At 42.8% G+C, this 72,089-nt stretch overlaps 2 protein-coding genes across 4 annotated transcripts; one reads left to right on the forward strand and one right to left on the reverse strand.

The window, feature by feature from the left end:
- The first annotated feature begins 4,567 nt into the window (after positions 1-4,567).
- Positions 4,568-6,552, forward strand: LOC107375976 (G-protein coupled receptor 26). Its single transcript, XM_015944827.3, has 3 exons — positions 4,568-5,491; positions 5,874-5,987; positions 6,137-6,552. The coding sequence occupies exons 1-3, from the start codon at positions 4,719-4,721 to the stop codon at positions 6,405-6,407; spliced, it is 1,158 nt and encodes a 385-aa protein (XP_015800313.3). The 5' UTR covers positions 4,568-4,718; the 3' UTR covers positions 6,408-6,552.
- Positions 6,553-25,401: 18,849 nt separating this feature from the next.
- LOC107375978 (carbohydrate sulfotransferase 15) lies at positions 25,402-51,007 on the reverse strand. 3 transcript variants are annotated; one of them, XM_015944831.3, is made up of 8 exons: positions 50,835-51,007; positions 35,083-35,639; positions 34,197-34,536; positions 33,500-33,643; positions 31,319-31,475; positions 31,009-31,165; positions 25,836-25,979; positions 25,402-25,743 (listed from the first exon to the last, which is right to left on the reverse strand). In XM_015944831.3, the coding sequence occupies exons 2-8, from the start codon at positions 35,521-35,523 to the stop codon at positions 25,711-25,713; spliced, it is 1,416 nt and encodes a 471-aa protein (XP_015800317.3). In that variant the 5' UTR covers positions 35,524-35,639; positions 50,835-51,007; the 3' UTR covers positions 25,402-25,710. The 3 variants fall into 3 exon arrangements, with proteins under 3 accessions (XP_015800317.3, XP_015800315.3, XP_054606295.2); XM_015944829.3 differs by having other exon boundaries at positions 25,832-25,979; XM_054750320.2 differs by lacking the exon at positions 50,835-51,007 and adding an exon at positions 36,462-36,717 and having other exon boundaries at positions 25,832-25,979.
- Between the last annotated feature and the right edge of the window lie 21,082 nt (positions 51,008-72,089).

A 72,089-nucleotide genomic window follows, 5' to 3' on the forward strand; every position in this document is an offset into this window, starting at 1 on the left:
GGCGTTCTACGCACCATGAGGAGGCCTACCTGTCCTGGAAAAATAGTCTTGTGCTTTATAAAAATAAGCTTCAACAAACTAGAACTGCTTATTTTTCAGCATTAATTGAGAAGAATAAGCATAATCCTAAATTTATTTTCAGTACAGTTGCTAAACTTACACAGAATCATAGCTCTGAGCCATCTGATCCCTTAGCCCTCAGCAGCAATGACTTCATGGGATTTTTTACAAGTAAAATTAATTCTATTAGAAACAAAATCTTTAGCATCCTCCCTAATGCGATTTCTTCTTCCTCAGTAAGTGAGGCAGCTTCAGAGGTGACTCTAGAACCTCATCTGTGCTTGAACCGTTTTGATCCAGTTGAGCTTTCAGAGTTATCAAAAATATTAGCTTCATCTAAACCTTCAACTTGCATTTTGGATCCAATCCCAACCAAATTATTTAAAGATGCATTTCCTTTGGTTACTGCCCCCATTCTAGATATAATCAATCTATCCTTAGTAAATGGGTATGTACCACAAGATTTTAAGGTTGCTGTAATCAAACCTTCACTTAAGAAGCCTTCTCTGGATCCAGATGACCCAATGAATTACAGACCAATATCTAACCTTCCATTTTTATCCAAAGTCCTGGAGAAAATAGTGGCCATCCAAGTATGTCAGCATTTAAACACTAATGCTCTGTTTGAGGAATTTCAGTCTGGTTTTAGAGAGTATCACAGCACTGAAACTGCATTAGTGAGAGTTACAAATGATATTCGTATGGCCTCAGATAAGAATCTTGTGTCTGTTCTAGTCTTGTTAGATCTCAGTGCTGCCTTTGACACAGTTGATCACAATGTTCTTTTAGAAAGACTTGAACATGTTGTAGGGATCAAAGGTACAGCGTTAGGCTGGTTTAAATCCTACCTGTCTGACAGATTTCATTTTGTAAATGTACATGACAAATCTTCTTCATATTCCAGGGTTACTTGCGGAGTACCACAGGGTTCAGTGCTTGGACCAATTCTTTTTACTATATATATGCTCCCAATTGGTAAAATCATTAGACAGCATGGGATAAACTTCCACTGTTATGCTGACGATACTCAGTTATATTTATCCATTAACCCTGATGAACCTAATCGGTTGGGTAGATTACAGGCTTGTCTTGAGGACATAAAAAATTGGATGACTCTTAACTTCTTGCTTTTAAATCAAGACAAGACGGAAGTTCTCATCTTTGGACCAGAAATCCAGAAAAGGAAATTGCTTAGCCAATCGCCTGACCTTAATGGCATTACATTAATCTCCGAGAACAAAGCAAGGAACCTTGGTGTTATCTTTGACCAGGACATGTCATTCAAATCCCAGGTTTCACAAGTTTGTCGGATTTCCTTTTTCCACCTTCGGAATATTGCTAATATTAGAAGCATACTTTCCAGGAGTGATGCTGAAAAACTAGTTCATGCATTTATTACATCAAGACTGGATTACTGTAATTCATTACTCTCAGGAAGTCCACAGAATGTAGTTAAAAGTCTTCAGCTTGTCCAAAATGCTGCAGCTAGAGTTCTGATGAGAATTAAAAAGAGAGATCATATCTCTCCTGTCTTAGCTTCCCTACATTGGCTACCTGTTAAATTCAGAATAGATTTTAAGATCCTTCTTCTCACATATAAAGCTCTTAATAATCAAGGTCCATCATACATCAGTAATCTGATTGTTCCATATGTTCCTAACCGAGCACTTCGCTCTCAGACTGCAGGTCTACTGGTGGTTCCAAGAATATCTAAACTTAGGATGGGAGGCAGATCTTTTAGTTATCAGGCTCCTCTCCTGTGGAACCAGCTCCCAGCTTTAGTCCGTGAGGCAGACACTTTGTCTACTTTTAAGAATAGGCTTAAAACATTTTTATTTGATAGGGCTTATAGTTAAAATCTGAAGTTAGCCTAAATCTGGACAAGTGGGGGATTACAGGGAGGTGGAGTGTACAGTCGGTAAAGACGGCTCTCCCTTGCCCTGCCTCCAACATGCCTACATCTAAATAGGATAGGTTATCCAGAGTTAACTCTGTAGTTATGCTGCTATAGGCTTAGACTGCTAGAGGACACACTGACCACTTTTCACACTCTACTGCTTTCTTCTACAGTCTGCTCTTTAACTGTACTATTTTGTGCAATTTCAGCTGTTAACTATTTTCTCTGTAAGTGTTTTTCTCCCCAGAAGAAGCTACAATGACGTTCTGCTGAGCTGTGGTGGCCTCATGGAGGGGGTCATCGACTAGCACACTGCTGCTAACCACTAATACATTCTCTCTCTCTCCTGATAATAACTTTTTGTTTTCATTGACTTGTGATGTGCTAATACTAGTTTATCTGTTTAATTATAGATCCACTAGGATAAATACAATAAAGTTTATCTTTCACCAAATACAATATTTACTAAGACATCACAACATAACTATCGACACATTACTTGTCTTTGTGTGTGTGTGTGTGTGTGTGTGTGTGTGTGTGTGTGTGTGTGTGTGTGTGTGTGTGTGTGTGTGTGTGTCTGTCTGTCTGTCTGTCTGTCTGTCTGTCTGTCTGTCTGTCTGCCTGCTCTGTCTTCTCGATCCCCAGTGAGTCGTGGAGGATGGCTGCTTATACTGAGCCAGGATTCTCTGGAGGTTTCTTCCTGTTAAAAGGGAGTTTTCCTCTCCACTGTCGCTGCATGCTTGCTTAGTATGAGGATTGCTGTATAGTCACTGACACTAGTCAGTGACTTGATGCAATTTGCTGGGTTCGTTATATAGGAAACATTATTTCTGATTGGCTTAATGAACTGTGAATTGGAATGTTTATTATGTGAAGTGCCTTGAGACGACTCTTGTCGTGATTTGGCGCTATATAAATAAACTTGAATTGAACTGAATTGAATAGAACAGAGAAGGAACACTCAGACAGACCGGAGGATAACCACTCTAAAGCAGTCCCTGATAGGCCTACCCAGTCTCTCAGCCTCTCCAGTAGCAGGTGATGGTCAACAGTGTCAAAGGCTGCAGTCAGGTCCAGCAGGACCAGAACATAACAGTCCCCTGCATCACTGTGAGTCAGAAAGTCGTTAGAGACCCTAAGAAGAGCTGTTTCAATGAGCTCTACAAAACTTTCATAGATGTTATGTTCATCAAGAGCAGCTGTGAGTTGTTTAGCCACAACCTTTTCCAAGATCTTGGAGATAAACAGAAGTTTAGAGATGGGTCTGAAGCTGCTATGGAGAGAGGGGTCGAGACTCACTTTTTCAGACGTGGGTGGATTACAGTGTTCATAAATTTAGCAGGTTCCTGACCAGAAACCAGAGAAGCATTAATTATAGAGAGTACGTTTGGACCGATGGACTGAAAAGCTCTTTAAAACAAAGATGAGGGTAAGATGTCGAGGGGGCATGCAGAGGTCTTCATAGAGTTAACTAGTTTGGTTAACTCAGGCAAAGAAACAGGAGCAGGAGAAGGGTGATGGGCTGGGTTGGAATCAGGAAAGGCAGAGATAAAGCTGAGGGCGAGATGCTAGATCTAACCTTATTGAATTTGTCCACAAATAAAGACAGAAAGTGCAGTTTGCAACAGAGTGGGTGGAGGCTGTAGAGGCAGAAGAAAAAATCCTGCTGATGGTGTTAAACTGCTCCTTGGGATTCCCCTTGCTCTGGGACACCAGGTTGGAGAAATAGGAAAGTCTTCCATCTCTGACTGCAGAGTTAAAGGATGTCAGAAGATCCTCTAGAAGCAGCAAATTCTGGTTATTCTTTCGTCTAGTGTGTGTTTTGGCTTTTGTTGTGTATTCAACACCTTGGGCTGCTTTGATTGGTGGCACAAAAGATTTTTATAAATAAATACATTTTATTTAATTAATGACTATAATAAGGTATGTTTCCAGTTTAATCCTTCATTTTAATCTCAGAGTTTGAGTTCAGTTACAAATTAGTCATAAATTATTACCTTATTAGAATTAGCTAATAAAAAGTCCTGTGTTTACACAAAATGATTTTTTTTTATTTCTACTTCATATTCCAGACAGGGGTGCGCTATAGACCTTTGATAGTGAGTCAGAAAAGAAATTGAAAATAAATGTTATTCCCGTGATAATTATAGCACATCTAAAGTCAAAAACTCAGATATGCTATCTGAACAAGGAAACATTTATGGTTCATTAGAATTTTTTTTTTTTTTGTTAAACAGCATGACTTCTTTTTTAGGGTCTATACTGTTTTCTGCTAAGAGAGCTGATGAGCTGCTATTAATAAACAGAAGCTAATGATTTGATCCTGTCTGACTGACCAAACATCTAATTAGGACCCAGTTTTAATTATCTAATTTTTATGGTGCGTATATGTTCTCGCCAGAGTTCAACGTGACGCTCATGACATCAGTACGACCATCACATGACGCCAGTGAGCGTCGTAGTTCTATTTTTACTCTCAAGGACTCATTTGAAGCTGAAGTGCGTCCAGCGGAGCGCTTAGACGCACGGAAACACCTGGTTTTAACTCCCATTTTAAAACTGACAAGGTGCGCCATTGTGCGCAGTGAGAAACGTGTGAGATGTGACTGATGTGATGCTCAGGGAAGAAAATAAAGCAGCGCCACAGGAAGGACCCCTTTCCTGGGGGAGAGGTTACCAGATTCCCCAACATAACCAGAGGCGATCGAATCTGGAAACCACGGAGGATTGTGTCTGTCGCTGAATCCTGGACAGGGATGGCATGATCCAGACTCCTGTCCTGACCGTCGTGACTGTAACGCCTGATGATAGTTTGCAACGGGACCGCGGATGTGCTCTGAACGACTCTGGATATTTAAGCACCATGGACGCAGCGGACATAGTGGCTTCTGTGTTGATTTTGGGGATCGTTGTTGTGTCGCTGCTGTCCAACGTGGTGGTGCTGATCTGCTTTCTGTACAACCCGGAGATCCGCAAGCAGGTACCTGGTCTTTTTATCCTCAACTTGACCTTTTGCAACCTGTTGCTGAGCGTGTCCAACATGCCTCTAACTCTGGTCGGACTCATCACCACGGGCCACCCCGGAGGCGCAGGATTCTGTCACATCGTGGGTTTCCTCGACACTTTTCTCACGACAAACTCCATGCTCAGCATGGCTGCGCTCAGCATCGATAGGTGGGTGGCGGTGGTGTTTCCTTTGAGCTACCACTCGAGAATACGGCACCGGGATGCGGTGTTGGCGCTCGGTTACACTTGGATACACTCACTCTGCTTCTCCACCGTGGCCACCTGCCGCTCCTGGGTCGGATACCACCACCTTTACGCATCCTGCACCCTCTGTAACGCGCGAGCCAAGGGAGCTGGGGTTCAGTTTATGGTTTTCACGGTGGCTCTGCACACTCTCACGTTCCTTCTCACACTGATCGTGATGTGCGTAACATACCTGAAAGTGCTGAAAGTTGCAAGATTCCACTGTAAGCGCATCGACGTGATTACCATGCAGACGCTAGTGCTGCTGGTGGATATTCACCCCAGGTAAATAATCTGTATGCACATTATTATAATCACATGTCCGTTATTTTGCATTTCTAGAAAAATCCCTTTTCAGCAAATGGTGGCTTAAGAACAGCTGGCTTCATTCTCAAATAATAAACTAAGAAATGATTCCCCTGGTTTACAGTAATAATTTTTATTTCTTTCTTTCAAACTTGCACTGATAAGTTTGATCTCTAGTCGAGCTTTACTTGAAATAGCTTTAGTTTGCATCTGAGAATCTGCACAATTTGAATGTGATTTCAGAGATGACAGAGCACTCATGACATCCCTCCCACATGTTTTCCCCCTGAATTCCTCCGTCACCTCTGCACGTCTGTGATCTTTTCTCTGGGAGGATAATGGTACCCGTGTGCTTTGGTAGTGTTCGACAGAAATGCCTGGAGGAGCAGAAGCGGAGGAGGCAGCGAGCCACCAAGAAGATCAGCACATTCATTGGCACGTTTGTGGTCTGTTTCACGCCTTATGTCATTACAAGGTGAGCTGAGCTCTATATATTGGGTTGCACACGTGAGTTTGATGTATTTTTTGTGGATTATTGCATGCTTGAGACACGATCTCTGATTCTGTGTTTTGCTCTTGGGGTCGGATGTGTGACTGTTTTCCTTTCTGCTTTATTTGGTGCAGGATTGTAGAGATTTTCTCCCCAGGCCCCATAAGCCCTCACTGGGGCATCCTGTCCAAATGTTTGGCCTACAGCAAGGCAGCAAGCGACCCATTCGTGTACTCGCTGCTGCGCCACCAATACAGGAAGACCTGCAGTGTTCTGGCCAATAAAATCCTCAAGAGGAGTCCGCTCAACTCCTCCTCCTTCAGGACAGAGACCAAAGTAGGAAGGGACACAAACAGCACAGCCAACAACATCCAACCGTCACCCAACAAAGCATTCAATCAGTGAGGCAGTCATGTTCAGTGACATTTTCAGGGGCATCTTGACAGATATTTTACTTCAGAATTTAAGAAATGGACCTTTCTCTGATTGTGTAACATCAAAACACACAAGAATACCCTTCTTTTACTCTGGAATACAAGACGGACAACTTTCTTGATCGATTTTTGCATCCCATAAAGATCCTCAAAAAAGGTGAACGTGTTGACAGTTCCATCCCTTAGTCAGCCTTTTGATGTTTATTTGTTCCTGCTGAGAGAATTCTTTATTTTAATAGGATACAAATCAAGTATATGAGTTTTAGAAAAGGTTAAATAATCCTTCAGGAGATTCTGCAAAGTTGATCAATGTTTTTGAAAGCCCAAGCTCATTTAGGAGGGCTATTTTTAGCAGCAGGAGCATGGCAAAACAGACCATGTTTCTTGTTTTCATGGAAACAAGGGAGCTTGGAACCCAGTGTTTTAAATCACACCTTCACTTTTTTGTTGGCTAATGGTTAGTTGGATCAATTTATGAGAAATTTAAAGGTGTGGAGCACTGAAAACCCATGTTTTAATGATTATTTCTGATTATAATTGGTCACTTTGAGTTTTTCATGCAGGCTGAACATGAAAATAGTCTCCTACACCTATCTCCTGCATTAGCTTCTGATAGAAAATAGACGGTGAAATTCTAGGATTTGAAAAGCCTGACAGATCTATGTCACACTGCCACTAAATATTCATAGACTCACCCATCCTGACTCACAACGAGGAAGGCTGTTGTTATTTTAGAGTCCAGCAAAGAACACATTGGCTAGTTTAAGCTAACGTTAGCATTAGCAACTCCACCACATAGCTGAACTCCTCCAGGCTTGCGTTATTTGTGGAGATAAAACATCAACGTTGCAAGTCAGCGGTAGAGTCGAGTCGCTTTTATTCAATCAGAGGTGAGATGTCCACATATTAGGAAATAAGACTCTAAAACCTGACGTCTGATGCTCAGCTGTGATGTGGCTCACTTCTAATTCCTGAAATTAGTGCACCAGTGATTTTTGCCCCCCAGGTACAACTTACAAGTCATTCATTCCTACTAGTGACCATTGCAAATGTATTGATTAAACAAGTGTTCCACACCTTTAAATATTGGTAACTTAATTCTTGATTTAAAAAAAAATGACAGCCAATTTTATAAGTTGTATATAAACTGCAAATACACAGTTTGTTTTGTAGCACTCTGGTCGATTTGTTACAAATAGGTACCATATAACAATATGTCATTAAATGTGAAAAAAATATAAATATCAAAGCAGTGAGATGTGCAAGTGAATTCCTACATAAAGCTGGTTTATGATTCCTTGGCTAGTCCTTTAGAGGCATTGTAGCAGTAATGATTTGCTGTAATTCTTAATGAAAAGTTTGACCTCAGTAGCGATCATAAAGCTGGAGAAGATACAGTTCTATGAACGATTTCAAATAGAAACACCAGTTTTACATTTCTGTGGTGAAACAGTGTACTAAGCTAAGTTTAATTGAAGTTTCTGTGCTTTGTGGCTGTGATGCGTTATTTATGAAGTGCCTTTTCACAATGGACGAAAACCCGTCATATTTTTGCGCTATGGTTGAGTGTTTCATCATCAACAAGAGACTTTTATTTTGCAAAGCCTCCTGGTTGTTTTGCTGTTACAGGCAGTAATGAGATGAGCTGTTATTTGAATATTGTGGTATTTAGCAACAAGTAATTCCAGCTCACATGTCACACGAGGAGCTGTGTGGCATTTAAACCATGAATGTATGCTGTGCTGTTTTCACTGGCAAATGAGGATGTTGTAGTTATTTTTTTATTTTTTCTTTGTTGTGACATTTTGTAGCCTTTGAAAGGCAGGAAATCTATTTATTATTTGTCAAAGTGTGTCATATTTTTGCCATTTGTGATGATAATGCATTAAATGCTGTGCATTTTTGCATTTTAAAGTTTTCTACTTGTTCAGCGTTGTTCGTCACTGTTTGACGTAAGCGGTACTTTACTAACACACGTATCTGCTGGAACCTTTCTTCCCACTCCCACGCTAGTTAAGTTTAACAAGGTGAAATAATGAAATAAATGCTGCTGTTGGTGTGACAGCAGAACAAAGACTTTTTTAAAGCAGTGGGGTTCAAAGTTAGATCCTTTTTTAATTGCAGGACAGCTAGAAGAATGAAAATTAAACGAGCAAAGCAGACAAAGGTAGGCATGAGTTCGGGCAGCAGAGGGAATTCTATTTAAGCATCATTTAAACAATCAGTACGAATAAAATAAAATTAAATCATCCCTTGAAACAATCACGGCTTGTCAGAAATCAGGGCTGCCTCCTGTAATTTTTGCTTTTCACAAAATTAGTTAAAAGCTTAACTACTTCACCAACCTAGAGCAATTAGAACATGTAGAGAAAGTTTGAAAGGATCCCCAGCCTGGAGGCATTTTGTGTCTACTCCAGAGTCTCAATGAGTGGGTGAGACACAAACCTGCCATCCACAAAGTGCTGCACAAACCTGATGATTAAGCCACGAAGCGTAGGAAGTACAAGAAATCAAAGGAGGAAGGAAAGGAAGATGAGAGCAGTGGTTGACTTCATGCCGCCACAACATCATGAGTCTTTTGAAGCAAACTACAATCATGTCAAAGGCTGGTGGTCAGCGTTTTCATCTGGAAAAAGCTGCTATTGCATCATTTATTATAGGAAGCTTCAATCAGCTTTTAATAACTGAACAGTCACAGTAAAATTGCCTGTTTCAGGGTTTAAACTCACCATGTGAACTGCAAAACAAACATTGGTGCAGTTGGTAGCAAGAAGGTTTGAGTACTGTTCTAAATGTAGTTGGCGTGTTTTCTCCAGTCGTGCATGTATTCCTTCTGGGTATTCTGGTTTCCTCCCACTGACCAAAAACATGCATGTTAGGCTGATTAGAGACTCCAGACCAGGGGTAGGCAGTCCAGGTTCTGAAATGTCGCTATCCAGCACATTTTTGCTCCAACACACCTAATTTAATGATTGATTCACCTGTTCACCAAGTCATCAAGCTGTGCAGAAGCCTGTCAATCGCCTACTTGTTAAAAGCAGGTGTGCTGGAACAGGAAAATAACTAAAGCATGCCGGATAGCAGCACCCCCGGAACAGGATTGCTTGTCCCTGTAACTTTCCCTATGTGTGAGTGAGCGTGTGAATGGCAGTCAATGTGTCCTGGTGATGGACTAGAGACCTGGTGTCCCCTGCCTCTCACACAATGGTTATTGGAAATGCTCCAACCTCCTGTGACCCTGCTGAAGATGGATGGATGGATGGATGGATGGATGGCTGGTTTGCTCATTAATGAAGTCCGTTAGGTGATGCTCATATGTTAGGCATCAGAAATATCTAATTCCTTGTGGCACTATGAAAGCTGATAGTTTTTCAATCCTGTTGAAAATATTTCTGACATGTTTCCCTCTGAATGCCCGTGGTAAAAACTAAATTGGCTGTCAAGCCTCCAGAGTAATTGGAGTCACCCATGTGCAGCGACTTATTGTAATCAGCGACAGCAACACTAAACCCAAAACATTGAGTGAAGAAAAGAAGCACCCTCTGGGTTTGTACATCAATTGTTGATGAAAATATCAAGTTAGTCAAGAAGTAATGTTTATAAATCACAATTTACCGTAAAAACATAATATCTTATGTTTTGTGAGGACTATGTCCCTTCCATCTTTCTGTTACCATGTCTTGATTCCCTCCCCCAACTCTTGAGTGTTTCTTTTCAGTCCAGCTAGCTTCCTGTGAACCTAACTGAACCAAACACCGCCTTATGATCCCAGTCATGGGAATGCTGGAATACAAATGTCATCGTTCCCCTCGCGCCCTTGAGTAAACATGCTGCGCTTCTTACAGAACGTACAAAAACAAGAGCTTCTATTTTTGTTCAGGAATGTTTAAAATTTTCTGGGGTTTTTCCCATCCCAAAGGCTATTGCAACAAAAGAAAGACAACCTGATTTATTTCACTGCTGTTTTATTAAGCATCAAAGAAAAGAATTTCAGTGTTTTTATTTTGAACCCTTTAAAAAGTACCCTGCAAATTCAAAGAGGGAGCAGAGAGAGGATGGTTGGTGACAAGTTCTGATACCATGTGTAACCGACCATAAGGACAAAGCCCGCACCACATGTTCACGTCTGCTGCAAAAAATGTCAAGCAAACATTTAGCTGATATCGTTACAAATGTGTTTTGCTCCGGCCATCTGTTCAACTAGTAAACGCTTGTGTATGCCTGTGCTTGTTCCTGCTTGAGAGAAAACAGCTGATGTGTCTGTTATAAGCAAATGAAACAGCATTTAATCAATCGACGATCCACAAAGACCATGTCTACATTCCAGAAAGAATATTCCAGATAATTTGCATGAAGATTAAAGATAAAAAGATGTTTTTGGCTTTTCATGCAACCTCCCAGCATTTTGTTCTGCTGCACACAGATTAAGAACCACGATATTCTGCATTCAAAGCAGTCAGTCCGATAATACATTTATTCTAGTTTGGCCTTTGTGCATTATTGCAGAACATATTTCCAGTTATGAGAGCCATTTTTTTAAAATCATCTGGTGCATTTGGTGCTTGTGCCTCTATGTGAAGATAACAAGTCGAGTAGAGTATGTCTGATAAAGGTGTTTAGATTCTGTAGCTTCTTTTCATTTCAAATCTATGAAGTCAAGTGCAAAGGGATACGAGGCTGAGTCACCCCGGCAGCTTAGTAATGCTGTCCTTAATCACAAGGAAATAAATAATATACTTTCAGATGAAGTCTGTTCCCACAAAAAGGATGGTGAAAGACCTGAAAGTTATGTTAATAGCTTGTTTTTTATAATGACAAGAAACACGCAATTTAGGGAATTTATTAGTAAAAATAAAAGGAACATCTGAGAACTCCACCAACGTCTCAAAGTAAAGATAGGAAATTAAACAAAAAACAAGTTATTTTTCGAACAGTAATCTGAAATTTATGACATATTTAAAAAATTTTTTTAAACTTCCTAGATTTCACTTACATACATCTTGCTTTACGGAACAGAAGCCTTGAAATATTCCGAATAATTTTGTCAGAATTCTGTTATTTTTAACATATTAAATGTTCATTTTTAGATTTGTTTCACTTCTGGGCTCTTAGCTCATAACCTGTTATACCTAATGCACAAACAATGTAAGATTTATAAATATCTACAATTAATTATTTAGTTAAGAACAATGCAATAACAAATCAGTGGGATTGAGATTGTAATCTCTTGATTAGCCAATACCGGCTGAGTGACTGTTAGATCCTGCTTCAAGAGCTTATTAGTCAGAAAACAAGCCTCCGTTTCACTTTGTATGGTGTTTTTTGTACCAGATGTGTGAAAATCCTGATGCTCTGGTGATTTTTGCTGCACCAGCTGCTCTGAGATCTTTGCTGCTGCCGGTTAATGAGAAAAGGATATGCATGGCTTCAGTTTTCATCCTGAGTCATTTTCAGCCACCTGCTTAATGATCGGGAAATCTAATAATTAGAAAAGGTTTGGGTCCAGATATGATTTTAATTAAAAAAGTTGGGTAGAGCTAGAAGTGTCCATGGCAACTAGATACCTTGCAGGATCTGTGGTGACTTTTAGAGAGCTATAAACGGACTTAAGGAGAGAGAAAACATCTTATTTCCTTAGATGTGAGCATAAACAAACAACTGAATGCATTTTAATGCAAATCGTTAAATAAACTATAGTTTTTCTTTTGTAAAACTTGGAGGGCCAGGAAGAGTTTAACAAAGTAGTATAAATTATCCAAAATTCTCCATATTTTGTCCAAAACGAATGATGAGTGAGATGATTTATGTTGTTCAATAAGGTTTATGCTATAAAACCATGGGTTATCTAATATAAGCACTGATTGAAATCTAACATCATTTACTCTTTTTAAATTTTCTTTGTTAAAATTGAGCAGCAAAACCAATTTATTTCACCTTTGGAACAGTTAATGTGTGTAATGTAAAATGACCACAATAGCACGTCACATTGATGGGTTTTAAACTTATTGTTAACAGACTCAGTGTGATAACATCTGACAGGGATCTCACTGACTTTTACATCTTTCATTTTGCATGCTGCACATGTTTGCGGATCCTGCCAAGTAGACAAAGCACATATTCAGACTTCTGCCTCCTGCTGCACTCATGCTGCTCTGCATGCAGACTCCCAATATGCTCAAATCTTTCATTGGATAATATGTCAGTTTAAGTTCTAGTCTGTGAGATATTTAGAAATGTTTTAGTTCATTTGTCCTATGCATTCTTTTAAGTGATCGGATGAAAAAAAATGGCACTTGAATGATGGGATCAACCCATGAAACATGTTGTTTCCATCTAATAATCACAGTCAGAGTGTTTGGCTGTTTTGTTATAAATCTCAGATAAACCACAGGCTCTGAGCTGAAGCAATAAAATAAATCTGACAAAGATCTTCCTTTCTCGTTACATTGCTTTCTGCTGCTCTATGTGATAGCAGTGTGCCAGAAATACCCCACCTAACTTGAGTTTCCAAGAAAATTCTCTTCAGACAGTAAACGAGACCAAAGACATGCCCATCTGTGCTGACACGATAATCTTTAAGGTCATTTATGCTCACAAAAGGTTTAGACAGAAAAATATGAAGGCACATGCAGTTGTAATGTATTCTGGCTAAAAGCATTTCATGCCCTGAGAGGGGAAAAAACCCAAATACCTACACATGTTGAAGGAGAAAGTGACGTTCACACATTACAGGATGTGACTGTGGCTCGCTGACCATATTAGGCCTTTTGAAAGTCCTTTTGCGCAATCCCAAAAATCATCAAAAAAGAGAGCGAGAGGGGAAAAAACTTGCAGGAGAGATTGGGAATCTATCAGAAGAACCGAGAACAAAAACGAAGCTATGCAATTATTGTTTCTGGCAGCTAAGAGCCCATGGCTTAGGGAAAATCCATCAAGTCATTTCATTAGGAAAAGACCTCGGCAGTGAAAAGATGTGGAGACAATGGGCCTACTTGAGAAATGTGGTTACACATGAATAAGTCCTTCTCACAGAGGTCGAATGAACATACAAGCTGTGAAAAGGAGGATTGCTGTTGAGAAAAAAAAACACTCAGTACTAATGACTCAGACTTGGAACGGCAGAAGACCTTCCTGTGTTTTCTTCTATGGAAAGCATCAACACACATGAATGCGTGAGAAACGTACATGTCATCAAATTTCTGGGTAAATATTTTATCTAGGATATGATTGCCAGAGTCTAATTTATAGGAAAAATATGGAAATATTTCTGAAAAAATATTTGCATTAGCATTCATGGGTTATTTTGAGCTTGAATGGAAGGAAAAACAGCTGGCATCAACATGACAGAGATTAAACGCCTCAGCCTGAAGAATGAAAGGTATTTGGTTAAAAGCTCACTGGCCACGTTTCTCGCAAAACATTGAAACTTCTTGGAAAGAAAATATGAAGAACTGTCAAGGGCGTCAGTTTGTTTTCAGAATTGCTGGGGACAATAACCATACACTTGAGTGGGGTTTAAAAATTGCTGGGGACAATCATTAAATAGGCTAGCATATTTAAGTATTCATCAGTTTTTAATGTTTCACTCCAATATGCACAGTAGTGTATTGACAGTTATTAAAAATCCTGTTTTGTTTTTCCAACGGCACTGACACCCCCCATTAGCCTGTAAGCAAGGTGGAATCTTTACATCCATATAGCTAGCCTAGCAAAAAAGATCTTGTATTATTATTATTATTATTGTATTATATTATATATATCCTTGTTTTATTTTTGACTGTCAAATTAGATTTTCAGAGAAAAATACTCATCTTTATATCAGGCTCCACTCTCTGGTCAACTCCACACTCCGACAACCTAGCTGTCCGTGAACTACGGGATTCATTGATTTTTTTTTAAAAGTGAAGATGAAAAGTAGGTGTCCGTTGACCATGTCGAAAAGAAAGAACGCACCCGATATCAGATGGTTTTTCGGCAAGAAAAAATGTGCACCTCAAGGCTGGATTACTCCAACTCCTGCTTATATGGCATCAGTAAAGCAGCTCTTTCTAGACTTCAGCTGGTCCACAATTCAGCAGCTAGGTTGCTGACTGGAGCTGACAGAAGACAACACATTTCTCCAATTCTGAAATCTCTTCACTGGTTGCCCGTGCAGTTCAGGATAAACTTCAAAATTATGCTTCTCACTTACAAATCCTTGAACCATCAAGCTCCTCCATATCTGTGTGAAATGGTCCATTACTACAACCCGCCGCGTGCTCTCAGGTCTGAAGATAAGGTCCTCCTAGCTGTTCCCAATGCACGTTTAAAAAGCCGTGGAGAGAGGGCTTTCTCTGTCTGTGCACCGAAGCTGTGGAACGCATTACCACTGCTAGTGAGGCTAGCACCAACAGCTAGCATTTTTAAATCATGCCTGAAAACTCACTACTTCAACCTAGCTTATACAACATTATTATGAACCTCACTGACATCTGCACTGTTTATAAACTGACTCCACAATTATCGACTTCCGTATTATTGAGGTTCTTCGTAAAATGTTTTTTCCTATTTTTACTTCACCCTGTGTCTTATTGATTTTTAGCTGTTATTTTTGGGAATTTTGTTGTATTTCCTTTTTATCTTTTATCTGTGTTCGACATGTTTATATAACGCCTGTTTAATTAACCAACATTTTTAGTGTACAGCGCCTTGTCTGGTTGTAATGCCTTGTGAATGCGCTTTATAAATAAAATTGGATTGCATTGGATTGGAAGTGTATCCCACAAAAAAGACTAAGGCCCTGTCCACACGTAGCCGGGGATCTGCCAAAATGTAGATATTTTTCTATGTTTTGGCCTGTCATCCACACGAAAACGGAGTTTTTTCACACGAAAACGGATATTTTTAAAAACTCCGGCCAAAGTGAAGATCTGCGTATTCTCTGTTTTGGGTGTCTGCGTGTGGACAGACAAAACCGGAGTTTAGAGGTCCGCAACGTCACTTTGTGCGACAGAAAAATGCTGACATCACGTGTGTGACCTGTGTTTACACTAGCCGACAGCATGGATGCCCTCAGAGCTGCGCTCGCTTTATCAATTGTCCAAGCGCTTTTTGCTTGTTTGTTTGTGCAAGCGGAATTACTGCTCCTTGCGGAAGACCACAGACGAAGGACGAGGTTAAGAACGGGGGACGTACTGCCGCCTACAGGTCTGGCATGTCCTTAATAACGTATTTATCCGGGTGCGTGTGGACAGAGTTTTTTTTTTAAACGAGGTGGTGTGGATGCAAGAATTTGGAGGGACGGATATTCGTTTTTCAAAAAAACCAGCTACGTGTGGACTAGGCCTAAGATATCCAGTTTTATCATTTTGACTTACTTAGCAGTAGATAAAAGAGGGCAATGTTTCTCTCATCTACTGGTAACAGTTAGCTAGCAGCAATAACGGTTTAAAACCATGCACTTTATGCTAGGTGACCAAACCTCTTTTTCCGTGACATTTTTGCTTTTTAGGTGCTATTAGGGGCATCTGGGAAGATTTCATAAACTGAAAAAATGTCTAGGTTTTCATCGTTTTCAGAAGACTTCATCTTACAATACATAAATACGACAGCACAGCCGTGATATACTCCCGACCTGCTCAAGTGGATGGTTCTGAAAGATTGCAGTAGCCTACTAACATCCAGGTGTTGTACCTGTCACTGAGTGGTGCTGTTTAACTAATTCCAACTAGGTCCCCATCTAGCAAATGGTCCTATTATGTGAAATGACCCATCCATTGTCATGAGCTGAACTCAGAAGACCCGTAATGACTCCAAACACAGTTAAAGTATATAAAAAAAAAGTATTTTTAGTGGAGTTACCAGATGGGCCCCAAGGGGGGATTTCAGACACCCACAGGAAACCAGAGCAGGCGGGAGGAGGGGGAGCAGGAGGGAGGGCCGGAAGAGTCTGGGGGCCGGCGACGGGAAACCAGGAGCCAGGACTGCGGGAGTCTGGGGGGCCGGAGACGGGGAACCAGAAGCCGGCACTGCGGGAGTCTGGGGGGCCGGTGACAGGGAACCAGGAGCCGGGACTGCGGAAGTCGGGGGATAGAGGACACTGGAGGACGAGGACTAAGAGGGGGCTCTGGGCTAAGATACTGAGGGGACAATAGAGGACGAGGACTAAGAGCCAACCACCGCCAAAGCAGGATGCGATGTGTCCTCTTGGACCACCGCCGAGGCAGGATGCGATGCGTCCTCTTGGACCACCGCCGGGGCGGGATGCGATGCGTCCTCTGGGACCACCGCTGGGGCGGGATGCGATGCGTCCTCCGGGACCACCGCAGGGGCAGGATGCGATGCGTCCTCCGGGACTACCGCCGGGGCAGGAATGCGATGCGTCCTCCGGGACTACCGCCGAGGCAGGAATGCGATGCATCCTCCGGGACTACCGCCGAGGCAGGAATGTGATGCGTCCTCTTTGACCACCGCCGAGGCAGGATTCGATGCGTCCTCTTTGACCACCACCGAGGCAGGATGCGATGCGTCCTCTTTGACCACCGCCGAGGCAGGATGCGATGCGTCCTCTTTGACCACCGCCGAGGCAGGATGCGATGCGTCCTCTTTGACCACCGCCGGGGCAGGATGCGATGCGTCCTCCGGGACTACCGCCAAGGCAGGAATGCGATGCGTCCTCCGGGACTACCGCCGAGGCAGGAATGCGATGCATCCTCTTTGACCACCGCCGAGGCAGGATGCGATGCATCCTCTTTGACCACCGCCGAGGCAGGATGCGATGCGTCCTCTTTGACCACCGCCGAGGCAGGATGCGATGCGTCCTCTTTGACCACCGCCGGGGCAGGATGCGATGCGTCCTCTTTGACTACCGCCGGGGCAGGATGCGATGCGTCCTCCGGGACTACCGCCGGGGCAGGATGCGATGCGTCCTCCGGGACTACCGCCGGGGCAGGATGCGATGCGTCCTCCGGGACTACCGCCGGGGCAGGATGCGATGCGTCCTCCGGGACTACCGCCGGGGCAGGATGCGATGCGTCCTCCGGGACTACCGCCGGGGCAGGATGCGATGCGTCCTCCGGGACTACCGTCGAGGCAGGAATGCGATGCGTCCTCCGGGACTACCGTCGAGGCAGGAATGCGATGCGTCCTCCGGGACTACCGTCGAGGCAGGAATGCGATGCGTCCTCTTGGTCCACCGCCGAGGCAGGATGCGATGCGTCCTCTTGGTCCACCGCCGAAGCAGGATGCGATGCGTCCTCTTGGTCCACCGCCGAGGCAGGATGTGATGCGTCCTCTTGGTCCACCGCCGAGGCAGGATGCGATGCGTCCTCTTGGTCCACCGCCGAGGCAGGATGCGATGCGTCCTCTTGGTCCACCGCCGAGGCAGGATGCGATGCGTCCTCTTTGACCACCGCCGAGGCAGGATGCGATGCGTCCTCTTTGACCACCGCCGAGGCAGGATACGATGCGTCCTCCGGGACCACCGCCGAGGCAGGATGCAATGCGTCCTCTGGGACCACCGCCAGAGCAGGATGCGATGCGTCCTCCGGGACCACCCCCAGAGCAGGAAGCGGCGCGTTGGAGGGTTCTGGGGAAGGTGACCACCTCTCACAGCAGGTCAGACCATCTGCGGTGACATCCTTAACTACGGACCCATAAACACTCCGGACATAAAGGTAGTAATTAACTAGAGCTGGAACCGTTATCAATTCAGGATGGGTGGAAAAGATGGGTTATATCTTCACAACGGAAAAGGGGGGGGTGAGGTTCTAATGTCCCAAAACAAATACAAATGTACCAAAACGGAGTACAGAAGAGCAGCAGCTTCTTTTGACTTTCTTAAGTGCACACACGTCTGTCTGAACGTCTTCTAGGACCAATAGAATGACGTAAACAACAAAATACTTGAGAGTTATAATCTCTTTTTATTACTTATCACACTTAGTGAATGTGCACAATGAAGCAGCTGCGGAGACGAGCTCAAGGTTAAAGAGTCGCTCCCCGTCGGAGCGTCCATGAACTGCTTAAATCCTGTTTGAAGAGGTGAGGCGAGCAATCAGTTCATTTGCTGCAGGTGTGATCCCTGATCCGCGTCCTGGAGATTCCTCCCCTCGATATTTCCGCTGTCTGTCCTTGTTGTGGGGATCCTCCCCTCAATATTTCCGCTGTCTGTCCTTGTTGTGGGGATCCTCCCCCGTTGTCCCGGCAACCCTGCACCTCGTTGCAGCAGGAGCTCACGCCCCCACTCTCCTCTCTGCTCTCCTCTTCTCCTCCAAGGACCCGAAGTTGTGTGAAGTCCCCGGTAACAGAGAAAACAATTACTCAAAGCCCATAACACCTCCCCTGCTCACAAAAAGTTTGATGAAGTCAAACTTACAATCCGTCACATACGAAAACTTCTCAAAGAAGAAAAACTAAATAAAAAATACAACAAAAAAAAAACCAACAACCTCAAATGCAATCAGGCATGCGGGACAGGCAGTCCGCTACCACGTTATCAGTACCTCTTTTATGTTTGATCTCCAAAGTATATTCTTGCAAAAGCAATGCCCACCGCATTAAGCGCTGGTTCTGATTGAACATTTTGGCCAAGAATGACAACGGATTGTGGTCCGTATACACTACGAAGGGTACGGTAGTAGAACCTACGTATACTCGAAAGTGTTGCAGAGCCATTATTAGGGCAAGCGTCTCTTTTTCAATAACCGACTACCGGGCTTGACAGGGAGAGAACTTCTTCGAGAAATACGCCACCGGATGGTTAATCCCCTTCTCATCAGCCTGCAGTAGAACGGCACCCGCCCCCACTTGGCTAGCATCAACCTCCAAGGTGAACGGGTTGGCCAAATCTGGAGCCTTCAACACAGGTACACTGGAGAGAAGAACTTTGCAGGACGTAAAAGCTGCTTGAGCTTCTTCACTCCACACAAATGGATATTTCGGACTTAGCAGATTAGTAAGGGGATGTACCACTGTTGCAAAATTTGGACAAAAACAGCGGTAGTAGCTTACCTTCTTCGTCTTCGTCTTCGTCTTCCTCCGCTTATCTGGGTCCGGGTCGCGGGGGCAGCATCCCAACTAGGGAGCTCCAGGCCGTCCTCTCCCCGGCCTTGTCCACCAGCTCCTCCGGCAGGACCCCAAGGCGTTCCCGGACCAGATTGGAGATGTAACCTCTCCCACGTGTCCTGGGTCGACCCGGGGGCCTTCTGCCGGCAGGACATGCCCGAAACACCTCCCCGGGGAGGCGTCCAGGAGGCATCCTGACCAGATGCCCAAACCACCTCAACTGGCTCCTTTCGATCCGGAGGAGCAGCGGTTCTACTCCGAGTCCCTCCCGAATGTCCGAGCTCCTCACCCTATCTCTAAGGCTGAGCCCGGCCACCCTACGGAGGAAACTCATTTCGGCCGCTTGTATCCGCGATCTCGTTCTTTCGGTCATTACCCAAAGCTCATGACCATAGGTGAGGATTGGGACGTAGATCGACCGTTAAATCGAGAGCCTGGCTTTCTGGCTCAGCTCCCTCTTCCCCACGACAGATCGGCTCAGCGTCCACATCACTGCAGACGCCGAACCAATCCGCCTGTCGATCTCCCGATCCCTCCTACCCTCACTCGTGAACAAGACCCCGAGATACTTAAACTCCTCCACTTGAGGTAGGACCTCTCCCCCGACCCGGAGGTGGCAAGCCACCCTTTTCCGGTCGAGAACCATGGTCTCAGATTTGGAGGTGCTGATCCTCATCCCAGCCGCTTCACATTCGGCCGCGAACCTACCCAGCAAGAGCTGAAGGTCAGAGCTGGATGAAGCTAGGAGGACCACATCATCCGCAAAAAGCAGAGACGAGATTCTCCTGCCACCAAACTCGACACACTCCACACCACGGCTGCGTCTAGAAATTCTGTCCATAAAAGTGATGAACAGAACCGGTGACAAAGGGCAGCCCTGGCGGAGTCCAACCCTCACTGGGAACAGGTCCGACTTACTACCGGCTATGCGGACCAAACTCACGCTCCTCTGGTAAAGGGACTGAATGGCCCTTAACAGAAAGCCACCCACCCCATACTCCTGGAGCGTCCCCCACAGGGTGCCCCTGGGGACACGGTCATAAGCCTTCTCCAAATCCACAAAGCACATGTGGATTGGTTGGGCAAACTCCCATGCCCCCTCCATCACCCTTGCAAGGGTATAGAGCTGGTCCACAGTTCCACGGCCAGGACGAAAACCACATTGCTCCTCCTCTATCTGAGATTCAACTATCGATCGGACCCTCCTCTCCAGTACCTTGGAGTAGACCTTTCCAGGGAGGCTGAGGAGTGTGATCCCCCTATAGTTGGAACACACCCTCAGGTCACCCTTCTTAAAGATGGGGACCACCACCCCGGTCTGCCACTCCCTAGGAACTGCCCCCGATGACCACGCAATGTTGTAGAGACGTGTCAACCATGACAGCCCTACAACATCCATAGCCTTGAGATACCCAGGACGAACCTCATCCGCCCCCGGGGCTCCGCCGCTGTGTAGTTGTTTGACTACCTCAGCAACTTCTGCCCCCGAGATCGGACAGTCCATCCCCAGGCCTCCCAGCTCTGGTTCCTCCTCGGAATGCGCATTGGTGGGATTGAGGAGCTCCTCAAAGTATTCCTTCCACCGTCCGACTATAGCCTCAGTTGACGTCAGCAGCTCCCCATCCCCACTGTAAACGGTGTGAGCGAGTTGCTGCCTTCCTCTCCTGAGGCGCCGGACAGTTTGCCAGAACCTCTTTGGAGACGATCGATAGTCTTTCTCCATGGCCTCACCAAACTCCTCCCACGCCCGAGATTTTGCCTCGGCAACTGCCACTGCTGCACCCCGCTTGGCTATCCGGTACCTGTCTGCTGCCTCCGGAGACCCACAGACCAGCCACGCCCTGTAGGCCTCCTTCTTCAGCCTGACGGCTCCCCGAACCTCTGGTGTCCACCAGCGGGTACGGGGGTTGCCACCACGACTGGCACCGGCCACCTTACGACCACAGCTAGCAACAGCCGCCTCGACAATCGCAGAGTGGAACAAGGCCCACTCGGACTCGATGTCCCCCACTGCTCTCGGGACGTGGTCAAAGCTCTGCCGGAGGTGGGAGTTGAAGACCGTCTTGACAGGGTCTTCTGCCAGGCGTTCCCAGCAGACCCTCACTATGCGTTTGGGTCTGCCAGGTCTACGCGGCATGTTCCCTTGCCATCTGATCCAACTCACCACCAGGTGGTGATCAGTTGACAGCTCCGCCCCTCTCTTCACTCGGGTGTCCAAAACATACGGCCGCAGGTCAGATGATACGACTACAAAATCTATCATCGACCTGTGACCCGAAGTTGTGTGAAGTCCCTGGTAACAGAGAAAACAATTACTCAAAGCCCATAACAAGATGGTATTTAACTTCTCAGCCGCCCTTAATCGTACGTGGGGGCAGGATGGTCTGGCAAAGATCTCCCATATAGCGTCCTCGATCATCTGCACCATCATCTGAACTGCCTCCTAAGGTGGGGCCGGCCTAGAAGCAAAACCTGAGGTGTCATCAGAGGAACCCACCAACACCAGAGCGGGGGAAGGATCAACCCTCTTAGCAGCTCCAGAAGACCTCCGGGACCACCGCCGACATGGCCTGACAAAAAGGGGTTGAGGCTGGAGCGGCCCAACGACAGGAGGGGTGGAACCTCTGTGCGGCAGTGGTCTGAATGCCAGACCTGTTCCCCAGAGCAGTGACTCCTGTTCCCGGTCTAGCTCCATAAACTCAAGGAGAGTGAGATCTTCCATGACAGGTTAGAGAAAGAAAAAAAAAGTTGACTAAGCTCCTAAATACTGCCGGCGTCGGGTCTATGTTTTGGCCAGATTATTCTGTCATGAGCTGAACTCAGAAGACCTGTAATGACGCCAAACACAGTTAAAGTATATAAAAAAGTATTTTATTTTTGGTGGAGTTACCAGATGGGCGAGGCTGGAGACAGAGTCGGAGACAGGCGAAGGTTAAAATGGCAGGCAGAGTACAAGGCAGGGGTCAGGAGAAAAACGAGGTCCGGAGGCAGCGATCAGGCAGGGTGGATGGCTAGAGAATTTACTGGCACAAAGTTTTCAATAACCTGGCAGAGACTGGATAGCAGGATGGTTCTTTTATAGCAGGGGAAGCAGGTGTGTGACATGAGCTGAGGAGTCAGGAGCAGGTGAAGTGGATGAAGCTGATGACAGGAACAGGTGAGAAGAATGGAGTTGATTGTGGTTGCCAGGGATTCAGGGCTTGTCAGGAGCTTGGTGAAGGGTCCAGGTGAGCTGAATGAAGGTTGAATGAGGAGGCAGAGGAGGGTGAAGGATGGGAGTCATGACATCCATAACTAAAAAATATTAGAGGGATAAAATTTTAGGTTTAAGTGTGTAAATGAATAAGTCTCAGAATAAAGTTTTGGGGTGTAATAGTGACTGGGAAACCAGATTCCAACAGAGTGACCCTAACCCCCTTGCATTACCTTAACCAGCCCTTTTTTAGCCTTGCAAAACTGTGTTAACCTTAAATCAGATTTTGATGACATTGACAATATAAAATAGCACTACGTTTGTTCAGTAGGAATCAGCACCCCCTAGAGTCACATGTGTCTTAGTGCAATTTGTTTTATTATATATTTGAAAAAAAAATCAGATTTTTGTCCCATATGACTGACCAATTTGTTTCAGGGTATCGTTTTTTAAACCGTTAAGTTATTTCCACAGATTTTTTTTTACTTTTTTACTTATTAGCCTAGCTGAAGTTTGACTCCTTTAAAGTGTCAGAGTTGTGAAATGGCTCATTCTGGAAGGTCCTGAAACAATCAAGAATAAATCTGCTGAAATCCCTTTATATGAGAGAGATTTGGACAAAAGAACTCCATGAACCTGTTTGGTATGGTCGGCCATATTATAACTTAGGAAAAGAACTAACAGTATGGCCCTGTTAACCAAATTAAAAGGCATACATTATTTATGAATCAAATGGTACAAATAACTCATCATCTTGTATTGAAGTTAAACAAATAAACATTTAAAGTTCCATTACAAATGCTTGGACTTTAATGTAACTTGTTTTTCTAAAACCATTCATTGAATCTCCCCTGTTTTTTCTGCCTCACAAACAATTTATTTGTGTTACATTTAAGCAATTTTGGTCCAAATGTATCCGATGGATCATCATTCATTACAATTTTCAAATGGTTCACTAATCAGTGAGGTAAGGATGCTTCAGCATTTTCAGCTGCCTTTTTTTCTCCTCCAACTTGTTAATCTACCCCCTGCTGTGTGGAAACTGTCAAATGGAATCAAGACAGTGAAATTTAATGGGTTAATGAGTTAATGGAACAAAAAATATAAAGAAAAGTGGTAACTTTCTGAACCTTTTTTGAAGCAATGACTGTTCTGATGCATTTAGTCACGCAGATTCATGAATTTTTCATGTATTGCCAATGATGATATAAAGTTTGAATTGTGTGAGGCATGGCTTGGTGCTTCTTTACTCAAAATAATTCAGTGTTCCTGTTGGACAGAATCTTATCAGATTTATGTGATCTATTGTAACACCAGACTAAGAAAAAATATCAGCTTCACTAGTGAGGAGGACAGTGAGCGTCAAACTGATGTGAAGAAAACAGAGTAATGACAGGTGTGGATGAGCTGGAGCTGTGTAAGTAAGTGCAAAATCAGAAGAACAATCGATAAGTTCATGGTAACGCTATCCTATCTAAAACTTTGATTGGTCATTTTTTGTAAAGTCTTGCACTTCTAGCAGTCAGAAATACACGCTGTTTCAAATTTTCAGTAATATTAGTCAAAGCAAAAGAAAGTTTCACAGAAAAGGAAATTGATGACAGTTTGTTTTACTCGGCAGCTTTTCCTAAAAAAACTGACTACTGTGAATCACAACAGTGATGAAAAAATATATATTTTGTTTATGTATGAATATGTGCAGCTAACATGTCCAGATTCTATAATAAATGTGCATTTTGGTTCATGGAAGATTGGGGTTTGATTTTTTTATTCATTCTAAAATGGATTTGACACTTTAGAACTGGTTGGTTGAATGTATCTACGAATAAATCATGCGCTGATGAACGAGGAAAATTGGTGACTTTATGCCAGAGCTTATAAACTGAGGCATGACCTCAAACACCTGAGACATCATAGAAAAGGCAGCAAAAAGAGTTTCCTTTTAGCTTTATTTTGTATTTTAACACCCTCTTGTGGTTCTTTTGTGTCTTCCCTTCTTTACCAGAAATAAAATATTTCCCATCCTCTTTTTCCTTAGGTTACAAAATCCTGCAGTCTGTGAAATATGTGCTGTACTGATTTACGTTTACATTTAACATATGTGCTATTTTGCTACAGGTCTTCAGTGAAAATAATTTACCCATTATAAATGTTATGCATTGCATGTCTATGAAGGCGTTTTTGCCGGACTAATAAGAATAAGGTACAACCTCAGAAATAACTTAAACAGCAAATCTGCTGTCGTGTCAACCACTAGGGGGCAGCTTAAGATAGGAAGTAAGTAAGTGAGTAAAGGAGAAGTGCTTGAGCGAGAAGGTATTATGGATGCCTGACTGCTACAGGTGACGCGGGTTTGAATAAAGCTTGGTAAATGAATTCTGCCTATTTGTGCTATTTTCTAATACAACGTCCAAACGTAACACCTACCTTTTAGATTTTTCCAGGATCTGGAAAACTTTCTGCACAAGCCAGCCTCTTTTCTAATCACTTTGCAATTATGCAAATGCACTTTTTGGTCTGCAGTGATGATTTGATGTTGTTTTACTGGCATTCAAATGTTGATTTTGCAATCATAATCAAATACAATCATCACAACATTCATCAATTCTCCACCTTTCATTCAGAATTAATAGGTCCAGGAGAGAAGCCCATCCAGCAACCTCATACTTGGTGCTTTATCAAGAAATTATAGATGAATATAATTTGTAATAATGATGAGAGAACTTGGTCAAATAAAAATATGTTTATTTAATTATCACCATTAGATGATGCACATAATTTTTTAGAAAGCAAATAAATATCAATAATTTTCTGGAACATTATTTGAGCAACCATTCCAGCTGTGGCTTGTTGCTCCCTTTTTACAGCAGATGGAACATTCAGCTGTAACCCCAGAGGAAGGCTTTGCTGTCCAAGACACTGGCCAGTTCATGGTTGAAGGGCTGGTAAAACCTGCTTAGGAGGTTTCTAGTGGATGGAAGCATTGGACCAAGGCTCTTGTCTTGAGTCCTTCTGGTGTTGGACATGGGCCTTTTGGTCAGTGCTGCCTCAGTGTCTGCTGACAGAGGGCCTGTTAGGGAAGAGCAACATGGTAGATGTAACAAAACTCATCAATTCACGTTAATGGACATTTTTTATGGCTGTTGTCCATCACATACCTACATCTAAAAAATCAAAAACATTCTTAATTGTCTCTTTGAGATTTGCTGCATAGTCCTCCAGTCGGAGAACTAAAATCTGCTCTTTGTGGAAAACCGTCAGCCAGTCCAGTAAGAAGACAAAGTACATTCCCAGAGTTAGTCTCACCTGTAAAAGAAATAAAAGCACAAATGTATCTTTTGAATAAACATTTAAAAGTGGCAAATAAAAATGCTCACATTTCTAAAATTTCTACAAAGTTATTTTTAAAACCTTTTCAATAAATCATAAATCACAGAAATATAAAAAATACATCAAGACTAATCCAAACAACAAGTGTAAGACCACTTGAAAAATGACCAAAATTCATAGTTTGCATGGTTGGTAAACTAGAGCTTCAACATCCAACAAGAAGAAATGGGAGTGAGACAAAACCTTTTCTGACCATGTGATTTACTGAAAACATTACTTTATAAGGCTGTTTTACAGCTGATCAAGCTCTGTGGTGTTCAAGGAGACGAGGCCTTTGAAGACATTTGTTGTCTCTTCAGTCTCACATACCGTCTGATGGTTTCGGGGCTGCAGTCAGCACTAGGGCTGAAACGATTCCTCGAGTACCTCGAATAATTCGAGTACAAAAAATCCTCGAGTCAAATTCTCTGCCTCGAGGATTCGTTTAATTCATATTTAATTAATTCGTGGCTTTGCAGTCGCCCGTGGTCATGTTTCACCCGGACTGAAATAAGTGACGCACATGCCCACTGGACTGCACACGCGAGTAGCGAATGTAACTTAACTTTGTCTTCAGCCATGGCGGACAACGTGGACCCCGGTAGAGTGCGAAAAAGACAGAAAATGTCAAAGGTGTGGGACAATTTTTCACGTCGTTAGGCGGAAAACGTAGTCCAGTGTAAATACTGTAAAATGGATTTAGCCTACCACAACACCACATCCTCCATGCTGCTGCAGCGCCTGTAAATGTCACTTCTGCAAGCGGACTCGGAGCCTCTACAAGATAATGCTTTTTGGCCTGTATTTCTATATATTCTGCGGATGCTGTGCGACTTTTTCGTTTGTAGCACTCAGTTTAAGCTCACACCATACATCTGGTAGCAACACGTCGGACTTAAAATGTGCTAAAAAATAGCATTTTTACACAAAACGTCGGACTTTTTATTGTGTTATTGATGTTTGTTGTCAGTAGCGGTTTTAGGCACGGGCAGACAGGGCAGTTGCCCGGGGCGGCATTTTTTCATGACACAAAAGGGGCGCACAAGCGCTGAGTAAAAAAAAAAAAAAAAAGGAAATCTGCGCCGCACCGAGGTTTTCTATTATCTGACAGTGTCTGGATTGGAAACAGCAAGATGGCGCCCCCTGCAGCTGCAGGCGCTCATGCTGACTGAGAACGTTCACGTGCACCGTGTGTCTATGAAGAACAGGAAGGGGAGGGGTGCGGCGGGGGAATTCACCTCTGCGTCTTTCCCAAATGAAATGAGCGTGCAGGGGCTGAATCAACTGTATTAACATGGCTAAAGTCAATCACATCTTAACGTTCTTCCATTTTTCATTCATAATATCATAAACACAGGCCTATCATTCTTTCAGGTTACTCTGAATTGTGTGAAATGGCCGAATAAAAAAAGGAAAAACAAAATGATTTTGTGGTCACACCCCCATCAAGGTCAAATAGTTTAGTCCTGACTAAAGGAAACTTACTGAGTCAGGAGCCAAACAGAAGAGATGAACATAAAAAGGCTAAAACCACCAAGTGCCCCATTCAGGGGGAAAAAAAAGAAAAAAGAGGAGAAAGATAAAGGTATGTAGCTCTCATGATGCATGTTTTCAATTTTTTGAACCAGTTAACTGGGATTTTAACGGTTAAATGCGGTCAACTAATTGCTAACAGAGCTAATAGGGCTGAAATATTGAAACAAATATTCAAATGGTTCGAAAAAAGTCCTTGAATCGTTTTTTACTGATTCAAACTAGGATTTGTTAAATGCTCACTGCAGCCTGTGGCCTGCCTGAACAACAACAAACACATGTTGATCATGTTCACATAATAATAAATAAAACAACTCTACAAGCAGAAGAAAACACCCCAGTCATCACTAACTATCCTGTTTATTTATTGCAGATGGCTGCACTGATTATTTTTTACATGATTTGTTCTGTAAAAGTTGGCATTTTTGGTAGTCTACAGTTATTTTTATGACAGTTTAAATTACAATTTCAGAGGCAATTCTAAAATATTATGGATCATGAGATCTATTGGAGATCTACCCCAACTTTTGGACTGCTCTGCCAGTCACTGTGGCTCAAGCTGAGCGGAGCTTTTCAAAACTTGATCAAGTCATACCTGAGGTCAGCTATGTTTCAGGGGCGGCTCACTAACCTCGCTCTGATTAGTATCAATCACTCAGTAGGGGAGCAGATTTCATGTGATGACATTATTGATGACGTTGCATCAAGGTTAGGTTTTAATTTTAGTTTGTGTTTTCTGTTCTAAGTGCAATGCTGTAGTGATTATCTTTAGTTTGTTATGTGTGAAATATTTTTGCTATTTAGAATATTTATTATCTATTATGTTCATATATTCTTAATATTTAGTTATTGTTTGTTTTTGTATATTTGATTCTATATATTTTGATACAGTATATAATGTATAGTGCTTTACATTCTGACAACTTCATAGTAATTAATGTAAATATGTGCAACTTAGAAAAATGAATGTTCAATAGTCGTTCTAATAAACATGCCTGTTTGTAGAAAACATGCGTGTGTTCGTGCAGGTGGGGTGGTGGTGGTGGGGCGGTTGGGGGGGGGGGGGGGGGGGGGGGCTCAAAGGGGGCCTCGCCCGGGGAGTAATTCGATGTAGAACCGCCACTGTTTGTTGTCCCTCGGGATTGCTGCAGGAGGACATGGGTATTTATGAGAGGAAAACGAAATAAAGTAAATAAATGTTTTGTGATCAGTATAATTTGACAAAACCACAGCAAACATGCTTTCTCGACAATCCTTGTTATTGTGTGAGTAAAAAAAGTGTTGAAATTAAAACGGACGTGTGTTAATAGGGAAACAGCCGGCGAGCTGTTTGCGCATGCGCCGTGAGCGGTTCTGGTTCTGTTTGGGCCGCAGCCTGCTCGCAGCGCTACTTCAACAGTTATCCTCCTAGTTTCTGTCTGGCTTGCAGGCTAGCAGATTCTCGCACGAGGGGAAAATCTGCCCAGGTTGTGTACTTATTTTTTGCACAGCCATTTGTTTACTGTGAAGTAAAGTTGAAGTGCTTAAGTTTTGAAAACTAATTTTGAATAAAACTTGAAGAATAACTGGCAATTGCTTGCTCATTTTAACAGGTCTTTCATAATTATAACATGCTATTTGATATAATGGTTTACAAATACAAAAGGGTAATTTATTAGAGTACTCGATTAATCGAAAAAGATATTCGATAGAGTACTCGATTACAAAAATATTCGATAGCTGCAGCCCTAGTCAGCACCAGTAAAGGCCTGATGCTGCATCAAAGATCGTCCAGTGTCTTGATGGACAACCTATTGGATCCACCATCCCACCTCAGAAGCGATGGTGTGCTGCAAGAGGCCGTGCTTATGCATTTTAACAAGCCGACATTCAAAATGAGAACTTTTTTTTGCATTTGCCAACCAAACATCATGACTACCTGACAGAAAGTTACGCAAATCCACATTTTGCACATTTTGGGCCTTTTAAAGGCATGATCTTAAACCTTTGATCAGCTGTAGAACAGCCTGTCCCATTTAAGCAACATTTTCAATAAATCACTGCTCAGAAAGTGTTTTGTCTCACTCCCTTTTCATCATGTTGAATGTTGAAGCACTACTTGGAACTTTTAGATCCAACCATGCAAAAATATAATTTGGGGGATTTTTTTAAGTGATCCAAAACTATTTATTGTGACTGTATGCATCCTGTATCTATGTGTCACGTACCCATATAATCACAAACAAACCAATGCCTCTTTGCGATATGATGACATCTTTCACAGCATGAACATCAGCATGTTGACATGTAATGAACTGTGAAATCCCGGTCCTCAAGCACCAGCATTTTTCACTAATTTCTCTGCTCAGGCAAACATAATTTAAACGGATGAGTGATTAAAAGACCTCTGCAGAATTTGACCTACTAACTTGAGCTATTGCATCAGGCTTGTCTGAGAGAGGAAACATCTAAAACATGCAGGTCCTTGAGTTCCTATTCCTCATCAGTGCAGTAAGTACTTAAATGTGTTTGCTAGAAACCACTTACTTGATGAAATTGGAACTATATATGTTGATATAATAGTCATCAAGCAAGGGAGTAGGAATTTATGTCAGAGCCAAATATTGTAAATTACAAAAAAAAGGCCTATTTCTTTGAGTTCTTTACAATCGAAGCAACAAAATTATGTAAAAATGAAGCTCTTGAACTGCTGCAAAAGTGTTCCTCATCCAGTATATTCACACATGATTTTTAAATGCTTGAACATGTTCATTATGATCAGAAATAGCAAAGACATAGCAAGCAACAGTATTTTTGTTTGTTGTGCTTAACTGCAGTAACACATAAACGCCACCAGAGGGAGATGGTTCACAACAGTAAAACAAATTTAAAAAGACAAATTTGACCAGCCAAAAATCTCACTGCTGACTCTGAAAATACAACCAGCAAACAAAACAACAACACCCCCACCCAAATGTCAATAAATATGGATGCAGCCATTTGAATCGTGGAACTGTATCTAGGAGTCAATGTGCCCTCTAACCCATTATCTCCCTCCCCTGTCCAAACGGAGGTGATGAGCGCTGCTCCATGCGGCTGCACACACTGAAGTGGACCTAGTGGACACTTATGTTGTGTAATGTCTGAAGTCTGTGTGCATATCTGTCTGACGTGCTTTCTTGCATAGCAAAGCTACCCTCTCTGTTGAGGGTAACGCTGAAGTGCCTTTTTCCCCCTCCCCCCCCCCCCCCCCCCCCCCCCCCCCCCCCCCGACTCTATCCTCACATAAACCCTCTTGAACTATTACGGTAACGCGACTCGGGTTGCGAATGACCACAGTCAGCAATTCTTGTCATGTGTCTATGTATGCATGCCTGATCTCAGAATTGTGTGTACTGAAACTCTAATTTCCCTCTGAGATTAATAAAGTATTTTTAATTGAATTTGAGCTTACAGGCATGGTGTTGTAAAGGCTGGTGTTGTAGACACAGGAACGAAGGGACCGATCGGAGAGACAGCGCTGAAACAAATGGACAGACTCTATGACCTTCTGATGAAAATCCTCTGAAGACTTGTTGACCATCGTAAAGTACAAGTAGTCTGAGTAAAGCCTGGGAGGAGTGAGAGGAATAAGAGGAAATTATAATAATTGCTATAAATCACTGAGAAGCTCTTCATGGGTAATAACAACTCTCCAAATACCAAGAATCACAATTGTGACTATAAAAACAGGTGTTGGGAAGATGTTTTTCTTTCTTTCTCACCTTTCCACTGGATCTCTGAGCATGATGATGATTTTGGCACCAGGTTGGACTGCATGGATGAAGTCCTGAGCCAGGAAAGGAGGCTCTGATTTGTTAATGTCTCCATGGAGATAGCTCCAGGCCTGATTATCCCACATAGTGGAAGCACTGGCTTCACCTGTGGAAACAAGCCGACAACCAATGCATGCTGTTTCAAAGCAGTTTATTTAGCACTTTTAAGACCAGCTTCCACAAGTCTGCCCATACCAGGCAGGGGTATCAGAGCTGAGAAGCTCTATTTACCATTCAGATGTCCCTCCAATCAAGGTACAGAATGCCCAAAAGCAAAATATGGATTAGATGCAGAAGCTCGTAAACTTTCCCATATATCTAACAAACTCATCTTACTGTCAGATGAACAGGATGATAAGAAAAGTATCATCACAAAGATGGATATGAAAAAAAATACTAATCATCAGTGTGTGGTTCAAGGCACTGCTTACCAATTGCCCAGAAAAGATCTGCAACTCATCAAAAAAGACCTTCAAAGCAACACTAAAGAGTATTTAGGAATTTAAGCTATTGCGTTCAAACTGGTTTCATCTTGAGCCACTTTGCATTTGACAGCCCTCTGTAGCCCTCTGCTGACCAGAAACTGCATCTAACAGTTTTGTGGTTTGAGTAGGAAAACAATAGTGGAAGGTCTTGACCCGTTTCATGGCAATAGCTCTTTGCTGTGCCAGTAGCTCACATAAAGGCTAGCAGTTAGCTTTGCAATTCATTGACTGTCAATAAAAAGTACAAGAAGAAGAATTTTTTTTGTTGTTGTTGGCATCAGGGTACGGTCTGTAAGTAAAAGAGTAGAGTCTCTGGAGGTGGAGAAAACAGCTAAAACCAGTGTGAACATTGGCGCAGTCTTCACTCGTTTGAGAGAGCTTAAAGAGGCTACGAAATCAAGGACATATGCTGACCTGGCTTTGTTGCTACTGGACTTGTAAGTAATAATATTTTTCATTTAACTCATTCACTGCCAGCCGATTCCTGATCGCTAACGGCCTTCGATGCCAGCGTTTCTCACCGTTTTTACTGTTTTTTTAAGAGTCACAGAACGTTGCGCACTAGGATGATGTTGACGCCAAAACAACCAAAACAAAAAGGAGACTCACCTCTTCCATCAGGAAGAATCCGCGTGTTTCGAACCTTATCTGTTCTTTCGTAATCCATTGTCGAATTGTGATTGGCAGACGCTTTTCCAGTTCGCGCCTCACTATTTTACAGGAACGGCCCAAAACGATCTCCTAACACATGGATGTTCTGCTTCCTGATCACGTGACATGTGACGTATGTGGATGAAGATCGGCTTCAAGGCTGAGATGTTCTCTCAGCACGGGTGCTCGTTCCGATGCTCAAACAGTAAAACAAATGCAAATGACAACTTTAGTCATCATTGGCAGTGAATGAGTTAACAGTGCGGATATTTTGACTATGTGGTATATTTAGTATCACTTGTCCTGTGTTAAGGGCCATTCCCATCAGTACTGGGTCGGCCCGGGCCGGGTAGCGTAGGTTAGGGTGGCCTGGTATTTTTCCGGGCCAACCAAGGCTCATTGTCAGCCCTCTTCTCAAGGGGGTCTGCTTCAGGCCGACCAGGGCCAACACACCCACTGCTGACAGCAAATTCACACCTTCCATTAGAGCAAGCCTCTGATTGGTGGGTGGAATTAGCCCACATGGGCTTAAGGTGAGGATGTGTGGAATCAACCGGGCCAGGCTGGGGCCGACTGGGGCTACCCAGCCCGGGCCGACCCAGTACAGATGGGAATGGCCCATTAGTGTTAGCTTGTTGTCAGCTCTAGCTACAGCGAGTTGTTTATGACAATTGTAATTCCGATTTTAACTAGTAGGAGGAAAATCAGGAAACTCATGAAGTGTTGCTTTAAAATACTTCCAAAATCCAATAAAAACAAAAATCAGATTTTTTATTTGAAATTTTAATTACATTTTGTTTTAAATTAACCAACCCTCATCTGTGTTAGTTTTTTTTATTTTTTATTTTATTTATTTATTTATTTATTTTTGTCTCATGATGGATTTTTTTTCCTTTTTCTTACTGCATGGTAGGACATAAATGTGGTGACTAAATAAATCAGTCACTGGCATGAAAGGATTTTCTTCATCCATTAATTTTTCACATGTGTTCACCTGTTATGATCTGGAGTGCATGGTGGTCTCCAGATGAATTTCCATAGATTCCTCCTTGGATGCTTTGTGCCGCCAAATCAAACAGATCCAAGTAATCATCTATTGGAAAACGTTCCTGGAAGCCTGTTCTGAAACGAATATAACCTGCACCACAAGGAATATCAAAACAAACAAAATAAAATTAATCCATTTCTGTTTCATAAGTGTAAAATATAAGTGATTTATGTTTTGTGATTAAGGGTCCATTTGTGGAAGTAATCAATTAAAATGAAAACTCAGTTGAGCTAGAAGAGTAGAGCTAGCACTGGGATGAACGTTTTGACTCTTTGGAAAAATCTCATTATTTTTCTGCTCTGAGTTCTGTGTTTATAATAGCACAAGCACCACATTTCTCACATATAAACAGCTAGCAAGTTTCTGCTCCAAGTTACTTCAAAACATATCCAGATCCCTGTGAGACCTGCTGTTAACATGTTACTGTTTACTTTAAATGAGTCAGTTTGTTGTTGCTGCTGTTCATTTCTCAGCCATCAGAAGTGACTTCCTGTAGTCTCTGCTTGTTGCTTAGCAACTAAACAGCCTCAAGCTTTCAGTCCTCAGGCAATAGTGCATGTTTATTATTAACACTATTAAAGGTTTCTGCAGCGATCCAGATGATCAATTTGCTACAAAGCGAATCCATCTCTGTCTGCCTTACCGAAGCGTTTCCTGGTCCACCAGTGCGGCTCCTTTATTATGTTGAACTTGACTTCAGGAAGCATCAACAGCCTGTGAAACAAGTCTGTTGTTCCACACTTGGGCTGGCCAATGATGTAAAAGTAGGGTAAGCAACGCAGACGAAACCGCCTGCCATCTCTGCGCCACACGTGCTGGTGGAAGTCGGCTCTCATGTGGTCGCAAATGTTCTTGAAAGTCTTTGAGCGCAGAGTGAAGCGGTTGCTTTTGTACGGGTCTGAGCCGAGTTCCTTTGAGATCTCCTGATACCAGCATGGACTCTTGACACCCGGGAAGAAATGGCGAGGGATCACTGAGAACAGCTGAAGAGGAACGTGGAAAAAAAGTGAAATCAAGCCATGCTTTTGTTGTGTTTTATGACGTAAAAAGCACCAAAAACAGATTCTGTGGGATTCATCAGCTACTGTTGCTTCATAACCTTTTTACACTCTTTGTGTGACGCTTGATCAGATCCAGCATGAATGACTCATTGCCAACTGCCATTTAATGCGATGACTCATGTGTTACAACATGTGTTATTCCAACTTAAATCACCTCTCCAACTGAAGCAACGGTGCCCTTTCTGAAGACGTACAGACCTGGAAATCTCTAATGAGAGCACAGCAGAGCTGCATGTCATAGTGGAGACCACAGGTAGGCCTTTAACAACACTTAATGAGAGTGTTGCTTACAAAAACTCATCATTATGTGCTTTACTGGGATGATATTCACCGCAGTGGTGATTATAAGTTTAAATAGCTGAGGCTTATTTCCAGAATTAGCTTTTATCAAATCGTTTGTGCACATTTAAGAGTTTAAAGTGGAAAATGCATCACCTTATGCAAGCAGAAACAAGCTCCAGGACTTACATGGGGATTTGTGTCAACAATATCCTTCTTATCAGGCACCTTCCTGGATGTGTACTGCAGTTTGGAGTTGATATTCAGCAACATTTTTCTGTCCATAAAACTCTTGTCAAGCAAAACGTCTGCTGTATTTGTGCTGGTGTCCGCAGGTCTGACCTGATAAGGAATAGAAGTGAGAGGAAGTCTTTCCTTGTCCCACATCAGGATATAGGAAGCCATGATAAAGAACATCAGTGTCAATCCCACCAGGAAGGTCACCAATTTGGCTTTCGAGATGCACCTCAGGTGGGATAAAAGCAGCATGGTGTCCAGATTCCGGGGTGTATTTGTGCATCTGAAGTCCAGAAACGTCCTGACAAGTCTTGTTCTGTAGTTTCCAGCCAGGGGCAAGCTGTGGAAGCTGAGGTTGTGGTCCCTTTGGGTGCTGCAGACTTTTAGTTGCATGCTGATACTGAATCACAGCAGGCATGTAGAAAGAGAAGTCAGGTTTTCCTATAAATTGAGTCAATCTGGTTATCATCATTTGTCTTCATTTTACACACGCTTCTCGGTCTTCCAGCCTGTAAAACAGAAACACGTGTTAAATAATGACACATGGTTTTTCACCCTGTAAAGCTTCTTTTGAAGTATTTCAAGCATTTCCAATAATACCACAAATGGGTGGTGAGAAACTTTAATTCCAGGGTATTTTAAGAGGGATTCATTCGTATTCTGATGCATCAGTATTGGTATTTCAAACCACACATTTCTATTACAGGAGTCGCCACTGAAATGGCTGAGGTTACCTGACGAGTGTGTGTGGTCTGCTTTATGGGGAGGGCTGCAGAGCACATGCAAAGACGGGATGGATGGAAATTCTTCCAAGGGCAAAATAATAATTACTCTGTAATTCAAAGCTGAAAACACACAGCGGAATCAAATCCTACTGAGATTTTTTTTCTTTTAGCTTGGAAAATGTATTTTTGGAGATCAAGGTTTTTCAAAGCCAAATAGATACAGGTGGGGATGAGGATAGCAAGTGTGATCCTAAAAAATGGGTAGGCATTGATGTTTATTGCATGTTCTACTAAGAAATTTCTGAAATGAAATATAAAATGATTACATGTTCTTTATCGTCATGAGATCAATAATTTCCCAACTGTTACATTACTATTTATTTGGCAAGGCACACTTTTCCATGTATAAAACACAGGTTTCTATTTTCCATACATGGAGATTTTATGGAGTTCCCTAAAGGGTGTCTGAAATACAAACAGGAAGTTCTTACACATTTGCAGATTTCATAATCTATGACAAAAAAAAAGGTTTCTATCAATGACCTGCAGACTCATCAGGAATGCTGGCTGGTGTTTAAATCCTGCACACATAGCTGCTGGACTTACTTCACCTCCTCCTTTCGGCCCTTGTGGTGATCCTGTACCACCCTCAGCCACATTTCGATAGCGGACTGTTGGATAATTTTATTTACCCAACACAGACCTTTGTCTCTCCAGCAGAAGCTTTTTTACATTTTTATGCTCTTTAACATTTTTATGCTCCAACAAATCGAAGTGGAACAAAATCAGCACATTTCAATCTGCAAAAATGTTGTATTTATTCAAGCTTTCGGTCAACAGACCTTCATCAGGAATTGCAAATGCTCATACAGAGAGTTCCTATCAAAGGAAAAAGCAGCTGATGTCGAACACCTGTGTCATTTCCACACAAGGCATCATGGGGGATGGAGTCCCTTTCACATAACATATTGCCTTGACACAAGAAGTTAACAAAATCTTTTAAAAACACTTCCAAATCATCTATCAGGAGAAAGAGATTAATACACCGCGGGCATCAAGCTGGAAAACCATCATAGAGCAAGGCAATGAAGTTACATTAAAAGTTGCCATATATATTATATTTTACTTGGAGAAATAGAGACATTTCAAAGTCCTCATTCAGTCCCAGTGGTTGGAGTGTATTAAGAGTGTAAATCCAGAACAAATTAAAATATTTTTACAATGTGAAAGGTTAAGTCTTATCCAAAGTGTTAGTCTTTAAAGATTCAGATTCCTTTATTTCTATTTCAGCATAAATGGAACCATAAACTCTTTCTGATTTTTATTAAAAAGCTAACTTGTGAGAATCATTTTGACTAAATACAGCAAACACGACGGGAGAAAGAGTGACTCGGATCTTTTTTCTTGTAGCTGATAATAGATTAAAATTTATTTTCTCAAATCTCATTAAGAAAAATGTTTGAGACCCTTATCTACCTCTAATCTGCAAGCAGACATTTCCTAAATAGATTAAAAAGTAATATTTTCATTAAAGATCAACTTTTCTCAAATGTTTAATTGGCAGTGGCCTTTATTAGGACGTATTTACTTGTAAGTCATACCCCAGGGGAAAACAATCTCTGGTGCACCTGTTACAGGGACTAGAAGTGAGCCACATCAGAGGAGAGCCAAAGACGACGTTTGGACTCTTATTTCCTAATAGCAAAAACAGATGGGAGTGAGCACATCTGTGGGATAAATAAATAAGAAATATGTATCTCAGGAGCTCATCAGGATCTATTAGATCATTATAAGAGGATGATGAAGAAAACCAGGTGATCTGAGGCACTCTGAGGATTGTATTTTATTGAGCAAGAAAAAGCCGACACATTTTGGTCTTGTATGACCTTCTTCAGGACATAAGCTACATGAAAATATCCATAAGATCAATTGATCTGATGTGTGTCATATGACCGGATAATCATTATTTGAGTAGGACCTGGCTGTAGACATCAGCTGGCGTGTCACCAGAAAGAACTTTCAAGTGTGAACAAGATGGCGTGTCATTACTTTTACCGGAAAATCGACGAGCGAAAGACCTACATTGTTTTTGTGGTTTTGTTTCAACCATACTTGATGGATTTCAAAGAGGAAAGGTAAGGATGAAATTAACTAACGTTTGTAACCGTTCTTAGTTCTTAAATGTAGGCACTATAGTATTTAAAGCTTTACCAGAGAATTATTGCAAAGGCACCGTGTGTCATAGCTAATTGTATCAATATTAACCATCTATATTAACACGCAGTCTTAAAACTAATGCAGAGAGTTCACAAGCTAACGCAAAAGCTGCATCAACAAAGCAATCAGCAAATGTAGCTTAGCTTTAACTTAGCTATTTGATTTTTCTAGTCTCCCTGTTTATTAAAACAGTTAAAGTAATAATCTTAACTTTATACAAAATTGAGATATGATATAAAGACCACGATTTCTAATACTGACTTGACTGAAACAGTCAGTGGCTGTTCTACATCGAATTACTCCCAGGGCGAGGCCCCCTTTGAGCGCCCCCCACCCCCAACCGCCCCCCCACCACCACCACCACACCACCCCACCTGCATGAACACACGCATGTTTTCTACAAACAGGCATGTTTTATTAGAACGACTATTGAACATTCATTTTTCTAAGTTGCACATATTTACATTAATTACTATGAAGTTGTCAGAATGTAAAGCAATATACATTATATACTGTATCAAAATCTATAGAATCAAATATACAAAAACAAACAATAACTAAATATTAAGAATATATGAACATAATATATAATAAATATTCTAAATAGCAAAAATATTTCACACATAACAAACTAAAGATAATCACTACAGCATTGCACTTAGAACAGAAAACACAAACTAAAATTAAAACCTAACCTTGATGCAACGTCATCAATAATGTCATCATATGAAATCTGCTCCCCTACTGAGTGATTAATACTAATCAGAGCCAGGTTAGTGAGCCGCCCCTGAAACATAGGTGACCTCAGGTATGACTTGATCAAGTTTTGAAAAGCTCCTCTCAACTTGAGCCACAGTGACTGGCAGAGCAGTCCAAAAGTTGGGGTAGATCTCCAATAGATCTTTATCATGATCCATAATATTTCAGAATTGCCTCTGAAATTGTAATTTAAACTGACATAAAAAAAACTGTAGACTACCAAAAATGCCAACTTTTACAGAACAAATCATGTAAAAAATAATCAGTGCAGCCATCTGCAATAAACAAACAGGATAGTTAGTGGTGACTGGGGAGTTTTCTTCTGCTTGTAGAGTTGTTTTATTTATTATTATGTGAACTTGATCAACATGTGTTTGTTGTTGTTCAGGCAGGCCACAGGCTGCAGCGAGCATTTAACAAATCCTAGTTTGAATCAGTAAAAAACGATTCAAGGACTTTTTTCGAACCATTTGAATATTCGTTTCAATATTTCAGCCCTATTAGCTCTGTTAGCAATTAGTTGACCACATTTAACCGTTAAAATCCCAGTTAACTGGTTCAAAAAATTGAAAACATGCATCATGAGAGCTACATACCTTTATCTTTCTCCTCTTTTTTCTTTTTTTTTTCCCCCCTGAATGGGGCAACTGGTGGTTTTAGCCTTTTTATGTTCATCTCTTCTGTTTGGCTCCTGACTCAGTAAGTTTCCTTTAGTCAGGACTAAACTATTTGACCTTGATGGGGGGGGGGGGGGGGGTGACCACAAAATCGTTTTGTTTTTCCTTTTTTTATTCGGCCATTTCACACAATTCAGAGAAACCTGAAAGAATGATAGGCCTGTGTTTATGATATTATGAATGAAAAATGGAAGAACGTTAAGATGTGATTGACTTTAGCCATGTTAATACAGTTGATTCAGCCCCTGCACGCTCATTCATTTGGGAAAGACGCAGAGGTGAATTCCCCCGCCGCACCCCTCCCCTTCCTGTTCTTCATAGACACACGGTGCACGTGAACGTTCTCAGTCAGCAGGAGCGCCTGCAGCTGCAGGGGGCGCCAACTTGCTGTTTCCAATCCAGACACTGTCATATGACAGATAATAGAAAACCTCGGTGCGGCGCAGATTTCCTTTTTTTTTTTTTTTTACTCAGCGCTTGTGCGCCCCTTTTGTGTCATGAAAAAATGCCGCCCTGGGCAACTGCCCTGTCTACCCGTGCCTAAAACCGCTACTGGAAACAGTATTAACACCCTTTTTTTAATTAAAAAGCTTCAATTTTCAGAAATTTGTAAGTGGTTTCAATCACTAGTATTCATACGAGGCTGAATTTAGCTTCTGATTCCAGCTTCCGATTGGGAAATGGCCAATACACTAAATTTTTCTCTACCATTTTTAATCTGCTCTAGCTCAAAAACTACAACACATACACGCTTCAAACCTGTTCTAGATTATTCTAGGCTCGTAGCAGAATGCATAAAATATAGTTTGAGATTTGTTCAACCTTTTTCTGATTTGTGAAACTTCAAAAAGCTGTCATGGTCTGTGTCTGCATCTCCCCTCATGTGTCTCCTTGTGTCCTCCATTCGTTCTCTAGGTGCTCCTTTTGTGTCCTAGCGCCCTCATATGTCATGTCTGCGTCTTCCTCATGTGTCTTCTGGTTTTCCCCATTTGCCCCTAGATCTCCAGCCCTCTCGGTTTCTCAAGTTATTTCCTATAGTTACAGCCTTTCATGATTTAGTATGTTTTTTCCGATCAGTCGTTATTATTTTTCTCCCACCTCCCTTTGAATTGTAGTTATGTTTCCTGCTCTTTTGTATTAGGTCAAGTTAGTTTCTCCCCTGATTAGTCATTGCCTTCACCTGGTCCTCCTCCCACACCCCACACACCTGCAGCTCATCTCCCTCTCATCCTTCCTATGTATTTAAGCCCTGTCTTGTCTCAGTGTCTTGTCAGTCCATTGTTTGTATTCTGTCTGCGTTTGTTCGTGCTCTTTATGAGCTTTTTGTCTCGTCCCCAGACTTTGTGCTCTAGGTGAGCTTCTGTTTCAAAGTCTTTGGTCTTCGTGCTCTTTGAGAGCTTTGGGTGTCCTGTGCTCCAGGATTTTGGACTTTAGGCTCGTTGCCTTGGATTTATTTTTGTTCATCCTCTAATACAGTTTTTCTCAGTCGCTTTGGTGCGTTTCTCAGATCAGAATTAAAATTCTCATAACTATTAGTTCAACCTCCACAACATTTAGTCATTTGTGCACATCATAGTAGCAATCTCTCCTTTCTCTGAACAAACTGCAAATGATTTTGGACATGTATCAGTTGCTTTCATACATTTCTCTGCTGTTTTTTGACATTTCCATTTGCTTATATCATGTCAGTCAAAATTAATTGTACTTATGAATGCTGAATAGTCGTTCTCAATAAAACTAATAGTCTTACTTTCATTACTTGAGTCATTACACACAAAATTGTTGAACTAGTTATCAAATGTCAAATATTATGTAGTCATCTGTCAAGCAAATTCTATACCTTTATCATTTTTTCCTGGAAATGTCTCCTAAATTGAACAATTGATCACAGGTGAATTTCGGCTGTCACTCATGGGGAGGTGAATCCTCAATTGGCAAGCATATATAAACTGAGCAGAAGCTAGTGTGTACCATTTCTACACTTCTGTGACACAAAATGGAAGGTCAGCATCGTGGAGGAGGGGGAAGAGGGAGCTATAGGCACATTCCTAAATAAATCAGGGCTACAATTGTGGACCGTGTTGTCAATCACATATGTTGCAGTACTGTGCAATACTGTATGTACTGTTACATGTACTGTATATTGTTCACATTTGTGCACAGCTCTACCAAAAGGGTGATTTTATGTTTACATGCATTCTACAGTAAACAAGTGACTGGAGCATATTTCCTTTTGCACAATGCTGTAGAATTACAAACACTTCTATTCAGTAAAAATGTAAAACGTACGTATTCAGTGTCTCAGTTACTCCCCAAACTCCCATAACATCTACAGTAACTTTACTGCACATTTCAAATGGCTGTACAAGTAGGGCATCGTGCTGTCTTGAGCATTTTCAGGTGTCACCAAATATTCTTGCAATGGAAAACACTGAAATTATAAACTGTCATAGTGAAAACATGACAAAGCCATTTGACTATCTTGTTCATAAAGATGGTGTCAAGACTTTTCATTTTGATGGCACCGACAGATTCATTGACATGAATACTTGCTTTTGAGGAATGGATTATCAATTTTGAGCATGTGACGTGCTTTTGCAGGCTATCCACTAGGTTTTGCAGTTTGCACTAATTGTTTTGAGAAATGCACTAACTGTTGTGCAAATGTTAATAGTGTTCTGAGAAATGCACCAAAGCAACTGAGAAAAACTATAAAAGGATTTTTTTCCTTGTATCTACTCCTGCCTCGTGTCCTCCTGGGTATCTGCAAATTTGGGTCCTAAACATCCCCAAAATGTGACAAAAGGACAGATTTATGCATTTATTTTTCAGCATCTGGCCCACACTGGAACTGGTCCTGTGCACCCAAAAAAATTTTTTTTTCTGGACAAGCTTAGCTTTCAGTATCTCTAAATATTTTTAAGATATTGTGTGTATGGTATTGTGCTGGGTCATTCAACTGTGGTTGCACAAATAGGGTGTCCTGCAACAGGTACAATAACTTTGGAATAATAGCCGCTTCTCTAATTATTGCCTCCCTGCTTCTGATTCGGTTTCAGAATAATCCTAACCTTATAAGAAAATAGATTTTTTTTTTCGACTGACTGCTTTCATTGTTTATGGTTTATGTAAATATTACCGGATTTAAGCACATTTAGCTGCAAATCATTCAGGAGTTAGAGGCCTTAAATATAAATCTAAAATGAATATCGGACTTCAAGTGACCCTGACAAAACTCCTTACATGTGCTTGTATTCTTCATTTGCTAATAAGATGTATTTTTATCTAAATTACAGGACAATCGAGGCTTTGAAAAATGGAACCCCGGCAGTGATTTCAGATGATGAAATCAAGGTAATGTTTTATTATTAAAAAAAAATAAGATTCTAAAATTGGACATAGGATAATGCAATCCCTTGTTTTCTGTGGTAATGTTGCTTATTTTTAACTCTTGTCTCTACTCAGACTTTGTATAAGGATCTCTGCAGCGGTAGAGTGGTCTGGCCGCATGTATCTGTGGCACAATCCAGGTGTCTCGCTTAAATTAAAGCAAAGACTAAAGCCACTGATGTTCCACTTTCCTGATGCACAGGTAAACTGACTTACAATAAGCTGCATCACATTTATTTATCTCGGTGCGTGGCCAGTGGACCACCTGGGTCCGAGTTTCTTGAAAATTGAAAAGGAAGCCGCTGTTCTGGTAGTGCTTGGTAGGTCATTCCACATTTGTGGAACGATGCATGAGAAAAGTCTGGATTGTCCTGAGCGTGGTGTAGGCACTGCTAGCCGACGATCCTGTGATGACCGGAGCGGCCGGGCTGAGACGTAAGCCTTTGCAAGAGGATTCAGGTAGATGGGAGCCGTACCATCTCGGACTTTGTATGCAAGTGTTCGCAATTAGGATTTGATGTGTGTTGCTAGCGGTAGCCAGTGGAGCTCAATGAACAGAGGGAAATTAAGTGTTTCTTTTGCTTTATTGTCTTTCACTCAAAATAATACAGAAATACTAACTATCTAAATAGTTATCAGCTGTAGTAGTTAAATTGTGTTGCAATGAGCTGCTATGATACACATATAGGATGTTGTTATGGATATTCTGTAACAAATTTTTGTTGCTGGTTAGAGAGGGGTGTTGCTGAAATGTTCTTCGCTGCTTCTGGGAGTCCTGTACTTTAGCAATTGGTGCAGGTCAAAAGTTCATCTTGGGCTTGACAATAAAACTGAATATTAAGCAAGTACTATTTTGTTTGCACATCTTGAAAAGTCTTAGTTTAATGCATTCTCATTTTTTCCATATGTTTTTATTCACTTTACAGCCTTTTATGTGCTACTGTCATAAAAATTCCCTGTCTGAAAGACAAAGGGATTTAATTTTCAGTTTTCATGCAACGTATGTAACGACGTGATTTAAAAGTTCGCCAGTCCAAATTTGAAGAGAAAAAAAAATCCGAAATAAAAAATGCTTTTTCCGGTAAGCTTTGTTTAAAAAAAACTACTTCCTGTGAAAGTAATGACTTCTGGTTAAGGTAATACACTGTATCGTTTTTCTCTTCGCTATACATATTGAAGAGAAAAACGACACGGTATGGTGTTTCTCGTCAAATCCAAACTACTTCCGGCAAAGGTAATGACTTCCGGCGAAGGTAATGACCCGATTTCTTGTTTTTCTGGTTACGTCATATCCGGTCACGGCAAAGGAGACGCCAGCTGATGTCTGCAGCCAGATGCTTGTGCATTATTTATGGACACCTGGGTATTTTGAAATAGTTTATGCCCTGAAGAAGGTCAGCTTTTTCTTGTTCAATAAAATACAATCCTCCGATTTCCTCAGATCACCTGTTTTTCTTCATCATCCTCAGCTAATGATCTTATTTCCTGATATTTGGACACCTCGCCTCTAATTGGCAAACAACAATGCGACTCTACCACAGACACAGTTTGCTCTGCAATGTTGATGTTTTTATCTCCACAAATAGCACAAGCATGGAGAAGTTCTGCTGTGTGGTGGAGTTGCTAATGCTAACAGTTAGCTTCTAGTAGTCAAGATGTTCTCTGTTGTTTCCTGGGTGAATCCATGAATGTTAAGTGACAGAGTGACGTAGATCTGTAAGGATTTTTAAATCCTAGCGTTTCACCATCTGTTTTCTATCAGAAGCTGATGTAGGTGTAGGAGACCATTTTCATGTTCCGCCTGCATGAAAAACAGAGGAATTGATCAATTAAAAAATAACAATTAAAAGTGGCTTTAATCTTTTTGTTTTTTGTTTTTAGGGATACTTTGCAACTTCTTAAATATTTTAAATCACTTTTATGTTTAAATTTACTGGTGATTTTACACTGAAACCGTGTGTGATTTCCTGTCTAGCTCTATGTTAACTACAGAAATTGACGCATCCCAAAAGCAGCATGCGGCAAAAATAGAACCCGAACCTATCTTTAGCGGAGCAGCACGCCGCTTCTGAGACGCGCCTGAATATTGCCGCGTCGCTGCTGGTTTGAAACTAGACTGTAGACTGTAATGGGTTCTAATTGAAGCAGTATCGTTTTACAGCCGTTCTGCGCCACCGATGATTTATGTGTAAAATCGGGGTAAGGAAGGCTGAAGAGACATTTCAGCTGTTAGATTAAGGTGTTAAAAGGACAAACGCACAGCGAGGAGATACGTTTTGCCTTTGGATCTGCAAACGGACACAAGGGGGTGCTAAAAGCAAGCCAAAATTGCCTAGTTCCCCTTTAAAAACAAGAAGTAAACATTTTAGGCTGATGTGGCCTCGAACCGAACCACAGCAGTTTCTGTTGAATTTTCTATGTTTGCTCAAAAGGATTGGGTTGTACGAGAAGACCAAAAACATGTGCACACAGACGTTTTTAATGAACCCAAACCAGAAAACAGTTTAGCCTCTCACCCCATTGTTACATAAAGCAGCGTCTCATCACATATACAGTTCACAGTTGTGTACTTCAGACTATTGAAATATGACCTTGGCTGAGATTATAAAAGTATTTTTGAAAGAACAGAACATGAATGAGGAGAATTTCAAAACAACACTCCGGTTAATTTGGGCAATATTCCAATAGCTCGTGTGTTAGTAAGAAGATCATGTTAAAGTTAAAACATAAAGATCATATCTTATTTCTTTAGCTTCTGTTACTGACATTTATCTTATATAATAACATCGTTATCTTCTTCTGGACTATTTGTGTCTGCCTCATTAGTCTAAGCAATATTTACTTTAGAGCTAAACTGTACAAGAAGCAGGATTAACTGTTCAGGTCGCCCCCGCTCTTGTAGCTGCCGAGTGTGAAGAACATCAGGACGTATACAAACTGACTGGTGATTAAAATGGTTGCCAATGTTTATTGTAAACAGTCTTAACGGTGTTGTTTTATGCAGAAACTGAATATTTCTTAGTGGATAGATGTCAGAATTCTGCTAATTGTCTATATATTTTTTATTTTATTTTAGTAACAAAATGCTCCGTAGCAAATCAGTAGCTTGTTGCTGCAAAACTGCCAAATGATGAAGCTCGTTATTTTTAATCGGCTCCAAAGGTACATGGATTTGGAATTCAACCTGTGAAAACAGGGAGGATCTGATTTTAATAGCGTGTCTTTATGTTTATAACTCTATAAGCAAAGCCTGAGCCTTGCCAATACACCAATTAAAGCTTGGCTGAATCCCAGTGAGGAGAAAAGCAGAGGCAGAGGAAAAATCTGATGCCACAAAAGGAAATAAGACAACCTTGATGGAGAGAAACATGACAGATGAGGCACTAAAACACGAGTTAATGATGAATGCTTTATTTTTTTCTACGAAAGAAAACAACGATCGAGTTTCTTTTCTTGGTCTGATTGTGGAAAAGTAGCTCAGGAGACTTTCCTCCTTTTCTATCACTCCCCCACTGGGAGAAACAATGAGATGGCTGCTTTCCTTTCAGGAGAGAACACGAAGACAAAGCTAGTCTAAGCAAATGAGACGCACGATTAAAAATAACCACTAAAACCATTTGTGCACACTGACATCTGGAGGGCAGATATGGTCTTTCAGAGCACTCTGTATTATTTTAAAGCATGTCAATGATGATGTACTATACACAGTCAAAAATGGGGGTACAGAAAATGTACATTGTTGTGCCTCAAGGGACAAAAACGACATTAACTCAGTCTGAGGATTCATATTTGACCTCAGGGTATCTATCTGTACTATTTTTGTTGTCTGAAAGGTACATGTATGTTCCTTAGTAGTAAAAGGTACACATTTGTACCAATTATTTCAAAAGGAACCATTTCTGGTTATGATCTCTTTTACTAAAAAATATCCATTAGCAAAGCTATACTTCTCAAAATAGATTTCATAGTTTGACTGTTCACCATTTTGCAAGCACTGAAAGATAGTTGTAAAATTATTTGTTGGATTTAAAAAAAATTAATAATTTTAAAAATGTGTTAACTAAGTCATTATTTTTGAAGAGTTAGTGTGACTCAATTTAGTTTTGAAAAGCAGCATCATTGGGATAACAAATGTCATTCTAATAGCATTTGATAGCTTTTGACAAGGACTATTGATAAGTTTAACAGGTCTGCGTTGTATTTGAAAAGTAAATAATTGTAGCAAGTACTGTTGAATCTGTATCTGCATTCTGATATGTTTGTCATCTTGAAATAAAAACAGCCACACACAGTTCCACAGTAGTGTTGTGGTTAGTGCAGTTCCCTGGTAAGTAAGAGGTCCCAGGTTTACATCCAGGTCTGCAGTCTCTCTGCATGTCCTCCTTTTTTGTTCTTAAAATAAGGCTACAAATTTGTTCCCTACGGTACGGGTTTGGCATGTAAAAAGGTACAAATTACAAGGGTACAAATGTGTACCCACAGATGATGGTATAAAATACATTTGATGGTAACACCCCACTGACAAGACATTGTACCCCTAAAAGTACAATTCTGTACTTTGATTTCTGTATGTGTAGCATAAGTGTCTGTGTATATTTAGAACCCAAGTAGCCCTGATTCTTAGCAGTTTGCTATTCTTTTAGTTCTGGTCATTGAAATAAAACTGTTTTTAATTTTTGTCAGCCCCCCCCCCCCCCCCCCCCCCCCCGAAAGAATCTGTCAAAACAAAATCTAAAAATAACTTTTAGAGCCAAATACTCCACCTCAAACATATTACAGTCTTTTAAAACACACACTGCAGCAAAATACTTTTTCTTTTGTTGTTGTTTTAGGAATTTCATAATAAATTGGCTTGGTTAAAACTATTTTCATCCCAAGGGTCTGCAACCTGCAGCTCTGAGGCATCATGTGGCTCTTAGGTCCTGCTGCAGCGGCTCTTTGCAGCTTTGATTAAAAACAACAAGGAAATTAGTCACATCTATTTTTACAACCACAACATTAAAGCTGGTTTTAGTTGGGTTTTTTGTTGTTGTCTTGTTTTTTTGCAAATATGGATTTGAAATCAAAGTGATGTTTTATGGTTTATTGGCATGTTTGTCACACCAAAATGTAATCATTGGTTTTTCTGTAAAAATACATAATTTGGGGGAAATTTTGTTTTACTCTAAATTGTGTTCATTAGAAAGTTTGTGTTTTTTTCTGCTTTTAAATGTCAACACAAGTCAGCAATACTATCCACTGTTGCTGAAAGACAATTGACCTGTGTCGTTAGTAGCCATATTATTAGATTTAAGTACGTAATCTTGGCTTTTTGTTCTTTGTTTTTTGAGCAATGGGTTAAAGTTCAGCTGAATCTGACACCTGAAGAAAAAGCTCATCCGTTAAAAAAATATAACGTTTCATATCTTGACTGCAATTCTTTGTGCAAACAAGACATGTAGCAGCAGGCCTGTCTTGGTCAACAATTCTTGTGAACTAAAAGGTGCTCTTCAAGCGTGCACAAATGCTACAAATAACCATAGATCTCAAGGTGTTCCACTTGGTGCTCTGTCTTTTCATACATAAATAATATTTATCTTTGCTAATGACTCATGGATCAAAAGCAGTGGTGCTTTGAGCTCCAGTAATCATGAGTACAATTAAATTAATTGAATTTGAGTAAAATAAGCCTTAGTTCATTGGTGTTTTTAATGTCTTAATGACCTAATTACTTCAAAAAGGCCTTTTTGCTAAAACAAGATTAAATGAATAGCATTTATGATCTATTTGGAGGGCTATCATTTCATTTGGATTAAGATACAGACATTTGGAGATCTGAGTCCTGGAGTAGTCCTGGAGTAGATCAGTCACACAGAATAAACTAAAAAGGTTCAAATGACAGCAAATGGACTGCTTTGGTTTCTGGAAGACGTTTCGCTTTTCATCTGAGGATCGTTATCAATTCTGACAGAAATATGGGAACGTCAACCTTATAAGCTGTAGCTGTCTATTGTTATTTAACTAGCAGAAACTACTCTGAAGAGCCCTCCTCTCTACCCCCTAATGAGTCGTTAGCCTCTATTGAGAGGGAGTTGTTGTGTTGATTAGATGCAGGAAGGTGTGACCTAGACTGAAACTGCTTAGGAATAAGATTCAAAGCTGCATTATGGGTACCAGAAAGGTGAAATCTAAGCCCCCCTCCCGTATTTAAAGTGGGGTTTTCATGTTTGACATAGATAACTTCTTTTAATCCTCTCTCAAACCATCTATCTACCAGACAAAGCTCCTCAGATGAGAAGCGAAATGTCTTCAAGACACCAAAGAAGTCCAGTTACCTTCATTTGAACCCTTTTGGATTGCCATGACCTGGATGACTGAGAACCTTCACCAGCATACAAAGAATAAAAGTTTCTAACGTGGAATAAAACCGCTCCAATCCTGAAATGATTTTGAATTACTAGACATCTTGATCCAAGAGTCCATGTGTGCATGTCTGGATGGGTCAGGAGGGGTACAGCAGGTGGTTTTAATGTAAAGGCAGCTTTGTATTTTCAATCAATCAATCAATCAATCAATCAATCAATCAATCAATCAATCAATCAATCAAAGCTTTATTTATAAAGCGCCTTCCGCAACCCTGTCAGGAAGCCCAAGGGGCTGATTTTTCAGTTAATTATATTAAAGGCCCTTTATGAGATGGTTCGTTTAAACTATATGAATCATTATTGTTGTTAAAAGAGAATCGCTGGGTCTGTGGTTAATAAACAAGAAAAAACAGAAAATTCTCACCAGAAAAATCATTGATCAAGAAGACACGATGAACAGATTCAACTTCCACAACTCCTCATCACTCTTTCTAAGCAAGGCATTCTTATCTGAAACAAGATAGAGCTACACTAATGGTTGTTGTCATCTTTGGATACAAACTGCTGCCTCTCTAAAGCTCTGACATCCTGCCAAGCCACTCTGATATCACGCAGTCCTCCCACATTCCTACGTGCAAAGAGTGTTCTGTTAAAATTATTGTTTTTTTCCATTTGTGGAGCACCCCCAGAGTCCAGTCTAAACAATTTGATTTGGTCCAGCGTAATCCCTCTCTACTCTCATGCCTCTGCCATTACACAGGCTTTGCAACGGTATTCTGTGCCAAAAGAGCAGCTCGGCTTTGACATCTCATCAGATTAGACGTTAGTTCCACAAGATACAGCAAGGCGATCTACGAACGCCGTGGCCCAGCACAGCGGGAAGGCTGTAAGGCAGGGTGCAGCAGTCATGGAGAGGTTTAACTTGGGTGTGTGCAGCCCTGTGTTTAACACATCTATTCTCCTCCTTAAACCACTCTGAAGGCTGAATCTATCTTTTTTCTGTCAAAAAGGAGCATCCAGATTTAGAAGGTGGTGAGAATCTAGAGAGGCAGTTTGTCAAAAGGTCACCTGTTCACCTGAGACGAGCTGTGCGTGCTACGAGAGGAGCTGCACCTCCCTGGCACAGACCCAGGAGATCGGGAGGCAAGTGACCTAAATGTCAAGCAGAAATAGCGTACTGATCTCACTCAAGACTCCCTGCATAAAGGAGATAACTCCAGCTGGTGTGTTTGCTAGAAGCTGAGATTATCCATTCAATAAAAGGTTCTTAATAAGCCCTTCAATTTATCTGAGCTGAACAAGAAAACAGGAGTACTGGAATTTGCACGTCAAGAAGCACAAACAAAAATGTTTAGAGTTTATCTCTGACTCCAAACAGAGTGCTGCGGGTCAACCCCCTGAATGAGAAATGTCACAGAGATATTTTGCAGCTGTGTAGTGACAAGAAGAGTAAAGTTAATTAAAGCTTTAGCAAAATATCTTGAAATGTAAAATGGACTACATCACTGTGTTCAAAATAGGAGTAATAGACTTTTTTCACCTGAAAAACACTAAAAAGCAATCATCTTTAAGTGATGAAAACAGTCACTTACATGGAGTTGGGCCAGTTTGTTCCAGCTGCTCATAAATAAATAACCAGTTTAAGAAATCCAGGTGTGTGGAGAAAGAGTCATCATATCCTCTGGGCGAACCACGTATGTGTTGACAAACGCCGACTACGTTTTGTCTTGGAAACGACTCCATCAGAGTGAGCGGGAGAGGGAGGGAGAGAGAGAGAGAGAGAGAGAGAGAGAGAGAGAGAGAGAGAGAGAGAGAGAGAGAGATTACAGGGAGGAGGAGGAGGAGGAGGAGGCAGAGAAGCACACATGGAGCAGCGTAGGATGCACCAGCAGCACATTCAGCATTGACACTTCCATCTTACAGAGCTTTAATAAAAGGCTTTTGGTGATAAATGCTGGAGATTTGTGCTGCTTCTGACAAGTTTAGGGTCCTTTTGGTGGCTGTTTGGAGCATACCAGAGAAACAATCACCAAAGCATAGACACACATTAAATCTGGCAAGAAATATAGAGCTGTGAAAGAGATTCACTCCACTTTCAATTTATTTTATTTTTTTTTTTTGTGTGTGTGTTTGTTTCAGACCAGCAAACACGTTTCAGTTTCAAACCAACCAGAGTAAAGACAAAATACAGATGTTATGTTAGGATTTCATTCAGAAAAAGGTAAACCCCTCCTGGATTTATGTAGAAAAGTATTTGTTCTCTAAATATAAACTCTGGATGAAACTCCCAAGTCTTCACCATTTGATTGTCCATAGTTAGGGGCATGATGGGTTGTTTTTAGATACTATTTTAGCCAACTTCATCTTGTGTCCAATGGGGTCTGGGTGTGGCAAGTGAAATGAAATCAGCTTTCCAAATATCGTGGTTTATCAAAATTAATTTGTGATTTGGTTCCAATCAAATGCTTTTGTTGGACGAATCAATAAAATCACCATTCATAAAATATATTTACTCAGGTCGTCTTTGTCTGATGAAATTTGTAAAATAAACAAAAAAGTAACAAAAGCTGCTTTTTTCAAAAAAAGAGGTCAAAAGATTCCCTGTTGCCGGACAGTTTATCAGGCTCAATTGAGCAATTTATCTTGTAGGAACATATCCTTAAAACACTCTCAAGCAAATGTTGACAGAAATCACATTGTACCCAAGCATTTAAAGCAAAGATGCATACTAAAGTTAGCCTAGTATCTAATCCTATCTCAAAGACAGGGGCTATGTTGTCTCTATTGGGGACTACAAAGTGGATCACCATGACATGTGGGGTCCTCCAAGGCTCAATTCTAGGACCACTACTCTTTAATCTCTATATGCTCCCCCTGGGTCAGGTCATACTTAACATTGACATAGCCTGTCATAGCTATGCTGAAGACACCCAGATCTTCCTGGCCCTATCATTTAGTGACTATCAGCCACTGGACTCACTCTGTCAGAGCCTAGAACATGCCGCCACCGTTCCCAGCGGCTGTGGTTCAGCCCGGACCGGAAGTTCCTGGTCCTACGGAACTCACCTACTTCCGCCTAGCTCCGCCTCCGCCATGTACGATGTTTTCCGGTGAATTCGAGGATGGATATAGATTTCTGCTGCAGTGTCGCCTGGCCTTTGAGCGCTTCCCAAGCACTTTTTCTTCGGACTCAGCTAAGAAGTCTTTTATTGTAGGACTGCTAAGGGGCAAGGCTCTTAGATGGGCTGAGGCTAAGAGTCGCAACCCTGAGTTTTTATCTGGTCCCTATGAGGAATTTCTGGATGATTTTAAATTGACTTTTTGTAGTTCCGAGACCGTCACGGACATACGAAAGAGGTTATTACACCTCTCCCAGGGGCGGAGAACGGTTGAAGACATGGCACTGGAGTTTAGAACATTGGCAGCCATGACGACTTGGAACAACGATGCCTTAAATGCAGCTTTTATTGAGGCGCTCAATGATAAAGTGAAGAACCAGTTGGCTCTGTGTCCTGAACCATCCACCCTGGAGGGTCTTATTATGCTCTAAATCTCAATCGATAAGAGACATCGAGAGCTTCACGGGACATCTTCGATGGATCCATCTTCCATGCACCGTCAATCCAGACCAAGACCCCCGTTCCAGGCAGAACCGGCAGAGGAACCTATGCAGTTGGGAAGGGCCAACCTTACCCCGGTGGAATGACGCCTTAGGATGAGTAAGGGCCTCTGTATGTACTGTGGACAACCTGGGGATTTCGTCGAGACATGTGCGGCATTGTTAAAAGGCATAGCCCACCAGTAGGTCCAGGAGTCCTGGTGGGTAGCAACATTGGAGATACAACCTCCCGGTTCACCCTCACCTGCTCTGTGATATGGGAAGGTCAACACCACCAGGTCACTGCTCTGGTGGACTCCGGGTGTGAACAGCCCCTTATCGACCCCTGACTAATCAGAGACTGGGAGATCCCCACAGTTCCTCTTCAGGAACCTATGCCTGTTTCCTCACTAGACGGGAGGTCATTATTCACCATCACGCACAGGACTACGCCGCTCCAGCTCAGAGCTGAAGGTAATCACATTGAGACAATTTCACTCTTTGTGTTTCCATCCCCTCAGAACCCATTGGTGCTCGGACACTCTTGGCTTGCACAACACAACCCGCACCTAGATTGGCATGGTATCTCCCGTTGATCATAAACTCCATCCCTGCGCCTTCTTTTCTAGATGGTTAATGCCGACGGAGAGTCGGTACGACGTGGGGGATCGAGTTGTTGGCACTAAAGCTGGCCCTCGAAGAATGGAGGCACTGGCTGGAGGGGGCGAAACATCCCTTTGTGATCTGGACCGACCACAAGAACTTGACCAACCTCAAGGAAGCAAAACAGCTAAACCCACTCCAATACCGCTGGCCACTTTTCTTTACTCGGTTTAATTTTGTTATTTCCTACCGGCCAGGGTCCAAGAACATCAAGCCAGATGCCCTTTCCTGTCAGCACTCGCCTGAGGACAACCCCGGCCCAGTTACTATCCTGCCCCCTTCCTGCGTGGTGGCAGGACTCACATGGGAGATCAGAGGCCGAGTCCCGGAAGCCCCCAGAGTCGATCCCGGTCCAGGTAACTGCCCCCCAAACAGACTTTTTGTTCCTCAGGTCGTACGAGGGAGGGTTATCCACTGGGCTCATACCGGAAGGTTCTCCATTCACCCTGGTGTCGGTCGGACTTTAGCCCTCATAAAGCGCTCCTTCTGGTGGCCGTCAATTTATAAGGACGTGAAGGAATACATCTTTGCGTGCCATATATGTGCCCAACACAAAGGTAACAACCACTCACCTGCTGGTCTACTGTGTCCCCTTCCCATTCCGTCTCGCCCCTGGTCGCACACCGCCATGGATTTTGTTTGTGGGTTACCAGTCTCTCGTGGGTTCAATACCATATTGACAATAGTAGATAGGTTCTCCAAGGCTTGCCAACTAGTACCTCTGAAATCTCTCCCATCTTCTGCCATCACTGCCCAGCTCCTGATAAAACAAGTGTTTCGTTTGCATGGAATTCCCGAGGAGATCCTCTCTGACCGTGGCCCCCAGTTCGTTTCCAAAGTCTGGAAGGAATTTGCCAACGCCCTGGGAGCCCGTGTAGCTTTGACCTCTGGATTCCACCCGCAGACCAATGGACAATGCGAATGCATGAATCAGGAGTTGGGGGCTATGCTGCGTTGTGTGTGCGCTATCAACCCCGCCTCCTGGAGCAACCACCTGGCCTGGATGGAGTACGCACACAACAACCACGTCTTCGCAGCCACAGGTCAGTCCCCCTTCGAAACTTCCCTTGGTTACAAACCCTCTCTGTTTCCCCTCCAGTCTGACTCCACCACCACTATACCACAGTTTCTCCGCCGGGCACGTCAAGCCTGGAAAGCCACTTGGGCCGCTCTTCTGCACACTGCTCAACGGAACCAGCAGTTGGTGGATCGGTATCGCCGCCCGGCGCCGGTCTACACTCCTGGACAGATGGTCTGGCTGTCTTCCAGAGATGTGCCCCTTTAGGCCACATCCAGAAAACTGGCTCCTAGGTTCCTAGGTCCTTTTAGAATTGTGGCTGTCCCCAGTCCTGTGACCATTCGTCTGGAACTCCCACGGTCCCTCAGGATCCATCTGACTTTTCATGTGTCCCTGGTCAAGTAAGTAAGTAAAGTAAGTAAAGGTTTATTTATATAGCGCCTTTCACAGATATAAATCACAAAGCGCTGTGCAACATGATAAAGATCAGGGCAAATACCTCTAACCAATAAAAACATCCGAAAAACAATAGCAGTGATAAAGTAGAAAATAAAATCATGAGTATAAACAAAGTGAAGGTGTGAACCCAAACAAAGCCATCTTTTTGAAACATTTAGGGAGGGAACGCCTGGATGAAAAGGTGAGTTTTTAGATTATTTTTAAAGACCTCTACAGTGTTAGAGAGACGGAGATTTGAAGGTAGACTGTTCCAAAGTCCGAGTGCAATAGTCTGAAAGGCCCTGTCCCCTTTGGTTTTCAGTCTGGTTCGAGGAACAGCCAGGAGGTTTTCAGATGTGGATCTAAGGTTCCGAGAGGTGATGTGTGGGGATAAAAGCTCAGATAGGTAGCTGGTCAAGCCAATGGCCACCAGCCCTCTCTGTCCAACCCCGGATCCGCCGCTGCCTGCTCAGTTCTACAAGGGGGGTCTGGTCTACCAGGTCCGGCGGATCCTCGACTTTCGCCCCCGGGGACGGGGAGTACAATACCTGGTGGACTGGGAGGGGTATGGTCCGGAGGAACATTCATGGGTCCCCGGGTCGTTCATCGAGGATCCCTCCCTCATCTCCGACTATGAGGCCTCTAGGACCACCGCTGGGGCGCCACGAGGCGCCCGTTGGGGGGGTGGGGTGGGGGGTGGGGGGTGGTATTGTCATGATTCTCGTGCCGAGATGAGTGCTCCTCCTCAATTAACCACCTTTGACGTTCTGCGTTCCACAGGTGAGGAGCGGAGGGGTACCACCTGTGCTGAATTAATTATTAGGAGCTCGGGTTTAAAAGGAGGATGGAGACACCACTCTAAGCCGGATGATTACTCCAGTTTTGGTAACGCCTGCCACTCGTACTTGTTTGCTCAAAGTAGTTTGCCCTCGCGTGTTTGGATTATTGGATTTTGACCTTGGACTGTGTTTAGATTCTGACTTTGAACTTGCTCCTGAAGCCCTGTCGGTTTGCCCATTCTAGGATTATCACCACGACATTCATGTACTCTGCAAAGAACCACTGATCTTCATACCACGTCCCATCCTCCTCTACGGCTCCTGCATCTCCCCTCTCTGCTTGCTCACCTCCCGCCCGGCTGGGTCTCTGTACTCATCCACCTCGGCACCCCACTTGCCCCGCAGCTCGCTGAGCTAGGACTCTGAACTATAGCCCACAGCATCCTTCACTGGATTTCCAGTGCTTCTTTGGTTCCCGTTTTTGCTAATAAAAGACTTTAATTTCTTACCTCCTGACTCTCGTGTTGATTCTGCATGTCTTGGGTTAGACACCTTCCACAAGTCATGACAAAATGATCATCTCATCATGTACTGTGATAAAATGTAAGCAATATGTCTTTTTTTTTTTTTGCTAAGCACACCCCCTGCCCCACAGACCTCCATTCAATAGAGAACTGAGCACCGACCAGAGCTAACCAACAGTGTTAGACTACTGCTTATTTGCTTCAAATTTAAGGAATATCTCAGTTGATGCAGAGTTGATTCACCTTTCACGGACAAGTAAGTCTCTAAAATATAAATATATGAAAACACAACATGACATGAGAATAATACTTGTAGGGTTTGGTAAATTGAGTGCTTTAAGAGCTAAATATATATTACCTTTAGTTATGTCCGGTAAGCTGTGATACTCTATCTAAATATAGAATATCAACTCTGCATGGTCTTTACGGTGTTTAATCAGAAGATTCTAGGATTCTTTATTTATTAGGGGATTGTATACACTTCGTTTTGATTCAGAAAACAGTCAGGTTTGTAAAAGTAAGAATTTATTTGACCAACAATTAAAACATGACAACTTAACTAAGCATTTACTGTGATGGATGGAACTAGAAGTGATGTATGAATCTATGTGTGAATGCAGTGTTAGTCAGATCTTCCGGATCTAGGAGAGCTGAGTTCTGGATGCAAAAGAATTTGGTTTGCGTTAAGCTATGAAGTTGGTTGTTAGCAAAACACATCAGACGCAATCTGTCGTGTCTACTTCACCCGTTCTCGGAGACCCTCTTGGTAGAATATCGAAGTCCTCGGACTTCCAGGCACCGAGGTCCATAGAAGAAAACTGCGGCACTACTAAACCGGTCTTAGAGTTGTCTCCAGGTCATAACAGACGGATGGAACCGCGCGTCTGGCGGACTCTTAAAGAGTCTGAGCAATATCAGCTTGATCTGCAGGAAACTGTTTGCTTATCAGCTTTGCAGGTGCAAAAAGGTTTTGATGACGTGTCAAAATCTTTGATGGGTTAAAGAGGTGTTGTTTCAGCTGGGCGGTCTGAAACTTTCTCTAGAACTGAGAGATCACCGGAGTGATCCAGTTTTGATGTTCTCATGTTATGATTTGTGTAGCCAACCAAAGGTTGACAAGTTGAGGAATGGTTACCAAGACAACCTCAGAAACACACCTTCTTTGATACGGAGTCTCTGACTAGGGTAAAAGACTATTTATGTGTCACGAGTTCAACTTAACCTTACTTGAGTTTGTGTGAGTGCAAATGGTGATGACCTTGCCATATAAACAACATAACATTCATTTCAAACTTCAATCACTGAGCACAGATTAATGAAACATCTCATTATATTATATTTATAAGTAGCAATAAATAAACATTTATTTAATGATTATCTAGCTTATACGTTGTAGAAGAAGTTCATATTGATTTAGGAAATCCTTCTTGACTTTGGCAACTGTTCCGAGCTGGAGTGTTCCTTATATGGAGGCATGAAGACCTGAAAGACTGGACCTTGAGGAGAAAACATTATTGTTGACATTTCGTTATCTGTTCAGAGCTGCAGGCTCTGAGTGTCACGAACTCCTCCAGCTGACTGCATTCCATTCATTCCTGCCACCAACGTGGCGACTGACGTCATCACGCCGACACTACTTAAGGAAGTGCCGGCGTTTCATTCATTGCTCAGTCATCGTTCTCACCAGACTTTGTATCGAGTCTCCAGGCTTACCAGCCCTCAAAACCTTCCAAACTACACCTTCAGGAGATAACCACGCCGGTTATCTCTGTCTCTCCGCGTCTGGGCAACGGAACTCTCAGTCACGCTTCAGATCTGCCAACAAACCTGACAGGATGACTGAGCCCCAAGTTGACCCAGCAGAGTTCGCGCGTCTGCGTGCCGAAGTGGCTCAACAATGCGCAACCTTGGATCAGCATACGGCAGAAATGAACCAGCTCCGTGCCATAGCTGATCGCCAAGCCACCAAGATCGAGTCACTCACCGAGCTAGTACTCCAGCTGACCACCGCTCTGCAACGTCAGACCGCAGCTGTTCCTGACAGGATGGAACCACGCCTCAGCCTTCCAGATAAGTGGGACGGAACCAGGGGATCCCCGGAGGGCATGTTGGCGACCCTGGCCATGACTTTTGAGTGCCAGCCGGCACGCTACCCCACATCCTGCTCTCGTGTCGCCCTGCTGACCTCACTGCTGACAGGTCGAGCCGGTGAATGGGCGGCGGCTCTTTACAATCAGAAATCTCCTGCCTGCAATGACTATGAGACTTTTGTAAAGGAGATGAAAAATACTTTTGTGCACCCCAGCAGCGAGGTCTCGGACGAGACTCGGCTGCTTCAGCTTCGCCAGGGCTCCCAGACGGCGGCTCAGTACACCTCTCGCTTCCGGACGACAGCAGCTCGGTTGAGGTGGGATGACGCCGCCCTAAAGGCCGTTTAACTGGAGGGACTGTCACCGAGAATCCGGGAGGGCATGATCGGGCACGATGTCCCAACCTCCCTGGACCTGGCAGTGGATCTGGCTCTCCAACTGGACCGCTGCATCCTGAACCGGCCGAGCACCATGTCAGCCCCCGTACACACCAGGACGTCACCCCGCCGGCCGGCTCACCAACCGACGGAGGAGCCGATGCAGCTGGGACATCTTCCCCCTGAGGAACGGGCACGGCGCTACCAGGAGGGAAGATGCACTTACTGTGGGGATTTGGGTCACCACCGTGGCACGTGCCCAAAACGACCGGGAAAAGGTCCCTCCGGGTCGGAGTAGGAGCTGTCCCGCCCGGAGTCTCCACTTTTCCGGCTCCACACCGAACCACTCTCCCGGTCTCCCTCCACCTGGACCAAGGCCCGACCAGACTGGAGGCACTTTTAGACACTGGGGCTGCGGAGTGTTTTATCGATCACGAACTGGTTACTCGGCTCAAGATACCCCTCACCGCCCTCGACCGACCCATTCCCGTGACCTCTGTGGACGGCCGGCCCATCATGCCGTACCCTCTCACCCACCGAACTCAGGGTCTCCACATGACTATTGACCAACACCGGGAGATCCTCCACTTCCTGGTCATTCAGGCTCCGGCTACGCCTCTCATCCTGGGTCATTCCTGGTTCTGCCGCCATGAGCCTCACATCTCCTGGTCCACCAGTAAAGTCCTGGTCTGGGGCACGGGTTGCCATAACCACCGGAACTCCCCTGCACCGCGGACTGGAGCAGCCCCTCCCACAGACGTAGACCTGAAGCTCATCCCTCCTCAATACCACGACCTCGCTCAGGTCTTCGCTAAAGAACCCACTACCAGGTTACCTCCTCACCGACCCTACGACCTGGAGATCAGGCTCCAGCCCGGCACCACCCCCCCTCGGGGTCGCCTGTTCTCCCTCTCTCCGGCGGAAACCCGGGCTATGGACAATTATATAACTGATGCCCTGCAGAAGGGATTCATCTGTCCCTCAACATCCCCCGGGGCCGCGGGGTTTTTCTTTGTTAAGAAGAAGGAGGGGGATCTCCGGCCCTGCATAGACTATCGAGGGTTAAATAAAATAACGATCAGGGACCGTCACCCTCTCATGGGCACCGCCCTGGACGCCATCACACAAGCCGTTGTGTTCACTAAACTGGATCTGCGCAGCGCCTATAACCTCATCCGTATTAAGGAAGGTGAGGAGTGGAAGACCGCTTTTATCACGCCCACTGGCCACTATGAATATTTGGTGATGCCTTTTGGACTCTGCAACAGCCCCGCCGTCTTCCAGCGGTTCATTACAGATGTGCTGAGAGACATGTTGGGTCGCTGGGTCTTTGTCTATCTAGATGACATCCTCATCTACTCCCGCACTGCTGAAGAGCACATCCGGCATGTTTGAGCTGTTCTGTCCCGCCTCCTGGACCATGGACTTTACTGCAAACTGGAGAAGTGTGCGTTTCACCAGGAGTCCACCTCCTTCCTGGGTTTTACCATCTCCTCCCAGGGCCTGAAGATGGACCCCCAGAAGGTTCAGGCCTTAGCTCGGTGGCCTCTACCCACGACCCTGAACCAGCTGCAAAGCTTCCTGGGTTTCTCGAACTTTTACCGAAGGTTTATATGCAACTTCAGTTCCCTCGCAGCGCCTCTGACCTCACTCACCAAAACCACCAATCAGCCTCGCCCTTTTCGCCTTACTCCAGAGGCTGTCCGTGATTTCCATGAGCTGGTCGGACGTTTCACTAAGGAACCCATCCTCCTCCACACGGACCAGACCCGGCCCTTCGTCGTGGAGGTGGACGCCTCGGATGTGGGAGCGGGGGCCGTTCTCTCGCAACGGGGTCCAGACTCTAAGCTCCACCCATGTGCCTACTTCTCCCGGAAGTTTACCCCCACACAGCAGAACTACGGGGTCGGCGACAGAGAGCTGCTGGCAATAAAATGGGCGCTGGAGGAATGGAGGCAGTGGCTCCTGGGGACCACCGATCCCTTTCTGATCTGGACCGACCACCAGAATCTCATTCATCTACAGACTGCCCACCAGCTCAACCCTCGTCAGGCTCGGTGGGCCCTCTTTTTCGAGCCGTACCACTTCCATATCGCCTACCGGCCCGGCTCCAAGAACCTCAAGGCGGACGCTCTCTCTCTCGGCGTTTCGCACCAGATGCCGCCCCCCCGGAGCCTCGGACCATTCTACCGACTCAACGCTTCCTGGCCTCCCTCCAATGGCCGTTGGAGCAGTCCATACAGGCAGCACTTCCTGGCGATCCAGCGCCGCCGGAGACCCCACCGAACCGTCTCTACGTTCCCGCCTCCTGCCGGCAAGAGGCGCTCACGTGGGGGCATTGTTCACGGCTCGCAGGACATCAAGGACAAGCCCGTACCCTCCAGTTCCTCCGTCGGGCTCTCTGGTGGCCGTCCATGTGGAAGGACGTCCGCGAGTTCACAGCTGCATGTGATGTGTGTGCTCGCTCCAAGTCCTCCAACCGACCCGGCGCTGGAGAGTTGCAGCCTCTCCCTGTGCCCAAGCGGCCATGGTCACACATCGGGCTTGACTTTGTCACGGGACTGCCGGCGGTCGACCACCTGGACACTATATTGACTATCACGGACCGTTTTTCCAAGGCCGTGCACTTAGTGGCCCTGGCCGGCCTCCCCACTGCCAAGAGGACGGCCGAACTGCTCCTGGAACAGGTGGTGCGGCTCCATGGTTTCCCTCAGGACGTGGTTTCCGACCGAGGACCCCAGTTCGTCTCACGCTTCTGGAAAGCGTTCTGTCGCCTGGTCGGTGCTTCCACCAGTCTGTCCTCTGGGTACCATCCGCAGACAAACGGTCAGACAGAGAGAGCTAACCAGCAGCTTGGACGCTACCTGCGCTGCTTCGCTTCGTCCCAGCCGACCACCTGGCCCCGCTTTCTCCTGTGGGCGGAGCTGTCACACAACCTCCAGACCTCCTCTGCCACGAGTCTGTCTCCCTTCGAGACCTGTTACGGGTACCAGCCTCCTCTGTTTGACCATCAGGTGCCCGAGGTGGAGGTCCCTGCTGCCCAGACGCTGGTCCGCCGCTGTCGGCTCGCCTGGATCCGGGCCCGTGCGGCCATCACCCGGGCCAACACGGAGTATGCCCGTCAGCATCGCCGCCGCCATCGGCCTGGCCCCGTCTTCCAGTCTGGCGACCATGTGTGGCTCTCCTCCGCTAACCTGAGGATGCCGACTAGCTCCCGGAAGCTCACTCCTCTCTTCCTGGGTCCGTTCCCTGTCCTCAAGGTCATCAATCCAGTCACCTGCCGTCTGCGCCTCCCGGCTACTCTCCGGATCCACCCGGTCTTTCACGTCTCCCAGCTTAAGCCGGTGACCTCCTCTCCTCTCCACCCTCCGCCGGTCCGGGTGCCTCCGCCCCGCGGTGTTGAGGCGGATCGCACCTACACGGTCCGCAGGATTCTGGACGCTCGCCGCCGGGGACGAGGTTGGCAGTAACTCGTGGACTGGGAGGGGTACGGACCTGAGGAACTCTCTTGGGAGCCCACGAGCTCGTTTGTCGACCCTACCCTGCTGACTGACTTCTGGGCCCGCCGTCCTGGGACTTCGGGAGCCGTCCCTAGAGGGGGGGGGGTCCTGTCACGAACTCCTCCAGCTGACTGCATTCCATTCATTCCTGCCACCAACGTGGCGACGGACGTCATCACGCCGACACTACTTAAGGAAGTGCCGGCGTTTCATTCATTGCTCAGTCATCGTTCTCACCAGACTTTGTATCGAGTCTCCAGGCTTACCAGCCCTCAAAACCTTCCAAACTACACCTTCAGGAGATAACCACGCCGGTTATCTCCGTCTCTCCGCGTCTCACGCTTCAGATCTGCCAACGAACCTGACACTGAGCTCCAGCTGGTGGGATGGAGGCAGGCTGATTTAAAAGGGAACAAATGCAGTCTCGTGTCTCCTTTTTGACCAGATGTTGAATGGTCAAACAGTACCTAAAAACTGACCATTGCTGGACATTACATACTCGTAAAACACCATGTTTTTGCTCCGTTTGTCGGCTAAGAAGCACATTTATAAACAGAAACGTGAAGTCGTGATCTTAAACAAATAGAAATACTCCAGAAAGAAACTTTAAGGCTATAACTGAATAGCATTTTATCATCTCCATCAATTATCAAGAGTCAGAGGTCCGATGTTCAGACCAGACTTAAAGAAACTTACTCATGCTTTTATTTCTAGTCGGCGGGACTATTGCAATGGTCTCCTAACTGGTATTTCCAAAAAAGCTGTGAAGCAACTGCAGCTTGTTCTGAATGCTGCTGCTAGAGTCTTAACAAGAACTAAGAGAATGGAGCACATCACTCCTGTTCTTAGGTCCCTACACTGGTTACCAGTAAACCACAGAATAGATTTCAAAGTGCTCCTACTAGTTTATAAATCACTCAATGGCATGGGACCAAAATACATGTCTGATCTCATTCCTGTATATACACCCAATAGGGCTCTGAGATCCCTTGGTAACAATTAGCTGGTTTAACCTCGGGTCAGAACAAAACATGGTGGAGATGCATTTAGTTACTATGCTGCTCACAAATAGAATCAGCTTCCCCAGGACCTCAGATGTGCCCCAACCCTAGAATTGTTTAAAACAAAACTAAAATCCCTAATGAACTCACCAGCCTTTAAATGAATTGTTTCCTATCATGCGTCGTCTCCACTGTACTCTGCATTGTAGCTTTGTCTTCTCCTTTAGCTCTAAACTGTAATTCCATTAGTGTGTATTTTAATTTGTGTTTTTTTGTTGTTTTCATATCATGTCCTGATAATTGTAAAGCACATTGAATTGCCTCTGTGTTTGAAATGTGCTCTATAAATAAAGCTGCCTTGCCTTGCCTAGTAAAGTTTTAAAAGCTTCTCCTGTGTTTGCACCATGGTGCAAGATGACTCGTGACAGTACTTGTCATGACTCATCCTGTGTGAGTGGGATGGACAAATTATAAAAATACAAGCTCTGTAAAAATTAAACTCCAAGTTCAGATCCATGTGGTGCCAGGATAAAAGCAAAGCTCCACAATAATCAGATTGATTGCTTTATAGTTCTAAAAGCTGTGAATTTATTAATCCGGAACAGAAATGCATTCATTTGCTGTGGTGTGTGCACAAGCATACAAAGCATTTTGCAACATGAATTTTACTGCAATATGAAGACATGTACTCCTTTTAAAAAGAACAATAAAATCATAAATGACTAAAAATTGTTGTTGTTTTGGGGTTTTTTAGGGGTGGGGGTTTGCCATTGATTTGAGGCTGTGAAAACGACACCATCGCAAGGAAATTAAAACTTCTCAGTGCACAAATCACGTAATAGAAACCCCTCAAGCCAGCGACACGTTTCCTTTTCTTTACAGGAAGCAAATTAATCCTCTTGTCAAAAGCCAGCTCCGTCACCGTTTGCCATGACATCTGTTTTTAACAGGAAATAAACAAAGAGAAAAAAACGAGGGAGGTGAAATGAGCTCCAGTTGGGTCTGTGAAGATGTAAATGGTTCAGTTTTGAGTAGTGAAAGAGCCTGATGCTGCTTATTGAAAGACTTACATTTGAATAAACTGCCTCCTCCTTTCGGTGCACATCCATATGCATGAGATCATGAATGCAATTGCTGTTGATTTCTTTTAAATTGATTGTGATCTTTTATGTCCCCAAAAAGATGATGAAATTGAGTTAGCAGCAGATTTTTATGCTTGTTTTAAGGTTTATTCTTTTTAAAGGTCAACTTTACTCGTATTTTCAATACATTTGCAGTGGTCGCTGGTAGGAATCAATGCCTTGTAAGTTGTTCTCTAGAGAAAATAAGCTTCAGTACGCCTGTTTCAGGACATAGAAGTCAACTGGAGGAGAAAGTAGCATCAGACGGCATGATTCTGAGTCTTATTTCCTGATTTTTGGACATCCTGTCTCCATAGGTGAAAATCCTGGGGGGGCAGAGGGGACATGTCCCCCTCTAACATAAATGTGTCCCCACCAAAACTCCATAAAGCACAAAATGTTTTTTGTTTTAACAACACATTCACTTTTGTTGAACGCACAATACAAGTTGTTTTACTTAAAAACACACTGTTTGAGAGTTATAAGAAGTGAAATATTTACACCCCCCCCCCCCCCCAACACTGACAACAACGTACTGAAACTATAACCAACGTGCATAAACAGACTGATCGGTCCAGCCTGCTTACATTGTTGGTCTTTTTTTAAAACTCAGTAATTGTTGCTTGTCTTTTTCGCTTCATCATGCGTCCTAGCAGCAACCACTTAGGTGCCTCTGGAGTCGGTGTTTGTTTACGTTCATTGTAATTGGAAAAAGGAGCTTCAAGCGCTTAACCTACGATTTTGTTTTCTTTCTGGCCTTCGTGCGGAGGACGGATCGGAGTCAATCTGAATCTGGGGGGGTGGACAGATCCCCCTCCATCCCCCACCATATCTGCACACCTGCCCCTGCCCCTTCTCAGTGGTTCAGTCCAACAATCTGTTTCTCCGATAGGAGGGGCTGCTGCTGCTGCCTCGCACCCAGAGCGCGCTGCGAGGTGCAGAGAAGAGCAGAGCGACATGTGTGTAGTTGCCTGATGAGTTTTTAATGCATTCAGTCATGTTTTTAATGCAAAAAAAATAGTTATTGGTGACTACACTTGTTCAACAAGCACAACACAGGACACGTACATCTACAGTTAAGCTCCTATGTGTGAAGTCTGGCATGTTTAACATAGACAACATATATTGTTAGCTTAAGCAGCGTGATGTGTTTATATTAACTCTGAGTTAAAGAGAAAGGAGAGAGAACAAAAAGAGAAAGACAGATGTGTATATATAGAAAGAACAGACAGTTGGAGAGAGGATAGACAGTTGAACCACTGCCATAATCCTCTCATTGATGTCACAAATATTAGACTAACTTGTTTCACTGTCATTTTACATTTCTGTAGTCAGATATTGTCCAGATTTTTACATTTATGTTGGATATTATTACTTAGAATCTAATTTTCTATTTCAGATGTTGTCTTTTTTTTATATAAATATAGTTCTACCTTTGACTTAGATATTCCGTTCAACAGATGTTCATTTTGTAACATTCTGACTGGTAGTTTCCACTCGATATTTTCCTCTAATTATATCAATTTTAAAGTCAAACATCTTTTTACACAGTATTGTAAGTTTGCAGTGTTCTGGACTTGTTACCTACACATTCATGCAAAAATAGTTTTCTTTTACAGCAGGAAAAGCTAAATGTTCTTGTTATTGTCCAATTGTCTGGCAGCTTCTAGTCAGGTCAAAATGACAGAGAAACGACAAATGAAACACATCAGGTCATTTTTCACTTCACCAAAACACCAAGTAAGTTCAAAGATTTGAATAATATCAAGGCAATTTGTTGTTATTGGCCATATAAATAAATGATATGTTTTGGATATGTTTTATAATGGTATCATTAGGGGCAAAGTACAGAGCTAGACACACTAATAAAGAACAACAGCTATTATTTAATAATATATGAGACATTTAAGACACATCAGCACATGAACAAAAAGCTTTTTTTATGTCCACCTCTGGAATTACTCCTGAAATTTTTACTGTCTAATGCCCCCCCCCCCCCCCCCCCCCCCCCCCCCACAATGAAGAGGGATTTTTGCCCCTGCCTGTCTCTGATTGGCTAACAGCAACGCGACTGACTATTTGCTTTGCAACGTGGATGTTTTGTTTCCACAAATAACACAAGCCTGGCGGAGTTCTGCTGTGTGGTGGAGTTGCTAATGCTACCGGTTGGCTTATACTAGTCAAGGCGTTCTCTGCTGTTTCCTGGACGCTAAAGCAACAACAGCCTTCCCCGTCACGAGCCAAGATGGGTGAGTCTATAAGGCTTTTCTGGACCAAGAATATTTTCTATCAGAAGCTAATGCAGGAGATGGGGAGAAGACTATTATCACATTCAGCCTGCATGACAAACTCAGAGTGACTGTGAACTTGGCCTTTAAAGCATTTATTTATTTAATCATATTACAAATGGGTTTGTTTAATAGAGTATTGTGTAGTCACCAGAGATTTTAAATATTGATGTTCCATAAAATCTGGTCAATAAAGTCCTTTAATATTAGAAACAGAGTTTTTTAAGAGTCAAACTATACAACAACTGAAAAAGTAGAAAGGCTTTCGCCATTCAAGACGCTTCCAACATCTGGAATCTCCCTTCAATTGATTCACTGACTTAAGTCTTTTCCTTGGAAAAATCTGGCTTTATCCGGTGCTCAGCCTCTGTGCCAGTGGCCTTGCAATCATCAGTGCGTCTGTGTGCAAAGATCAAAATGCATGGAGTAAAAGATGTGAGACAAATGGAAACATGCACCGGTCAAGCTTTAAAGACACAATTTGCCAAGAATTAACTGAAAACATCATTCATGTCCAGGACACGCACTTTCCAGACTTTGCTGAGCAAAAGCCTGACTGGGAAGCTCTCCAAATATTCCCCTGCAGAACTAAGATTTGTCCTCAAGCCTCAGTCTGGGCCACAGTTGCTCTTGTCCACTTGAGCTTTTTTTCCACTTAAACATAAAAAAATGCATAACTTTTTGTTTTAAAATGAAGTTATCAAAATTGTGCTGCACAAAAAAGAAAACAAGAAATCAATAAAGGAGGGTGAGGGCAGTATCGACTTTCACGCAGAAACTCCCTGAAGACGAAATCCTGTCCAAGTACAATGTCTCACCATGAATGGAAACTGTGATTTAATTATGATTAAAGAAACAAGAATGCTTCCATTCTGTCAACACGTGGAAAAGTCATTGCATTACGTTTATTTCCCATATGGCACCAGCTGGAGAAGACAGCTAAAATGATGACAGACTGCAGGCAAACAGGAAGGAGCTTTGGGATTGGGAAACATTTGGCATTCTCTCTTAAGGAGCTGCAGGAATTCTGAGAAAATTGTGTTTTTAATTGGTCTTTCAATGCAGTTATTCCCTGAAAGGTGAAAGATGTGCAGATATGCTAAACTGTTTGAGTTTGAATGATTCTGAAGCTCCCATATTTCAGGATTTTCTGAGGAAGGTTCATTCATTCATTCAAGGTTCAATCATGAAACTTGTTCACAAGAATCTTTGGGAAATGAAAAAAAATCAACAATTTTTGAACATTCTCTTTGTGCATGAAGCAGTTCTAACAATGAATTTTAAGTCCTGACTAACTGCTCTGCAGGGTGAACACACGCACGGCTTCATTAATTAAGAACAATTAATATATTTTGTTAAATACATTTTCATTTCAGTCTGGTTTTGCATAAGTAGTTTGCTCTATAGTTTGTTTTTTCAAGGCCGTCATGAGAAGAGCTGTTTCCATGACAACCAAGTGAAAACCATCTGCGGAGGATGATTTGGTCTTGCCATTGACACGTTTAGATAAAGTAACATTGTGGATTTTGTTGTATTTGTTAATTATAAGCTGTAGAACTTTAAGTGGAACAGCATTCAACTAGTATCTGCAAGTGTGGATTTAAGTGAAAAATATGTTTTTTCAAAGTATTTCCAGGTGTCAGCATGTTTAAAAGGAATTAGATCCAACAAACTAAAGCAAGTGATTTGTAAATCATCAGTGTAAAACATCAGTGTTCAACCACACAAATATTGGAGCAGCATCGTCCTGCAGATGATTGTACTGGAAAAAATTTTTCAGTAAACATTTAAAGAAATTATTTGAAGGGTTGTGAATTAATAAATACTTAAAAAGTACCAAGCTTTTGAATGGTGTTAAAGTTATGTACACAAGACGAAAACATGGATGGATAAATGCAGTGTCAGGCAGGATAGCGTAACTACGGCATATTTAATTATGAACAATAAGATGTGATGATTTCGTATAAATATGAAATATCAACCTGGATGATCTTTGAATGATTAATACGAAGTGTGTGTATGGTCCCTGAACAAGCAAGTAACCTAAACTCTTCTGAGTAAACATTCAAAGATCAATCAGGTTGATATTTCATATTTATATATAAATATAAATATAATATAATACATATAAGTATAATAAATCTACTTATATAAGTATAAGACATATAAATATAATAATACAAATAAAACTGAATAACTCAGGAAGTCATCCTAGTTTTATTAATCCCCATATTATGATTTCTGGCAAATCAGAATTTGACATCAATCAATCAACCAAACTTTATTTATATAGCACTTAATCATACAAAGCATGCAACTCAAAGTGCTTAACAAATTAAAAAGGCCCCGCATACCCATCCCCAGAGTTTTAAAAACAGTCTGACAATAAAAACCCCTTCACAACACTCATCCTTTGCCACACATGCGCGCACACACACACACACACACACACACACACACACACACACACACATCATCCTGAACTTTTGATATGTTAGTACATGTGCAAACTGATGCATATAACATATACTGTTGTTTGTCTTGAATAAGTAATAGGTGTATTATTTTATTCAATTTATTTTTTATTATAATTTGTTTGAAAAAAATAAATAATAAAACTTTTCGCTGTTTAAATTCATGCAGCTGGTTACCTCTTTTCCTTTTAGGTGATGCAATAAAGTGCACAATGCATAAATTGTAATGACCTTAAGCGGAGGAGATTTACAAATATTTGACATAAGATTTAAAACCTTTACCAATGAGCATGAGGTTGTTGCCTCAAATCTAATGATTCATGGCCCCATTCATCTTTTCCATTCTACGGATCAGTCAACTTGTCACCTTTGCAGAAAATCAGCCCTAAAGCAAAAGGTTTCCTCCCGCATGCTTCACAGTGGGTAAGGTGTTTTTGGGATGCAACTTGGCATTCTTCCTCTTCCAGACACGGTGAGTGGTGTTTATACCAAAGAGTTCTATTCTGGTCTCGTCTGACGACATTCTCCCAGTCCTCCTCTGGATCATCCAGATGGTCGCTGGCAAATGTTAGACAAGCCTGCACATGTGCTGGCTAAACCGGGGGGACCTTTACAGTGCTGCTAGATTTGAATCCACAACGACGTAGTGTGTTACCATAGTAACCTTTGTTACTCCCATTGATCAGTTTTTCCGTGTAGTTTCCTCACTATTTTCAAGATTTGTACCCCACAAGGTGAGATGTTGCATGCCGCAGGTCAAGGGAGATTGTCAGTCATTGCATTTCCATTTGCATCTTAATCAATCTCCGTCATTCTAAAGTAATAAACTGGGAGGCTTTCTTTTAGTTTCTTATTAGAAAACCAAACTCTCAAACAAAGTTTGTTCCACTCCTGTACAGTAGGAGGTGACAAGCGCCCTTTCGCATCAGCATTCCTCCGGTTAGCTTATAGCAACACAAAGAGTGAACAAACTCTGGCAAGAAGGAAGCAGGTGGAGTTAAAACAGGATGTGTACAATAGCCAAAGAAACAGACAGCAGCACTGCAGCACACGTATTTGGTACCTACTGTGATGGTGTAACAAGTGTTAAATTGTGGTGATGATATTATTGGAAGCCCTCTTCCGCAGTCTAGTCATTTCCGGAAGTTAGCTCAGCTAAGCCGTTAGTAAGTAGTTCAATCCTGTTTACTAAGATTCTTAAACAACTGGGAGATATAAAAAGAAGGCAACGCCATTTTAAGTCAGTTCCACGTTAAGTTCCACGTTGACATCAGCTCTGTTCGATCCGAGCTCCAAGGAGTTACATCACCGCAAAGAGGAATACAGGCTGGCCATCTGTATTTCCTATTTTAAGCTGAGATCTGTCAAGCTGGAGACTTCCTTCGTTTGTACCAACGATACTACCGTCCTTCAAAATAAGAGTGAACTTGCTGACGCCTGCCCACTACTACTGGAGTTATCCTCAGACGGGCGTTGTGTGCTGTGACCGCTGTTTCAACCAGCTCCAGTACAACCGAGGTCTTAGAACCTGGCAATTCCTGATCTACACGGGAGACTCCATCTACGGTACGTGGTCACGGCAATATGGCGGCTCATGTCATCAGCTTCTGAAGCCTCGTGGTAGCCTAGTCATAACAAACCAGATTCGCTACGTCAGCCTAGAGATTCTGAACAAAACACACACACACCAACACGAAACATCTACATCCATATGCATTCATCATTGAGATAGTCCTGGTGGATTGTAAGAATTTATAATTATAGAAATTAAAGATTCTTAAACGATCCCAACTCTCTCTCTTTTCTTGTCTCTCAGTCAATACAAAGTGTTTAAGTAAACTCCCTGATGATAAAAACAACCACTTCTGATTGATTACTTCGATTGTATAAATATACAAAATCAGGTAATTAAATTATCTAATTACAGTATATAAATATACAACTTCAAATCACAACACCGTTTACATGCAGATGAAGTCGGGTTCTACCGTTCCTAAATGCATGCACCGTTACATGCATTTAAAGACAATTAGGGCAAAAGTTTGGTTTTCTGATGTGCATGTAAATGCACTGAGTTATTTTATATTTATTTCATTTTCTAATAGTTGCTCCATCAGTTTTTTTTTTTTTTTTACCATGTCCTGTCTGGTTGCTCCATCAGTTAATCTCTTCTCACCGAGATGCTTCTCTATTGTAGATTGGTTCATGTTTTGTGCAAGTGTACACTTGTCCCTAGTGTCTTCAGACAGCTCTTTGGTCTTGGCCATGGTGGAAGTTGGAGTCTGACTGGTTGAAGGTGTCTTTCATACAGATGACGTGTTCAAACAGGTAACAAGTGGAGGATAAAAGACCTTCTTAAAGAGGAAGTAACGGATCTGTTAGGGCCAGAATTATTGCTTCTGTGTAGGTGCTAAAACCTTATTTTCTGCACTGTTGTTTAAATCATACAATGTAATTTCCTGGATTTGTTTTGCATTCTGTCTCTCACAGTTGAGATGTCCCTGTGATAAAAAATAAATAAATAAAAGATCTTTATCATCTTTTTAAGTGGGACAACTTGCACAATCTGGCTACTTTTTTGCACCACTGTATGTTTTCCTGTTACAATCTGAGTTTTACTTTTTTCATGCAGCTCTTTCACCCTCCTGCCTGCACCATTTGTTTATTCCCTGTGTGCAGAGAGGATGTCACTCCCTGTGGACCACCATGGCTGAAGATAACATCCGCACATACCAGAAAATCTTCAGCTTCTATCTGTTTTTTCAAGCCTCCCACTTGTTCCTCTGCAAAGTTTAACTACAAAGAACCGAGGCTACTGATGGAATTTTCTACACAAGCAGGCACAGGGATGACAGCCCTGCTGCTGACCTCGTCTCTGCGAAATTAATTTTAAATGAGTGCCTTCTTCGATGAGGCCTAAATGACCCCCTAAAATATGCTGCAGATTTATTCATCACATTGTCGTGTAACAGTTGC

Source organism: Nothobranchius furzeri, chromosome 12 (assembly GCF_043380555.1).
Source record: "Nothobranchius furzeri strain GRZ-AD chromosome 12, NfurGRZ-RIMD1, whole genome shotgun sequence".
NCBI lineage: Eukaryota > Metazoa > Chordata > Actinopteri > Cyprinodontiformes > Nothobranchiidae > Nothobranchius > Nothobranchius furzeri.

Bases quoted from the DNA above. Each gene is read 5' to 3' on its own strand.
- LOC107375976 (XM_015944827.3), top strand. From the start codon at position 4,719: ATGATCCAGACTCCTGTCCTGACCGTCGTGACTGTAACGCCTGATGAT. The intron at 5,492-5,873 runs GTAAATAATCTG...GTGCTTTGGTAG, and splicing joins CTGGTGGATATTCACCCCAG to TGTTCGACAGAAATGCCTGG. The intron at 5,988-6,136 runs GTGAGCTGAGCT...TATTTGGTGCAG, and splicing joins ACGCCTTATGTCATTACAAG to GATTGTAGAGATTTTCTCCC.
- LOC107375978 (XM_015944829.3), bottom strand. From the start codon at position 35,523: ATGCAACTAAAAGTCTGCAGCACCCAAAGGGACCACAACCTCAGCTTC. The intron at 34,537-35,082 runs GTAAGTCCTGGA...GTTCCTCTTCAG, and splicing joins TTGTTGACACAAATCCCCAT to CTGTTCTCAGTGATCCCTCG. The intron at 25,744-25,831 runs GTATGTGATGGA...CTTCCCTAACAG, and splicing joins TTTTGATTTTTTAGATGTAG to GCCCTCTGTCAGCAGACACT.